The 72,089-nt window shown below is 40.8% G+C and overlaps 1 protein-coding gene across 1 annotated transcript; it reads right to left on the bottom strand.

Moving 5' to 3' along the window:
- Positions 1 to 54,645: 54,645 nt before the first annotated feature.
- Positions 54,646 to 59,969, bottom strand: LOC133615782 (rhodopsin, GQ-coupled-like). The gene is made up of 2 exons (XM_061974554.1): positions 59,747 to 59,969; positions 54,646 to 55,499 (listed from the first exon to the last, which is right to left on the bottom strand). The coding sequence occupies exons 1-2, from the start codon at positions 59,967 to 59,969 to the stop codon at positions 54,646 to 54,648; spliced, it is 1,077 nt and encodes a 358-aa protein (XP_061830538.1).
- Between the last annotated feature and the right edge of the window lie 12,120 nt (positions 59,970 to 72,089).

Here is a 72,089-nt window from a genome sequence, read left to right as displayed (position 1 = left end):
GTAAAATTCCACTCTAAATAGACACAGTAGTGATTTTAAGTTTGTCTTCTAAAAAATTTCAACACAGTTTGGAACGCCCGCTATTTGCTCCAAAATGTGGGTGGGCCTGCATCAGCCTGCTGATGTCACCTACAGAAGACAATTTCATATCGCTCAGTATGTGTTTTAGTCTCATCTTCATCCTGCAGGTCTCATCTTTTTCTTCCGGCGCTCAACAAAGGCGCACACTCCCTCTTCTTCATTTATCCGGCTTTTGCTCAGTTTAATCTTGTCTTAACGTTATAAGAGCCTCTATTTTGCACTGTTTTCGGAAACCTGAAATACGGAAATTGTAAACTGGTCTCTCAATGAAATTGACAAGATCTTCACAATGAGAAGCTCAGATCCTGGGGACCCTCATTGTCCTGACAGAACGTGGTGCTGCTGGATACTTGAGGGCCGTGTGCCCGGCAATTCTTTCCGTCGAAGACGTCTATCTATTTGGAACAGTGATAACATTGAGCGTTGCTCTGGTTTTTGGACAAATTCGGAACAAGCCTACTCAGAGGCCAAGTGGTTAGAGCAGGGGTGCTCATTACGTCGATCGCGATCTACCGGTCGATCTCGGAGGGTGTGTCAGTCGATCACCAGCCAAGCATTAAAAAAATAGTCCTAAAAATGAGCGATCATAAATCTTCACTATGACGTCACTTTCGTCACTTGATTGACATTCACGGCACCGAGGGTCTTCTGAGATGACGCTGGCTGCTGCCAGCTCACTAAAATTACCGACTGGAAGGCGAGAAACACTTTATTTCAACAGACTCTGGCGCCGTACCTGTCGTCAAAACTCCAAAGACCGACTGCACAGTTGCACAATAAAAGCTCTGCTTCATCCTGCCTGCGCTACCAAAATAAGAGTCTCAGAAAGCTGGCGTGCACAAGCTAGCAAGCTACGGAGTTTGCCGACAATGTATTTCTTGTAAAGTGTATACAAAGGAGTACGGAAGCTGGACAAATAAGATGCCAAAAACCAACCACTTTCATGTGGTATTGGACAGAAAGGAGGACTTTTTTTCTCCTCCATTCGAAAATGCGGACGTTATCATCACCACTGTCTGATTCCTATCAATGCAAGTCATCAGAATCAGGTAATACACCAACTTATATTATTGTCTTCATGAAAGAAAGGAATCTATATGTGTTAAACATGCTTGTATTATCTTTAACCACCTTTAACTTGTTAACAATATTAACTATATGTGTTAAACATGCTTGTATTATCTTTAACCACCTTTAAGTTGTTAACAATATTAACTATATGTGTTAAACATGCTTGTTTTATCTTTAACCACCTTAAAGTTGTTAACAATATTAACTATTTGTGTTAAACATGCTTGTATTATTTTTAACCACCTTTAACTTGTTAACAATATTAACTATATGTATTAAACATACTTGTATTATCATTAAACACCTTTAATGTATTAACAATATTAACTATATGTGTTAAACATGCTTGCATTATCATTAAACACCTTTAACTTGTTAACAAAAACATATATTTCATAAATAAGTAAATATAAATTATATATATGAATGAGGTAGATCCCCACGACTTGATCAATTGAAAAGTAGCTCGCCTGCAGAAAAAGTGTGAGGACCCCTGGGTTAGAGTGTCCGCCCTGAGATCTGTAGGTTGGGAGTTCAAACCAAGTCATACCAAAGACTATAAAAATGGGACCCATTACCTCCCTGCTTGGCACTCAGCATCAAGGGTTGGAATTGGGGGTTGAATCACCAAAAATGATTCCCGGGCGCGACCACCGCTGCCGCTCACTGCTCCCCTCACCTCCCAGGGGGTGAACAAGGGGATTGGCCAAATGCAGAGGACAAATTTCACCACACCTAGTGTGTGTGTGACAATCATTGGTGCTTTAATTTTAACTTTAACTTAACATGATGGCTGCTCTTTAAGGATCCTAGGCTGGGTTGGGCAGAGCTGTGGGCATCCAGACTTTGAGGATATTTAGAAACAAATCTCAAACCTGATAACATCTCGGAGAAGCTTTCCGCTCAGCAAGGAGAAATGATGATCAATTTGAGAGCTAGCACAGATAACTAGATCAGATAAAAAATATGTGTCTGCTCGCCCTAACCATACCAATCCCTATCTACAAATCGACTCCCTTTGCACTGGCCTTAGCAAGGCTGTAAACGCCCCAGTGAGACCATTGCAACGAAAGGCGCTCTGAAATGTATTTCCCCCTTCTTCAAAGACACTTGTTTTTGACTCTGTCTTGTGATCCTGAGCAGAGCTACTTTCAGGCTTACGGACAGACACCCATGGACTGCTACTACACAGATATGCACATATACACTCCACCAGTGACGTGCAGTCAAGGGAGGCAGGTGAGGCGGGGCCTCTCGTGCCATCATGGAAAGAAAAAAAATGTAAAAAGAAAAAAAATGAATTAAATTGTTATATGTATCCAGTGATTTTACTATAAAGTTATTTCCCATTTAACTTCACCAGTTTTAGATTATTTTTATTCAAAATCGCTGAATTTTTACATTTGCCGTTCAAAGAGACTTGTGGTGAGTCACCAGCCAGTTGAGCCTCGCCATGGATTGCGCAATGAATCGGCTAACTGCTGGCCTGCTGTGCAGTGAGACCGTATTGCTATATGAATTATATTATACATTTCCATAGTTTAGTTAGCTAAGGTATATAATGTACAGTGTATTTTGTCAACAACTGTATGTGTGTAACATATTTCTTGTGCTGAGCAATCATAAAACGGCTGCGAAGACGCACTGGGTGAGGCTCGCAGTAATCCCGCCTCCTGGTGGTAGAGGGCAGTAGTGATCCCAGAGATCATTCTTGCGCCTACTCGGCTGCAGAAGAAGTGACAACAAGCAGCAACAGTTAGCGATCGTTTATTTTTTCCTCTCGCCTGGATTTTTAACATGGAGGATTACATATCTAAAATAAAACAGTTTTCTAAACTGGACTTTCAATTGAAGCAGGAGGTAATACTTAACGGAAAATCTCCATCGAGACAGAGAGACTTTTAAAACTGAAGAAAGATAAGGAAGACTTCTATAAACAAGTTATCGATGCTTTTGTTCAAAAGAAGCAGCGCATGGACTTCATTTATAAGTAAAGGTAAGACTATAATAACGTTTTTTTTTTATTAAATGTGCTTTTTTGTGTGCAACAGTTTGTATGTGTAAAGTTAAAGTTAAAGTTAAAGTACCAATGATTGTCACACACACTGGGTGTGGTGAAATTTGTCCTTTGCATTTGACCCATCCCCTTGCTCACCCCCTGGGAGGTGAGGGGAGCAGTGGGCAGCAGCGGCGCCGTGCCCGGGAATCATTTTTGATGATTTAACCCCCAATTCCAATCCTTGATGCTGAGTGCCAAGCAGGGAAGAATGCTGGTATGAGCTTTTAAACATAACCTGTTAACTGCTGCCAATCAAATGGTGAATAAGATACTCTTTAGGGTTCATATGTTTGTGAATCTGACTGTGATAAAGTCAGTGCCTCACCAGCCATGAACCTCACCGCACGTCACTGCACTCCACTCCTCTCCCCGTCTCACGCCTTTGTCGCTTCACCACCGCGCTATGATGGAATATGAAGCAGCGCCCGGATAGCTGCAGCTGCGAGCTGGATTCCCGCCGCCCATCCACGTCGCAAGTCTCAAGTTTTTTTGTGTTGTAATATGTGCTTATTGTTGCTCAAAGTTTTTTTTCAGTTTGAGACCTGAAAAAAACCTTTACCTTTACTTCCCACCTCTTTGCGGGGCGACCAATCAGTCTTCCTGTTCTGTCTACCCCTGTATAAATAAAGTATATTGTACCTCTGTTCTTGGACGCGTTGCACTGAAAACTAATTTCCTTGTACTTTTTAAGTGCAATGATTCTGCCAGGTGCATTGTTGCAGGTTGTAGCTAAGGTAGTGAGGACCTCTCCAGTCAAAAGGACTTGCGCAAAATTGGACAGAAGAAGAGAGAGGAGTGTAATTTGAAATTTAGAAGGCTCAAGCCGAATGTGATCCTGAAAAGCCGCCCCTCTTCTACTGATGTTATATGTCCTTCATGTGTTCTACCAACAGTGTGAGGGACTTAGGTGTTCATTTTAAATATATACAAAGTTACACATGTAGGATAGAGCCGTTTTAAATACAAATATATGTCCATTTAAATAAGAAAAAATACTTGTAGGCACAGACTTACATTAGCAGTCGTCCCTGCATTCTTACGATGGCCAGTTTGGACGCTGATCAGATAGTTGTACTGTGCACATGGATGGTTATCCTCCAGCAGAGTAATTTTTCTCTGATTTGAGATCCAAATGTGTTGGAAGAATACAAGACAATAGGATAAATACAGTAAATAAGGCATACTATGAGAGTTGATATAAAATAAAAGTCATGTTTTCGTTTGACTCACTCTGGAAAGCGACCTGCAGTCAGCATAGCAAGCCCACGCCAGAGTGAGCAGGTAGAGGCTGAAGAAAGCGCAAAGCAATGACAACACCACAAAGTTTTGAGACACAGTCCCAAACAACTCTGCCGTGCGTGTTATGTCCACATAGTTTGGCATCACAAAGAAGGAACTTCCGAAGAGCGTGAGGTGGTTGCAGAGACAATGTGTGTGTGCGGGAGTGCTTTGCTCCCCAACCTGCGGGTCAAAACAGGAAAATGACAGCACCCATGTGAAATGTTGACCTTTTACAAATATTAGCTGACTCACAAAGAACATGGATGGTGGGTATAAGTGGAGAACAAGAAAGATGATATAGATTAGGGACGTTCCGAGTAGGGTTTTATGCCGATTCTGTTATCGATCATCCATTAGTTTGAACAGCCGATACCAAGACAGATACCGATCAGATAGTGAGTGCTATTTACAGTTTAACAATATCAACCCAATAACTATTATCAACACAATTTAAACTTGTTCATTATTCTCTTTTATTACACAATACAAAACTTCTCTTTTATTACACAATACAAAACTTGTTTGAGAGAAACTTAGACTCGTTGCAGTAAGCATCTCGTCTCTGGCTTCCCTCCTCGTACCTGCTCTCTGTGCTTTCCCTCTGCCTGTGTCATATATGTCATTTGTGTTCCCCGTAGTATCCCTTCCGTAACCAGTGATCGAGCTGTGTGCCTCGTTCCCTTGGACTTCCCTTCGGACTTTGGACGGCTTCCCTCGATCCTCGACCCCCGCCCGGACACGGACCTCGACACCGCTCTCCAGTGCCCGACCTCTCGCTTGCCCATGGACTTCCTTCTTGCCTTGCCCCTCTGGACTTGTGGACTATTCATCCAACACGCACGTACAACACCCTCTGGTAACATTTACATTGTTAATTCTTCACATCGTCCTGCACCATACATTCTTAGTATCTTACATACCCCAGTACATCATCAAGTTCAATAAACCTGTTGAACTGATTCCTGCCGTTGTGTCGTCTTCTTCCCCCGCCGTACGTAACATGGTATTTGTGAAGGTATTAATTGGCAACTGTGATCACATACTTGTTTACGAAAATCGGCCGATACTGATCAGTGGCGGCATATTCTGAATTTAAACATGACTCTTTGATGCCCGCTGGATATGTTGTCTTGATGTAGATTTGTGTGCTGGAAACTCACCTGACATCCATCTGTACTCCACACCTGACGGTCTATGCTCCAGTACATGCACTTGGTCATAAAAGAGGTGATGCTCAGTGTCAGGCCAGGTTCCCACGTGGAGTTGAAGAGTTCGCTGCTAATGTACCACGTCCCAGGAATGTGCTGTAACATCTCTGGGGTTATGATCCACTGATAGCCTCCTTTTGCACAAAAAAAGCAGCAAAAATATGAATGAGTGTAGTATTTATCTTCATTGATTTATAAATGTGTTTACTTGAATTAATGCAAGAAATGGGAAAACACGCTGCAGTATTGCATAGGAAAACCATTTCGATGACGCTATCCGGGTCTGACAGAATGTATGCTTTTAAATTTTTCTTTTTCTTTTTAAACACTAAAATTGGTTATAGTCACCTTAAAAAATCTGTCCAGACTGCAAATGAAAAGCTGCCATTGTTTCAGCTTCACTGTCATGTCACTGCAACATCCCAATCCCATTGTTCATAGTGATGAGTCAGTCAAAAGATTAGTTTTGTTCATGATTTCCACAACCCTCCAATCTTTTGATCAAATTTGATACTGTAACATTTAACAATGCAGAATAAAATTGTTTAAATTTAAAGAAAACAACTAAGAATCAACAGTAGAAAGTTCATTAAAAGGTATAATCACATTTTAAAGGCCTACTGAAACCCCACTGCTACCGACCACACAGTCTGATAGTTTATATATCAATGATGAAATCTTAACATTGCAACACATGCCAATACGGCCGGGTTAGCTTACTAAAGTGCAATTTTAAATTTTGTGCAAAATATCCTGCTGAAAGCGTCTCGGTATGATGACGCCTGCGCGTGACGTCACGGGTTGTAGAGGACATTTTGGGACAGCATGGTGGCCAGCTATTAAGTCGTCTGTTTTCATCGCAAAATTCCACAGTATTCTGAACATCTGTGTTGGTGAATCTTTTGCAATTTGTTCAATGAACAATGGAAACAGCAAAGAAGAAAGCTATAGGTGGGAAGCGGTGTATTGCGGCAGGTGTTGTGCCGGATAATGCACCTTTGCCGTAGAATGCACCCCCTGACTGTTGTGCCGGATAACACAGTCGGTGTTTCATTGTTTACATTGCCAAAAGATGACAGTCAAGCTTTACCATTGGCCTGTGGAGAACTGGGACAACAGAGACTCTTACCAGGAGGACTTTGAGTTGGATACGCAGACGCGGTACCGTGAGTACGCATGCAGCTGCGGCTTCCAAACATTTGATTGCTTGCCCGTAGGTGCGTGCCGCTATGTGCATGTCACGTACGTAACTTTGGGGACTTTGGGGAAATATATGTGCTGTATGAACTTTGGGGAGGTGAACGGTACTTTGGGCTGTGGGATTGAGTGTGTTGTGCAGGTGTTTGAGTTGTATTGGCGGGTTGTATGGACGGGAGGGGGGAGGTGTTTCTTATGCGGGATTAATTTGTGGCATATTAAATATAAGCCTGGTTGTGTTGTGGCTAATAGAGTATATATATGTCTTGTGTTTATTTACTGTTTTAGTCATTCCCAGCTGAATATCAGGTCCCACCCGCCTCTCACAGCATCTTCCCTATCTGAATCGCTCCCACTGCCCTCTAGTCCTTCACTCTCACTTTTCTCATCCACAAATCTTTCATCCTTGCTCAAATTAATGGGAAAATCGTCGCTTTCTCGGTCCGAATCGCTCTCGCTGTTGGTGGCCATGATTGGAAACAATGTGCAGATGTGAGGAGCTCCACAACCTGTGACGTCACGCGCATATCGTCTGCTACTTCCGGTACAGGCAAGGCTTTTTTATCAGCGACCAAAAGTTGCAAACTTTATCGTCGATGTTCTCTACTAAATCCTTTCAGCAAAAATATGGCAATATCGCAAAATGATCAAGTATGACTCATAGAATGGACCTGCTATCCCCGTTTAAATAAGAAAATCGCATTTCAGTAGGCCTCTAACTCACTTGATATCTCTTCTACCATGTTATTCTTGATGGGGCGATGACGTCACCTAGAGACTCGTAGGACAGTCGATAACTCATTTTCTTACTGAGGAGTTGGCAACACTGATTTCCACAGCCCAATATGTGCATGTACCTCGCTTCATGTACGCCCCACTTTTAGAAGGATTTGATTTTTGCAAAACATATTTGTCACACCGTCTCAGTTATTATGCTGCCAAACATTCAGTGCAACAAACTAGTCCATTTGGCCGTGTATCAATCCACGGAACGTTGTGTCTAAATAAAGAATCCCACATTTTGGTGACTCAGTCTGTGATTTTGTTATTAAATATGACTATAAAAAAGGAAATTATGGGGCCAAGGAAAGTTGCGAGTGTTCGCACTTTGATAAAGCAGGTGATAAATACCTATTGAATTCAAGCAAGAACTCAAAGCAAAGTGTCTGTAATCAACAAGAGTCTTCCATACATGTAATAGTGATGTTAAAAGTTGATTTGTTTATTTAATTCGCCATGGATATCTATTTCGCATTGCTTTCTGGATGTGAAACTATAATCTCTCCAAAAGGTGTTTTTGTTCATGGTTTTGGGTGTGTCAAGACTTGGTCCTGGGTGTGTGCTTTTCCGGGATGCAACGGGAAGTTGGCACGGGCGAGACGGGAATGGCGGTACATGATTTATTTATATTTATCAAAAAAAAGGAATAAATGAAAGCGCGCACAGTGGCGGAGAATAAACTATGAAAAACAAAAAGACTATAAACATGGAACCAAAACTTACTGTGTCAAGGGACATGAAGCAGGATCATAGAGGAATGGACAGAGCATAAATGTGGTGCGGTATGGGGTGCGAGGTCGTCAGAAAAACAAACTGAAAAACACTGAACTTAAATACTACGGACATGATTAACGAAAACAGGTGCGTGACGTGACAGGTGAAAACTAATGGTTGCTATGGTGACCAGACAAGGGAGTGAAAAGACAGAAACTAAACAAAACATGACTTAAAACAAAACATGATAATACAGACATGACAGAACCCCTCCCTTAAGGACAGATACCAGATGTCCAAGAAAAAAAACTTAACAAAAGTCATGGGAGGGCGGGAGGGGGACATGGCGGTGGGTCGCCAGACCACGTGTCCCCGTATCCACCGGGGCAGAGTTAGGTGGCGGCGGCAAGTGGAACGCCGCTGCAGCAGGCGAGGTGGGCGCCCAGGGAATGGCCACATTCGTGGCCGACTGGGAGGTGGGCGCACTTGGCGTGGCGGGCGACCAGGTAGCGGCCATATCCGTGGCCGACGAGGAGGCAGGCGCGTCGTCATCGTGGCAGGCGTGGCTTGGCGTGGTGAGTCAGGCGGCGAAGCTCGGCGTGGCGCGTCAGGCGGCGAAGCTCGGCGTGGCGCGTCAGGCGGCGAAGCTCGGCGTGGGTCTTGGTATAGGTCTTGGTCTTGGCATGGCGGGTCTTGGTCTTGGCATGGCGGGTCTTGGTCTTGGCATGGCGGGTCTTGGTCTTGGCATGGCGGGTCTTGGTCTTGGTCTTGGCATGGCGGGTCTTGGTCTTGGTCTTGGCATGGCGGGTCTTGGTCTTGGTCTTGGCATGGCGGGTCTTGGTCTTGGTCTTGGCATGGCGGGTCTTGGTCTTGGTCTTGGCATGGCGGGTCTTGGCATGGCGGGTCTTGGTCTTGGTCTTGGCATGGCGGGTCTTGGTCTTGGCATGGCGGGTCTTGGTCTTGGCATGGCGGGTCTTGGTCTTGGCGTGGAGGGTCTTGGTCTTGGACTTGTTGAGCTGGTACCGGAGCTTGGCGTCGTGGAGCTGGTACCGGAGCTTGGCGTCGTGGAGCTGGTACCGGAGCTTGGCGTCGTGGAGCTGGTACCGGAGCTTGACGTCGTGGAGCTGGTACCGGAGCTTGACGTCGTGGAGCTGGTACCGGAGCTTGGCGTCGTGGAGCTACTGGTGCAGGTGGAGGTGGTCTAGCTGGGGGTTGCGGCTTGGCATGGTAAAAGACTGGTGAGGGCGGTCGTGCTGGAGGCTGTGGCTTGACGGGTCGGAACACTGGTGAGGGCTGTCGTGCTGGAGGCTGTGGCTTGACAGGTCGGAAGACTGGTGGTGGCGGCCATGGGGGAGGCTGTGGCTTGACATGGTGATGCTGAGCCACCCAACCTGAACAATTCCCAGCCCTAGCCCCCCCCTCAAGGGGCGGATACCAGACGCGCTCCCTGCGGTCTGGAACTCTCTGTAGGGGTGGGCGGAGGAGAACAGAAACTTCCCCATTAAATTGTCCAAATTGTCTTTCTTGTGCCTGGGATTGAGTGGGTGAAAAAAAATTGTTTTGTGTCTTGGGTGTGGCTTGAGTCCTGGGGAGCGGGGAATCAAAAGAAAAAGAATTCAGAAAAAAAAAATCCTGGTCTTTGACGTCATCCGGGCGAAGCCGGGCTGGCTGCTGCTTGCTTCCGCCCGGAGGGGGAGGGGCATGTGGGAGGGGCGTGTCCTGCAGGCTCGCGGAAGTTCAACCTGACGTCCTTCGTCGGGAGCGGCGCTTCCTCGGCTGAGATGACGCTGTGTCGTCCTGGGACCAAATGAAGTCTCTATACTCCATGGAGGAGTAGCGCCGCGTTTCCTCCTCCATCGCGCACAGGACCGCCCAAGAAGCCTCGTCGAACATGTCCAACTCAGGTGCGGAAAAGCGGGTCTGCTGACGACCTACTGTCAAGACTTGGTCCTGGGTGTGTGCTTTTCCGGGATGCAACGGGAAGTTGGCACGGGCGAGACGGGAATGGAGGTACATGATTTATTTATATTTATCAAAAAAAAGGAATAAATGCGCGCACAGTGGCGGAGAATAAACTATGAAAAACAAAAAGACTATAAACATGGAACCAAAACTTACTGTGACAAGGGACATGAAGCAGGATCATAGAGGAATGGACAGAGCATAAATGTGGTGCGGTATGGGGTGCGAGGTCGTCAGAAAAACAAACTGAAAAAACACTGAACTTAAATACTACGGACATGATTAACGAAAACAGGTGCGTGACTCAAGACGTGAAACAGGTGCGTGACGTGACAGGTGAAAACTAATGGTTGCTATGGTGACCAGACAAGGGAGTGAAAAGACAGAAACTAAACAAAACATGACTTAAAACAAAACATGATAATACAGACATGACAGGGTGTTTGGAATGGACTAATTAGATTCAAATGATTTCTCATTGGAACCATTGATTTGGAGAACCGCAATACCACAACAATTTCTCCCATTTATCCAGAAACTATTAAACATGTACCGGTATACCTTTGATAAAAATGGCAAATACATGTGTATAATATGTCAACATTGATTAGTGTATTCACAGTACTAAAAATTTAGTATAAGAGTGAAAAATATTGGAAACAAAAACCCAACAAAAATTATAGTCCTTGTTTGGAGATATATAATGATACTTTGATTGCATTTTCTGTTAAATATATATATTTTTTAATTTATTTATTTTTTAAATATAACGCATTACTTAAAAGGACTGGTCGAACATTGTAAAAAAAACAATTTTGAACATAATTGAAATGTTCTTATATATAATCTTGCTTTGGTTCAATCTTTAATGTAATGAAAGATGAAAAAGACATTGGAGAACAAGTGTTATGTGCAATAATCATACTAACTGTTACCTCTTGAGCTCAGGATGGTTGTTTTGGCAAAATAGCTGGAATTAGGAGGCGAACCTTGAGACAACGTAAGAACCAAAGACACATTTTGACTGGGCTCCACTCTCACTAAGATGGTCACATTGGGATCTGAGACGTTGAATGTGGTCAGTGCCTTCGAAATTCCTTCAAGTTTGACAGTGTGGTTCGTTAGAGGGGGTGCATTTGGGCGAGGTATGAAGATCTGAGGGGAGACAAAAACCAAGTAGTTTGCAGGTTAGCAGGATGCTGGAAAAGTGTACCACAGAACATGTGTAATAATGAAGGAATCAATCCTATGTTTAAATGCATGAACCCACAGGAATGAACCACATCTTAGCGTGTGTATTTGTTTCCCTTGTGTTTTATATGCAGTCATTCTGGTTATTTCTATCATGCTCATGTCTTTAACAACTGGTGGGAAGAATGATTACATGGAATACCTTTCGTATTATTACGTATTAACTGGGGATAGTCCCATCCGATGCACAAGATCGGGATTGGCCAGATGCTGGCGTGAAATACCGCAGCAGAGATGCAGCAGCTAGGACGCACTGTAGAACAGTCGCGAGCTATACTAATTATTGCGTCACTGTCATGTTAGCTGTGCTTGGTAGGGCTGCTCAAATAAATTGATTCACGTCTGAATCGCGATTCTTATAATTATTCCAATCTAAATCGATTCATAGTTTTCAAGAATCAATTTGTTATTTTTATCAATTACAAAACAATTCAAAAATGTTCAAGCCATATGTGTGCTTTCCTGGAACCTGTTTAAAAAAGGTTTTATCATAATTTCTACACAAAATATGCCAAATGCAACATTTGGTTTGAATCAAAAAGCTTGTTGAATGACAATCGATTCTAAATTAAACCGTCAACCCAAGAATCGTAATTGGATGGCATTGTGAGTTGTTGTAAGATTTACATATCTAGTGTTCGGGGTGCACTTTACTTGCAAAGAAGAGAATATATAGTAACATAGTGCAAAGTGTGTCGAGAAATGACAAATTTGATACAAAATTTGCAAAAGCATTACCGTATGCAGAATTGTATTTTAAATCTTTTAAAAAATGCCATTCAACAATTGCTACGAAAAAGTTAGATGCATTTGAAGTTCAAATCAAAGAAGTTGAATAACTTAAGTTATATTGAGGGCAACTTTTTACTTGTACATTTTTACCTATTTATTACCTCCTCCAAGAGGTTATGTAATCACTGCGGTTGGTTTGTCTGTCTGCTAGTTTGTTAGCAAAGCAACTTAAGAAGTTATAGGCAGATTTTCATGCAACTTTTAGGAAATGTCCGAAATAGGACAAAGAACCAGCCTTTTACGTTTTTCTGTTGGTGTGCTTGGTTTGGACTCAAGGATGCAAAGCAAGGAAGGCAAAGTACAGGCAAGAAGTTCATTTACTTGGAAAACACAGGTAGTGTAACTACTGTTGTTATATTTGTGAAATCGCTGTTGCACAGAGTTTAAGTTTGGCGGGATATTATGCTTACAATCTATGCACTTTATAAAATGCAGTGTAATTGTAATTTACTTCTGTAATGTTATCAAAAGTATTTGTGTCTATAATATTAATAATTCCATGTATTTTCTGTGTATTTCAGAGTGTAGATATATTTTTTTAATGTCTTTTCCGTTTCCTGTTTATCAATGTTGAATGACGTTCTAAGCTCGTGGCAAACGAGAAAGTGAAAATACTGGTCAAAACAGTCATGTGGGATCATGACAATGTCATTACATTTTGGGCCTGATCCCACTGTTTTTCACCACTGTGCCGCGGCACACTAGTGTGCCGTGAGATACAGTCTGGTGTGCTGTGGGAGATTATGTCATTTCAGCTATTTGGGTAAAAATATTTTTTGCAAACCAGTAATTATAATCCGCAAATAATGTGCCGTTGTTGAGTGTCACTGTTGTCTGTAGCTCGGCAGAATAACCATGTTATTCTCTTCCATATCAGTAGGTGGCAGCAGGTAGATAATTGCTACCTGCGGGATCATAGTTTGTCATGACCACAGTATGAAGACGGCAGCGGTAGGCAGTGTGCAGGTAAAAAGGTATCTAATGCTTAAACCAAAAATAAACAAAAGGTGAGTGGCCGTAAAAAAAAGACATTGAAGCTTAGGGATGGCTATGCAGAATGAAACTACAACTAAACTGGCTACAAAGTAAAGAATAACAGAATGCTGGATGACAGCAAAGACTTACAGCATGTGGAGCAGAGATGGCGTCCACAAAGTACATCCGTACATGACATGACAACAATGTCCACACAAAGAAGGATAACAACAACTGAAATAGTTTTGATTGCTAAAACAAAACAGGTGCGGGGAATATCGCTCAGAGGAAGACATGAAACTGCAACAGGAAAATACCAACAAAACAGGAAAAGCCACCAAAATAGGAGTGCTGGACACTACACACAGGAAAACACTAAACAACTCAAAATAAGTCACGGCGTGATGTGACAGGTCGTGACAGTACTTTGAGACAAGTATAGTGATGCATGGTTGGTTATGGTTTAAATTCATATTAAACAATTGCGACGACGACTTTTTATTGTCCATATCGAGTTACATTTTTTAATGATTTCTGCTGGTGGTGTGCCTTCTGAGTTTTTCGATGAAAAAAATGTGCCTTGGCTCAAAAAAGGTTAAAAAACACTACCTTATCCGGATAATTTCTGTGTGTTCTGGGCACTGTGGGTTACATACCTTCTCCATGAGTGAACCCACAGTGCCCAGAACGTCCAAGTGACAATGTCAGTATCAGTAACAGTATCATACATGAGCAAGTGTGTGGGGGGGGCGTGGCCTGCGGACCTGCAGCAAAGCGGGGTGTGCCAGGACCGGCTTCGAGATCAGCGACACTGTTTTTCAACCTTTTTTGAGCCATTGCACATTTTTTGCGTTGAAAAAATGCAGAGGCACACCACCAGCAGAAATCATTAAAAAACAAAACTCAGTTGACAGTAAAAAGTCGTCGCAATTGTTGGATATGACTTTAAACCTGTCATGTCTGTGTTGATCATGTTTTTGTTTGGCCATGTGCTGTTTGTTTTTTGGACGCTTTTTAGTTCCTGGTTTCACTCTCTTGTTTTGTCACCATAGCAACCATTAGTTTTCACCTGTCACGTCACGCACCTGTTTCACGTTTTGAGTCACGCACCTGTTTTCACTAATCATGTCACTATTATTTAAGCTTCGAGATGCCAGGCTGTCTTTCTGGCAACACACTCTTTATCGTCACTCTGCATAATGCCATGTTCACAGTCCCATGCCAAGTAAGTTTTTGTTTCATTGTTCACAGTTTCTGCCTTTGTGCAAGTTTTGTTTTCATTAGCCAAGTTTTTTACCTCCGCCATTGTGCGCGCCTTTCGTTTGTACTTTTTTGAGTTAGAATTAAAATGTATTCACCTTCATGCCATGTCTGGTCCAAATCATTTGCACCACGGGAGAACAAACCACGCCAAAGTCCAAGCCTTGACAAAACCATAACCAAGCATGCATCAATATAGGTCTAGTGTTTTAGTTCTTGTCTTGCGCTCCTATTATGGTGGCTTTTTCTTTTTTGGGGGTATTTTCCTGTAGCAGTTTCCATGTCTTCCTTTGAGTGATATTTCCTGCACTTTGTTTTAGCAATCAAGAATATTTCAGTTGTTTTTATTAGGGATGTCCGATAATGGCTTTTTGCCGATATCCGATATTGTCCAACTCTTCATAACCGATACTGATATAAACCGATACAGATGTATACAATCGTGGAATTAACACATTATGCCTAATTTGGACAACCAGGTATGGTGAAGATAAGGTCTTTTTTTTTAAATTAACAAAATAAAATAAATTAATTAAAAACATTTTCTTGAATAAAAAAGAAAGTAAAACAATATAAAAACAGTTACATAGAAACTAGTAATTAATGAAAATTAGTAAAATTAACTGTTAAAGGTTAGTACTATTAGTGGACCAGCAGCACGCACAATAATGTGTGCTTACGGACTGTATCCCTTGCAGACTGTATTGATATATATTGATATATAATGTAGGAACCAGAATATTAATAACAGAAAGAAACAACCCTTTTGTGTAAATGAGTGTAAATGGGGGAGGGAGGTTTTTTGGGTTGGTGCGCTAATTGTTAGTGTATCTTGTGTTTTTTATGTTGATTTAATTAAAAAAACAACAACAAAAAAAACGATTCCGATAATAAAAAAAACGATACCGATAATTTCCGGTATTACATTTTAAAGCATTTATCGGCCGATAATATCGGCAGGCCGATATTATTGGACATCTCTAGTTTTTATCCTTCTTTGTGGGGACATTGTTGATTGTCATGTCATGTTCGGATGCCCTTTGTGGACGACGTCTTTACTCCACAGTAAGTCTTTGCTGTCGTCCAGCATTCTGTTTTTGTTTACTTTGTAGCCAGTTCAGTTGTAGTCTCGTTCTGCATAGCCTTCCCTAAGCTTCAATGCCTTTTCTTAGGGGCACTCACCTTTTGTTTATTTTTGGTTTAAGCATTAGACACCTTTTTACCTGCACAATGCCTCCCGCTGTTTCCTACATCTACAAAGCATTTAGCCACCTACTGATATGGAAGAGTATTACACGGTTACTCTGCCGAGCTCTAGACAGCACCGACACTCAACAACAACACATCATTTGCAGACTATAATTACTGGTTTGCAAAGAATATTTTTAACCAAATAGGTGAAATTAGATTATCTCCCACGGCACACCAGACTGTATCTCACGGCACACTAGTGTGTGTGGTTGAAAAACACTGGCGTAGATGACTCAGCTGGGAGTGTTTGTCTGATCACCTGTCGCTCTGTTAAAGGCAGCAGTCGGGAAAGAGAGGGGGGTTGTTGTTGGTGGAGGACGAGCACGAGACGAGACGAGAGGAGAGAGAGCGAGAGCGAGATTGCCAGACACGAAAGACATTTGCTGAAAAGCATAAAAGAGACTGAAGAGAAACCATTCGTGTGCTCACTTGGGAAAAAGACGACGGCTGAAAAGCCTGAGAGAGAGACTTTGCACAATCCGACACAAGTTTGTTGTAAAATAAACATTGGTGTAACCCTAAGCCGGAGTGGTGTAAAGATGTTTGGTGGTCCAAAGAACCCGGAGGAGCAAGACCTCCACAAAGTGGTATCGGGCTGTTCTTACTATAAACAAGTTGTGATTGTGTATGAGTACCTGTGACATGTCAAAGTCCATCTCTGCCAACTTTGCAAATACTAAAGAAGAGTACCATGCTCGCGGTTCACACTTGTCAAACAAAACACATAGACATTGAAATGACGTCTCGCTATGTCAGAAAAATCAGTGATAACAGGCCTATCGTACCTCTATCATCTCTGTGAGATTGGCCAACTCAACATCAGACACGCCATCATTCAAGAAAAAGCTGCAAACTGTTCCGGAGATGTCATCATCAGATGGATGGGGATTTCTTGAGAATGTAGCCATCTAAGAAGAAGAACCATTGAGTGCGAAAACATGCAAGTGACAAATACACATGCACACCTGAAACACACCTGAGCAATGAGTCTTTGGTACTGTCCAATATGACTTTGAAGAACAGAGTATGGGGGCATTACAATGAACTCGCCATCTTCCACTGAGCCCAGAACTATCTTGCCGAGGTCCTCAGGTGTGTGACTGAGTGACACAGTGAAATTACAACCACACACAAGGATGATTTCTAAGTAAGTACGCACCTGCTCTGGTAGATGGTGCCTGTTGAGTGCTTGATGACAATTTTCTGTGTTGTTGCCGAACCCAGCAGCACCGAAATGGTCCGAAAAATCTCAAATACGTCCTCAAATAAGGACTGGGAGAGGAATAGTGATAAAAGTAGCTTTCCAAATGTATTTAAAAGTACTCCTCTAATACTTACGGTCGGGTTAGGATTTGTGAGGATGTCACATTTGTTCATGGCGATATAAAGAATGCTGGTACTGCAGCCGATAATGTGACTGATTATGTCGCTGTTCTCCAGGGCAAGTTCAGGAGTGAGGTTTCTAGTGCCTTCCAGCAAATAGCGAATAAAATTGTCCTGTCAAAAAAATCAAGGGAAAAAATGTAATGAGTCACTGGTGACAAATAATATTATGTTTCACTCACCCACGTTAGTGTGTCAAAATTAGGCACAATATATTATTAACGACATTTTCAAATCTACAGTATAAAACATACTTGCCAACCTTGAGACCTCCGAATTCGGGAGATGGGGGACAGGGGGTGGGGGGGTTTGGTGGTAGCGGGGGTGTATATTGTAGCGTCCCGGAAGAGTTAGTGCTGCAAGGGGTTCTGGGTATTTGTTCTGTTGTGTTTGTGTTGTGTTACGGTGCAGATGTTCTCCTGAAATGTGTTTGTCATTCTTGTTTGGTGTGGGTTCACAGTGTGGCACATATTTGTAACAGTGTTAAAGTTGTTTATACAGCCACCCTCAGTGTGACCTGTATGGCTGTTGATCAAGTATGCCTTGCAATCACTTATATGTACTTTGGGTACTTAGAAAAGCGCTATATAAATCCCAGTTTATTATTATATGTGTGTAGAAGTCGCATATATTATGTGACCAGGCTGGCACGCTGTTTGTATGGAGGAATAGCGGATGTGACGGCAGGTTGTATAGGATGCTAAAGGCAGTGGCTTTAAGGCACGCCCCCAATATTGTTATCCGGGTGGAAATTGGGAGAAATTCGGGAGAATGGTTGAGATTTTCGGGAGGGGCACTGAAATTCGGGAGTCTCCCGGGAAAATCGGGAGGGTTGGCAAGTATGGTATAAGATGTTCGGACTTAGGATTTGTGGTTAGAGCGTCCGCCCTGAGATCGGTAGGTCGTGAGTTCAAACCCTGGCTGAGTCATACCAAAGACTATAAAAATGGGACCCGTTACCTCCCTGCTTGGCACTTTTACCACGAATTGATTAACGTGGACCCCAACTTAAACAAGTTGAAAAACCTATTCGGGTGTTACCATTTAGTGGTCAATTGTACGGAATATGTACTGTACTGTGCAATCTACTAATAAAAGTTTCAATCAATCAAAAAAACTCAGCATCAAGGGTTGGAATTGGGGAATAAATCACCAAAATGTTTCCTGATTGCGGCCACCGCTGCTGCTCATTGCTCACCTCCCAGGGGGTTAACGAGGGGATGGGTCAAATGCAGAGGACAACATTCACCACACCGAGTGTGTGTGACAATCATTGGTACTTTAAACTTTAACTTAACTTTTTGGAATTTTGCCCATCATTCATAATCCATGTTTTTATTTTTTTTTATGCACTCCAACTAGTAAATAAATGCAAGCAAAAGTCTGCTTACGATAGAGTTTTTTGATTGATTGAGACTTTTATTAGTAGGTTGCACAGTGAAGTACATATTCCGTACAATTGACCACTAAATGGTAACACCCAAATACGTTTTTCAACTTGTTTAAGTCGGGGTCCACTTAAATTGATTCATGATACAGATAAATACTATCATATATACTATCATCATAATACAGTCATCACACAAGATCATCACATAGAATTATGGGGGGGGGAGGGGGTTATGGTTTTGGTTGTTATCATCAGTCATCAACAATTGAGAACAGAGAAATAGATATTGGAACAGTGTAGGTCTGACTTGGTAGGATATGGACAGCAAGTAGTGGGCAGAGAGAGAGAGAGAGAGAGAGAGAGAGAGAGAGAGAGAGAGAGAGAGAGAGAGAGAGAGAGAGAGAGAGAGAGAGAGAGAGAGAGATCAGAAGGCATAAGAAAAAGTATCTGCATTTGATTGTTTACATTTGATTATTAACAATCCGGGGAGGGTGTTAGTTTAGGGTTGTAGCTGCCTGGAGGTGAACTTTTATTGCGGTTTTGAAGGAGGATAGAGATGCACTTTCTTTTTAACCTGTTGGGAGCGCATTCCACATTGATGTGGCATAAAATGAGAATGAGTTAAGACCTTTGTTAGATCAGAATCTGGGTTTAACGTGGTTAGTGGAGCTCCCCCTGGTGTTGTGGTTATGGCGGTCATTTACGTTAAGGAAGTAGTTTGACATGTACTTCGGTATCAGGGAGGTGTAGCGGATTTTATAGACTAGGCTCAGTGCAAGTTGTTTTACTCTGCCCTCCACCCTGAGCCAGCCCACTTTGGAGAAGTGGGTAGGAGTGAGGTGGGATCTGGGGTGGAGGTCTAGAAGTAATCTGACTAGATTGTTCTGGGATGTTTGGAGTTTAGATTTGAGGGTTTTGGAGGTGCTAGGGTACCAGGAGGTGCATGCGTAATCGAAAAAGGGTTGAACGAGAGTTCCCGCCAGAATCCTCATGGTGCTTTTGTTGACCAGAGAAGAGATTCTATAGAGAAATCTTGTTCGTTGGTTGACCTTTTTGATTACCTTGGTTGCCATTTTATCACAGGAAAGATTAGCCTCTAGAATGGAACCTAGGTAGGTGACTGTTATAGGGTTTGTGTTGTCATAACACCCCTTGTGAAATGGTATGCCCCAGCAGCAGGAAGTGGGCGTGTGTGATGTTCTGAAGCCAGTTGAATACAGTCGGACTAGAATATACACTTGTCTCAGGTCTCATTATTCATACACACACAAACATGGTGTCAGAAGTGACTAGAACCACACATAGTCAGGTGGAAGAGTACTGTGCTTCACGGAGGGACCCGTGAAGACAAGAAAAAAAAGGAAAGAAAAGAGTGGAACGGCGTTAGCAACAAGCTAGGCTAACAACATCATCATGGCTACAAACATCCCGCCACCGGAGGAGATGAAGATCAGCGGCGATCTTGCAAGTAACTGGGAAAACTTCAGAGCAGAATTCGAAGACTTTGTACTTGCTACAGGATTACAAAACAAAGCAAAAGAGGTACAAGCAGCAACTTTACGAAGAGTGATGGGCGGGTAATGTCGTCACATATACAAACACAACTTGGGACTCACACCGGAGCAAGGAAAGGACGTGACAGTTATTCTCGATGCCTTGGAGGGATATTTCAAGCCAGCTAGAAACGTCATATTTGAGAGATACGTTTTTGGCATCTGTAAGCAAGATGAGGGGGAGCCCATTAATGCATTTGTAACAAAGTTAAGGGAGAAGGCTGCTTCCTGTGAGTATGGACAACTCAAGAGAGGATCTGATAAGAGACAGACTGGTGCTGGGTGTGAGTGATGAAAGTGTGCGCCGTCGTCTACTCAGACAGAAGGATCTCACACTAGCATCAGCCATAGAAATATGCAGAGCTGCTGAGATGACAGACAAGAGGATAAAAACGATCACACAGGACAGGGCACTAGAGACAGTGCATGCAACAGATGGCCGGCGGCCGCGAGTCCCACCCAGGCTGGAACGCTCGGACAGGTTCCAGTATCAGACTCCAGGCACGAATGAAAACAGCACGTGCAAATTCTGCGGGAACATGCACAGGCACGGACGCGACCTGTGTCCTGCATTTGGGAAAAACTGTCGCCACTGTGGAACAGCAAATCATTTTGCCAAGGTGTGTATGAAGAGGGGCCAAGCTACACGACAGTTACATGCAGCTGACTGGAGGTACATGAGGACATGGACAGGTCTGACACAGAGGCCCACATATACACAGCAGAGTGCATAGGGGCAATTCAGGGTCGGGGGAAGAAATGGTTTGCCAACATAAAAATGAATGGAGGGTCTCAGAGGTGTCAGTTAGATTCAGGTGCAACCTGTGATGTTATGAGCATAAAAGACATGAGGAGACTTGCTCCAGAGGCTAAATTACTACCAAGCCAGACCAGATTAGTACTGTATTCGGGTCAATCAATTCACTCCATAGGCATATTCCGAACAGAGTGTCTAGTGAGGGGAAAAGCCCACAAGCTACAATTTGAGATAGTAAGTTGTCAGGTGAAACGAGTGAGCGTTTAGGTTTAATGCACTTTACCATTCCAGAGGAGCTGCTTATGGTAGGGCATAGTAGCTCAGAGCCACTAACCAGGCAGCACCTTGTGCAGACTTATCATGATGTTTTTAACGAGCCAGTTGAGTCACTCCCAGGGGATGTTCATTTTGAGTTACATACTGACGTAGCCCCAGTGCAGGCCTCTCCACGTAATGTCCCAGTGGCTCTCAGAGATGCAGTCAAGGCTCAGCTAGACAAATATGAAAAAGAGGGCCATTTAATCTCAGTGACAGAGCCTACTGAATGGATTAGCAACATGGTGATTATCAGACAGCCAGAGAAGTTAAGGATCTGCATAGACCCTAAGTCATTGAATCAGGCCCTAAGGAGGTCTCACTATATAATGCCGACACTTGAAGATGTGTTACACAAGCTGCCCAGGGCTCGCATATTCACACTTGTAGATGCACGAGATGCTTTTTTGCAGTGTAAGCTAGACGAGGAGAGCAGTTACACCACCACGTTCTGGACGCCGTGGGGCAGGAAGCGCTGGTTAAAGCTGCCATTTGGGGTGTCTGTGGCCCCAGAAATATATCAGCGAAAGCAGCACGAGCTACTGGCAGGTTTAAGCGGGGTAGAGCCAATAGCAGATGACATACTGGTGGTTGGGTGTGGGGAGGCATATGAGGAGGCCATACATGACCATGACACAAAACTGATGGCACTCATGCAGAGGTGCAGGGAGGTTAAGCTGAGGTTGAGTTTAAAGAAACTGCAATTCAGGGTCAGAGAGGTCAAGTTTCACGGACACATTCTCTCGGCAGCGGGGCTCAGAGTGGACCCTGACAAAAGTAGGGCGGTCCGGGACATGCCACACCCCGAAGACGCCAAGGCTGTACAGCGGTTCATCGGATTTGTGACATACCTCGCAAGGTTCATGCCACGCCTCTCTGAGGTATGCGAGCCACTACGGAGGCTGTTGGACAAAGATGTCCCATGGCACTGGCTGCCCAAACACGACGCTGCAGTTGAGGAGATCAAGCGACTGGTCACAACTGCCCCAATCCTGAGATACTACGACGTGACAAAGCCAGTCGTCATCCAGAGCGATGCGAATCAGAAAGGACTGGGCTGCTGCCTGATGCAGGAGGGTCAGCCTGTGGGGTACGCGTCACGGGCGCTAACCCAGACTGAACAGAATTATGCACAAATAGAAAAAGAGTGTTTGAGTATTGTGTTTTCGTGCCAGCGTTTTCATTACTATTTGTATGGGCGAGCGGAGATAATAGCAGAAACGGACCACAAGGCGCTCATTTCAATTTTCACAAAGCCCCTCCTCACAGCACCCAAACGACTTCAGAGCATGCTGCTCACTCTCCAGGCCTACAATCTCAAGGTAGTGTACAAGCCAGGTCCTGATATGCATATTAGTGATACACTGAGCAGGGCCACTGCTCCAACACAGGGGACTGACACTAAATATACAAAGCAGTCCATCTGCTGCCTGCAGAGGGAGCAAGAGGCCACTGAGTTAATAAACCAGGCTGAATACCTGAACGTCACCAGCCAGCGGCTAAACCAGATAAGACTGCACACGGAGGGCGATGGGAGCCTTCAGTTATTGAAAGAAGTGGTGATCAAGGGATGGCCAGATTGCCGAGAGGATGCTCCTCTGGCGATAAGAGAATACTGGTCAATCAGGGACGAGATCAGTGCACAGGATGGAGTACTATTCAGAAGCCAGAGAGTCATAGTACCAAAATCGTTGCGTGCAGAGATGTTGAAACGCATCCATACCAGCCATGTAGGAGGAGATGCCTGCTACAGACAAGCCAGAGACACGCTGTTCTGGCCCAACATGCACAGCGAGATCAAGGACTATGTGAGCCAGTGCTCAACGTGCAATGAATACTCACATGAGCAGCAGCGGGAGACAATGATGTCCCATGCACTTCCTACACGACCGTGGCAGATCCTCAGCATGGATCTGTTCAAACAAGCGGGCAAAGACTTTCTGATTATTGTTGACCATTATTCTGATTTCTGGGAAATAGAGCTGCTTCCAGAACTTTCAGCGGAGACCACAGTGCTAAAGTGCAAGGCCCAGTTTTCACGTCATGGACAACCGGATCGCGTGATAACAGATTGTGGGTCTCAGTTTGACTGTGAGACCTTCAGGAGATTCGCAAAGGAGTGGGACTTTGACCATGTCAAGTCGTCCCCCAGGCACCCAAAATCGAACGGGAAGGCCGAATCGGCCGTGAAGATAGTGAAGGCTCTGTGCAAGAAGGCAGCCAGCGCGGGTAATGACCCATGGCTGGCCATTTTGCAGTGGAGGAACACGCCCACGGAGGGCATGCTCAGCAGCCCCGCACAGAGGCTGATGTCTCGTAGGCTGAGGACTCCGCTCCCAGTCGCTGACACTCTTTTGGAGCCGAGTGTGGTCACTGGGGTCCCAGACAAGCTGCGGATAAAACACCAGACAGCCAAACTCTGGTACGACAGATCGGCCAGGGACCTGCCTGAGCTGTGTATTGGACAGGACATAAGGATGAAGCCCCTGCCTGGGGACAGGACAGACAGGTGGCGAAGAGGAGTTTGTCTACAACAGGTGGGCCCCAGATCGTACCTAGTGGATTTTGAGGGGACATTCTATCGCCGTAACCGGGTGGATTAGAGACCAGCGGAGAGGCACGCGGCCGAGCGCCACCCTGAGCAAAACTGTGTACAGCACAGCTGCCCACCTGAAGGGCAACCCAGCGGTTCACCCAGCAAAGTAATGGACACTGACACAGGTGTCCAGGCCGTCAGGCCACTCAGGCAGAGTGACCAGCACCAGCCTATGGCTGGACCACCTCCATCCCCATCACCATCACCACCACCACTATTTGCGCCAGCCGGGCACAGGACGGCCAGTGGCAGGGTGGTGAAAGCGCCGGACAGACTTAATCTTTAGGCATGTCCGAACTCTTGGGTTTTGTGGTTAAAGTATACCTGGGACTGATTTGTTAAGGTTGTTGACACACACACAAAAAAAAAAAAAAAAAAAAAAAAGTGAAAAAAGAAAAAAGATTGTTGTAATGCTGGAATGACATTGATTTGCACTAAGTATTATTTGCACTAAAAGATTGGTTCTCACTGTGCTTGTACTAAGGTTTTCAGCAATGTAAAAGTTGGCATCTATAAAAGGGGAGATGTTATAGGGTTTGTGTTGTCATAACACCCCTTGTGAAATGGTATGCCCCAGCAGCAGGAAGTGGGCGTGTGTGATGTTCTGAAGCCAGTTGAATACAGTCGGACTAGAATACACACTTGTCTCAGGTCTCATTATTCATACACACACAAACAGTGACCTCATCTTTCCTGGTGATAACAATGTCACCCACTTTTATAGTGAAGTCATTGACTTTCTTAAGGTTGATGTGGGACCCAAATAGGATGGATTCCGTTTTACCCAAGTGTATGGATAGCTTGTTGTCAGCGAGCCAGGTGCATGTTCATGAGTTCAGCACTGAGGATTTTCCCCCCCTGTGACTTGTCCTTGTCTGATACCAGCAAGGCCGAGTCATCCGCAAACAAGAACAATTCACAGTCGCATGCTGATGCCAAGTCGTTTATGTATATTAGGAACAGTAAAAGCCCCAATACACTGCCTTGGGGGACTCCACAGCTCACCGAGAGGGGGGGGGACACGGTGCCGTTCACCTCTACCACCTGCTCCCTGCCCTCCAAGTAAGATTGCATCCAGCTCGATGAGATTTTGTCAAATCCGATTGCTCTGAGCTTATCCAACAGTATAGCGTGGTTAACGGTGTCAAAGGCCTTCTGAAGGTCCAGCATGACCATGCCGCAGTATTTGCCCGCGTCCACCTCATGTTTGATGTGGTCGGTCAGATAGAGAAGGCATGTGTCAGTGGAGTGGTTAGTTCTGAAGCCAGATTGGAATTTGTACATGAATTTATTAGTGGCAAGGTAACTATCGACCTGTTCATAAATTATTTTCTCCATTACTTTCGAAATGGAACTGAGAATAGAAACAGGTCGGTAGTTGCCGGGTTACAATTTGCTTCTTTTTTTAAAGAGGGGAGTTACTCTTGCTATCTTAAAATCTTTTGGTACTTGGCCTTGTGTAATTGATAGGTTTATTATGTGCGTGATGATCGGGGCAATGATGGAGGCAGAGTCCCTGAGGAATCTGGAGGGGATATTGTCAAGGCCGCTGGCCTTGTTTGGGTGGAGCGCGCTCAATTTTTTAAACACCTCATCAGCTGTGACCATATCTAATTTGAAATCATTGTTGGATACTCCTAGCTTTCTGTAGAAGGCTTTAATGTGTTCTACACCAAAGCGACCAGAGTGGTGGGACAGCTTGTTGACAAAAGTTGCGGCTATGCTGGTGAAAAAGGCGTTAAGTTTGCTTGCTACTTCCATTTTGTCTGTAATGAGGGAGTCACCCTCCTTGATGCTGATGTTGGTGAGTCTGGTTTTAAGTTTCTGGCTGCAATCAGGAAGCTGGTTGTTGAGAATTTTCCAGAGCTCACGTGGCTTATTTGTGTTTTCCTCTATTTTGTCGTTAATGTAATTTTTTCTTAAGGATTCAGTCAGGTTGGTTGACTTGTTTCTTAATTTATTGCATTGCTTTTTGAGAGTTGAAAGGAGTGATTTGAGGTTGATATTATTGGGTTGTTTATCTACTTCTGCTTTACACTTTTGGTATTCGGAGTATTTTCTGTCTCTGTCTTTTATGGCAGCTAATAGGTCTGGATTCATCCATGGTTCAGAGCGGGCTTTGATCCTGACTGTTTTCACGGGAGCCATGTCATTTAGTATCTTTAGGAACGCTGTTTTGAAGCGATCCCAAGCAACATCGACCAGGTTGCTCGCGAGCACAGGGGACCAGTCCCACTCATCGAATTTTAAATTGAAATTATCACTGGAGTATTTTTTAAGGGATCTGGATTGGGTCGTTATGTGGCCATTGGCTTTGGGTTTAGCTATTTTGCGGGTGCAGAAGGTTAGATAGTGGTCGCTAAGACCACAGATCATGACCCCACTATTTTTTATTTTAGGCCGGTCTGAAGTGAGAATGAGATCTATGGTTGATTGGGTGGAATCACACACCCTTGTAGGTAGCGCTATTAGCTGGGAAAGACCGTGCAGATTACAAAACCGGCTGTAGGATCCGAAGACAGGCGCATCTCTGCGTTGAATATCTGTGTTCAGATGCCCAGTTATAATTTTCTCCACAATGTCCACCCCAGCCAAGCACTCCTCCAGAGCCCCATAGAAAACACTCTGATTAGGGGGTCTGTAAACAGTCCCTATTAGCACCGGCTTGGCGTTTTTAAATTTGATTTCCGCCCACACAGATTCCAGGTCATTGTGGTTAAGATCAGTGCGAGTTATGTATTTAATATCTTGGTGAATATACCTATAGGAGTCGCTCTATTTTAGCTAAGAAACGCATACAAACATCCAAACACTTCCATCAACGTTTCATATACACACTGTATATATGTAATGTAGTAACAGGAACATTCATAATAACATGTGACATTCATGTATTTTACTCATTTTAAGCATACGGCGGTGCACTAGTTTCACAAACGCATCACAACGTTGGCTTTTTCCTTCGACAACATCACTGATTACTACTCACTGCAGACTTCATGAAACATAATTAATCATCATCCACTTTACAATGTCTGCTCTCACTGGGATGCCGACAATTCGGATGTTGATGTATTCCCGTTTGGATGAAGAATGACTCATAATCCTCGCAAAGAAAAAAAGGGGGGGTTGAGCACAGCGTCTTTCAGTCTTTTTCGCCATTTCTGTATTAATTGGCTGTCCAAGTTGACCAACTTCTCAGTCTATGTCCACATCATTTTACTATCAGGGTGAGAGGCATGAATAATAATCTCGAAAAAACTTTTACGAGCTCTGGGGCGAGAAAACAGCTCACCAGCTGATGATGTCAATACAGCAGCATTAGGATGTTACTACTCTGTGACAATAAAAATAGGTCCCTAACGTTAGTGCTTTTAATAACAATATTGCTAGTACTTGGTTAATACTCAGGTCACAAAATGTAAATGGAGTATTGTTGGCACTTTTTAGTTGGTTATTAGTTTGGTTTTGTGGTCGGAATAGACACAATGACGTCATGGCTAACATTGGCTCCATTGTAAGCAGACTTTTATTTATGTTTTTTTACGAGTTAGAATGCATTTAAAAAAAGATAAATGTGTTCTTGTCTTTCATAAGGTTGTGAATCATAGGCAAAAAAATTTTTTTTTTCCACTAATGGATTTATTTGATGCATTCTTTGGAGTTGAGTTGTGATGGATCTTTCACCAACAGCTCTTAGAGCAAGCTCTCCGCAGTGAATGGGTGAATGGGTGAAAATGTGGTATGCCGTATGTGGTTTCACTGAGCATATTAGAAGGAGGGCGATGTTACATAGGCCACACAGATGAGAGCAGGCAGCAGAGATATAAGAAAGAATGAGTAAATGCACTTGGGGGCTGTTTGCAACCTTTACATGGTTGCCTAATGCGTTAACTTTCCAATGTGTTGTAAGCATAATATCCCGCCATTTTACGGCTTTTAGCATGTAATGACATGAACTACGCACTACGTAACACACCCATGCACACGTTTGTTGTTAGCTATTGATAGCAAATTGGCCAAGTGTATCTACTAACATTAGCTGTCATTGAATGTGTATATATATATATATATATATATATATATATATATATATATATATATATATATATATATATATATATATATATATATATATATATATATATACAAAACCCGTTTCCATATGAGTTGGGAAATTGTGTTAGATGTAAATATAAACGAAATACAATGATTTGCAAATCATTTTCAAACCATATTCAGTTGAACATGCTACAAAGACAACATATTTGATGTTCAAACTGATAAACATTTTTCTTTTTGCAAATAATCATTAACTTTAGAATTTGGTGCCAGCAACACGTGACAAAGAAGTTGGGAAAGGTGGCAATAAATACTGATACAGTTGAGGAATGCTCATCAAACACTTATTTGGAACATCCCACAGGTGAACAGGCAAATTGGGAACAGGTGGGTGCCATGATTGGGTATAAAAGTAGATTCCATGAAATGCTCAGTCATTCACAAACAAGGATGGGGCGAGGGTCACCACTTTGTCAACAAATGCGTGAGCAAATTGTTGAACAGTTTAAGAAAAACCTTTCTCAACCAGCTATTGCAAGGAATTTAGGGATTTCACCATCTACGGTCCGTAATATCATCAAAGGCTTCAGAGAATCTGGAGTAATCACTGCACGTAAGCAGCTAAGCCCGTGACCTTCGATCCCTCAGGCTGTACTGCATCAACAAGCGACATCAATGTGTAAAGGATATCACCACATGGGCTCAGGAACACTTCAGAAACCCACTGTCAGTAACTATAGTTGGTCGCTACATCTGTAAGTGCAAGTTAAAACTCTCCTATGCAAGGCGAAAACCGTTTATTAACAACACCCAGAAACGCCGTCGGCTTCGCTGGGCCTGAGCTCATCTAAGATGGACTGATACAAAGTGGAAAAGTGTTCTGTGGTCTGACGAGTCCACATTTCAAAATGTTTTTGGAAACTGTGGACGTCGTGTCCTCCGGACCAAAGAGGAAAAGAACCATCCGGATTGTTATAGGCGCAAAGTTGAAAAGCCAGCATCTGTGATGGTATGGGGGTGTATTAGTGCCCAAGAAATTAGTAACTTACAAATCTGTGAAGGCGCCATTAATGCTGAAAGGTACATACAGGTTTTGGAGCAACATATGTTGCCATCCAAGCGACGATACCATACCAATTATTTCAGCAAGACAATGCCAAGCCACGTGTTACATCAACGTGGCTTCATAGTAAAAGAGTGCCGGTACTAGACTGGCCTGCCTGTATTCCAGAACTGTCTCCCATTGAAAATGTGTGGCGCATTATGAAGCCTAAAATACCACAACGGAGACCCCCGGACTGTTGAACAACTTAAGCTGTACATCAAGCAAGAATGGGAAAGAATTCCACCTGAGAAGCTTAAAACATGTGTCTCCTCAGTTCCCAAACGTTTACTGAGTGCAACAACACTGGTGAACATGCCCTTTCCCAACTATTTCGGCACGTGTTGCAGCCATGAAATTCTAAGTTAATTATTATTTGCAAAAAAAAAAAAAGTTTATGAGTTTGAACATCAAATATCTTGTCTTTGTAGTGCATTCAATTCCAGATTCTCTGAACCCTTTGATGATATTACGGACCGTAGATGGTGAAATACCTAAATTCCTTGCAATAGCTGCTTGAGAAAGGTTTTTCTTAAACTGTTCAACAATTTGCTCAAGCATTTGTTGGCAAAGTGGTGACCCTCGCCCCATCCTTGTTTGTGAATGACTGAGCATTTCATGGAATCTACTTTTATACCCAACCATGGCACCCACCTGTTCCCAATTTGCCTGTTCACCTGTGGGATGTTCCAAATAAGTGTTTGATGAGCATTCCTCAACTTTATCAGTATTTATTACCACCTTTCCCAACTTCTTTGTCACGTGTTGCTGGCATCAAATTCTAAAGTTAATGATTATTTGCAAAAAAAAAAATGTTTATCAGTTTGAACATCAAATATGTTCTCTTTGTAGCATATTCAACTGAATATGGGTTGAAAATGATTTGCAAATCATTGTATTCCGTTTATATTTACATCTAACACAATTTCCCAACTCATATGGAAACGGGGTTTGTTTATCATATATATCATATATCATACATCATAACAACACTATGACTGCAAATTGTTCGTTGATTGTAAATTTGCACATCTGGCCCAGGATAAAGTGAAGATGACATATTTTATTTTTCACGCTGTATTATGCCATCAGCAGGCGAGTCATTATGACATCTACACAACTGTAAGTTAAAGCTATGTGTTGTTCCTGCTTCTGGTTCTAACGCGCTCACTCATTAAATTTTAGTGAAGGCTTGCATCATTACGCCGTTTCAGGACACACATACATACCTGCTTTGCCATAGACCAAGCATGAACATTTTTTGAAAAAGTGCCTAAAAGATAGATATTGGTATTTACCTGTGCAGCAACACATGACTGTCCACACCATTCTCGACTATATGATTATGCTACTTTTGTGTTAAGCAAATGCTTCGCAGGTAGTCTAAGGCATACTTGCCAACCCTCGCGGATTTTCCGGGAGACTCCCGAAATTCAGCGCCTCCCCCGAAAACTTCCCGAGACAAATTTTCTCTCGAATATCTCCCGAAATTCAGGCGGAGCTGGAGGCCATGCCCCCTCCAGCTCCATGCGGACCTGAGTCCGCTTTCCCACAATATAAACAGCGTGCCTGCCCAATCACGTTATAACTGTAGAATGATCGAGGGCGAGTTATTGGTTTCTTATGTGGGTTTATTGTTAGGCAGTTTCATTAACGTCCTCCCAGTGCGGTAACAACACACAACAACAGCAGTCACGTTTTCGTCTACCGTAAAGCAGTTCGTCTGCCGTAAACAGCAATGTTGTGACACTCTTAAACAGGACAATACTGCCATCTACTGTACATGCATATGTAACAATAACATCTACGGCTTTTAGAGAGTGCACAACTGCGCACACGAACGAGGAAGATACAGCCATGCCGACGACGAGTAAGATGAAGAAATAAGCTTGTAAGTTCCAAGCCGCAGCTGCGATTGGACCTGGATAGCCTCCGGGAAGAAGTAGTGGACCACCAAGTGCTTGGCACTGAAAGTGAAGATCTTCCTCAGGAAGCAAGGATTGACCGGTTTTGGGCCATGCTAGGGAGAGATGGAAGATTCCAGACTCTAGTGCATTTGATGAAAGCACTTTTGTGCGTGCCACACAGGAATGCATCATCAGAGAGGGTGTTCAGCATGGTTAGAAAAATAGTGACAGAGAATAGAATAAGGATGGACAATTCAACCCTTAACTCAACAATGAGTAGATGAGTGTTATGTGTGTGTATATGTGTAAATAAATGAACACTGAAATTCAAATATTTATTTTATATATATATATATATATATATATATATATATATATATATATATATATATATATATATATATATATATATATATATATATATATAATAAATATATATTTATAGATAGAATTCACTGAAAGTCAAGTATTTCTTATATATATATATATATATATATATATATATATATACACATATGAAATACTTGACTTGGTGAATTCTAGCTGTAAATATACTCCTCCCCTCTTAACCACGCCCAGCCCCCAGACACTTCACTGTGAAGTTATTTAAAAGAGCTATATTGTAAAAAGTTTGCTGTGCATTCTAAATTTCTTTGCTGTGTTTTGTGTCCAAGTTTTTAAATTAAAATGTATCTCCTTTAAACAATATCCGGTGTTGTGGTATTTCAATTAACTAGAATCCAGTGTACTGTGGGGCCCTATTGTAGTGAATCACACCTGAGCCATCATAAATTAATCAAATCTTTAATCGACATGATAAAGTAGACAATGCGATAAACTGTTTGGGACATGAGGGGGTGGTTCCATCTTTCAGCTGCACGCTAATGGCGGAGTTAGCGAAGATGCGAAAATCATGCACACTGCCCGGCCATTTCACAGTCACATCCATAAAGCAATATTTGTAGTCACACACTGCCTATCACGATCACATCCACGGGGGGGGGGGAGGTACCAAGTTTTCTAGTAAGTAGAATCACAGCTGACAGTTCCAAAGTTCTCTTGCCATCTGAAATGTGTTGTATCCGAAATAGCCCATTGCCTTCTGTTAAGGTATTGATTTGGGATTTCCAAAAGTGCCTGTACATGTAGAAGAAGGAGAAAAACGGGTATGTCGGCATGATCTGCCTCCATCTTTTTAATGAAGCTGGCTGTGTCACGGTCCGGGCGCACGTCAGTGCGCATTCATCTGTGCGCTGCAAAGCACGCCCCAGACCGGCGGCAGCAAACAGCTGCAATCAATCGCCGGCAATCAGAACACCTGGGACTGATGAGGGCGAGCTGAATAAAGACCAGTGGAGCCAAGGATCCTGGCCGGAACTTAACCTTCTGTTGATGTCCCATAAGCAATCATCCTGCTCTATGCAAACCCTGCTTCGCTGTCTGTGTTCTTCACCGTCGTGTTCATATGGTCTCACGTTTTCCCTTGTCGTACTTCCTGCAGTCTGCCTTTGTTCCAAGTGTCGAGCTGTGCGACTCGTCATTCCTCGTTTTTTCCCCCTGCTTCCCGGACTGACTCTTGGATCTCGACCTCCCGCTTGGACACGGAACTTCTCTGCCTAGCCCCTTTGGATTTGTCCGCTTCCTCACTCATCACTCTGGTAACACTCAGCAATTAATTCCTACACATACACACTCTTGGGTTTTTGGTCACACTCCACTCTCTAGTTAATTTGTTAGTATTGTTTCATTATTGTATATATATTATATTGTGTGTGTGTATAAATATATATATATATTTAATAAATCATAGAGCGACATCGCTTCCTTGTGGTTCTGTGCCGTCACAACTCCTTCCTGCAACCATAACAGGGTGTGGCGCATTCTTTCTGATGTCACTTCCTGTGTGGGCGCAGACTTTCTGGTGTCACTTCCTGTGTGGGCGGGGTCTTTCTGGCATCACTTCCTCTCCGAACTCACTTTGTAAACGATCAAAGAGTTCATACAAAGCTAAGTCCCGGAGATTCAAGAAATACGCGGCTGACTTACTTGTGCAAACATTTGTCCGAGGTGGGGGACCTTAACGTTGGTTTAGTGTGACTGAAATGGGGCTTAGGCTAAATAATTATTTGTTTAAGGGGTTAAACGACTAAATAAAGGTGCTTTCAAATAAACTTTAAAGAGGTTTTATCATTTGAACTTTATATTTATTCTGTAATTTTAGCTGACTAAAATGTTGTGTAATTTTGTTGACTGAAACTAAATCAATTTAGATGACTAAAATTAGTTTAAAACTAAAATATATTTTTGTAAAAGGACTATGACTAAAACTAAATTATAAACTGCTGTCAACATTAAGACAGGTAAGCAGAAGGGTAACTGCTCTGTTCTGCTCCTTGTGCTCTCTCGCTGCTCTCCCACTATGAATGTTTACTTCAGTGTTCAGGTTGACGTCAATGCTTCGGTTTCCAGTAGAAGTGCAGCAGTATGGTCCTATCTGCGTGCCACAACTCTTGTTACGGGTGTCTTCAATACATGCTTGAGTTGAATAAAGGGACACATCACTACACTATTTTGTTTGTTTTTTAGATATTGGGATGAACTGCCCCTTATTAGTAAGAGGAAAATGATTGCTCAGCACTTATAGAGTGGTTGCAGGGCCATTGTTCAGTCTGAATCAAATACATTGTAGGTTGAAAAAGTTTCCCCCCTGAGAAAATAGAATGCCCCACTAAATGTTTTTCTGCAGCCAGGTCTGAAGCAAAATACAGAACAGACCTCATATGTGAGAATGTGTGCATTTTCATAGCAAAGGAACTCACCCTATTTTCATCTGTAGGCTCACCTGCCTCTGTTTCCATTCGCCTGAGCTCGTTGTCAGCTTCCTTTTGCAGAAAAACAATGCCTGTGAGCTCAATTGACACAAACGCATACACTTTAAAACAGGGGTCCCCAAACTTTTTGATCCGGGGGCCGCATTAGGTTAAAACAATTTGGCCGGGGGCCGTGCTGTATATATATATATATATATATATATATATATATATATATATATATATATATATATACATATATATATACATATAAAATATATAAATTATATATATATATATATATATATATATATATATACTGTATAGTTGAGGTTACTGTGGCTTATCCGTTATACAGTGCTCAATACCGGGGTAGAGCGGAATATACGTTAGGTCAGGAAAAAACACAGAGGCTATTTCATCCCTACAAGCCTGTTTCGCAGGTTTCCCTGCTCTTCAGGGGATTTTATAATTCCTGCAAAACAGGCTTGTAGGGATGAAATAGCCTCTGTGTTTTTTCTTGACCTAACGTGTGTGTTAGGTCAAGTGTATATATATATATATATATATATATATATATATATATATATATATATATATATATATACTGTATATATATATAACGTGTGTGTATATATATATATATATATATATATATATATATACTGTATATGTATATAACGTGTGTGTATATATATATATATATATATATATATATATATATATATATATATATATACTGTATATGTATATGTATATATATATTCCTCGCACACTAATTGACCGACACAGCGGCGCGAGCGCGATGATGTCACGTTATCGATGGGAAAATGCATTTTTAGACAATATGATTTGCCTGAGTGGCTAGGAGACACCGAGAGTAACACGCGGTAGAAATGGATTAGAACCTTTCTAATCCAAATTGCCATTTTTAAAAATAATAATTTTTTAAATAAACTTGGGACTTCCTACGGGCCAGATTTTGGATGTGGGCGGGTCAGTTTGGAGACCCCCGTTTTAAAAGATCTCACCCTAAGAAGCTGGACAATGTTGGAGCCATGGGGAGCCATTGGGTGTTCACTCCTTTTGAACCCTGAGAGAAAAGTTGGTATGTTTAAGAAATAGTATCAAACCAATAATTAGTTAGTGCCCGCTTGAACATGTTACCATAGAGAGACAGAATATACTTTGTAAAAAAAAAAAAATTCAATAAAGGTAAGAAATGAATCCCCCATGCAAAACCTAGACCAGTGGTTCTTAACCTTCTTGGAGGTACCGAACCCCACCAGTTTCATATGCGCATTCACCGAACCCTTCTTTAGTGAAAAATAAAATGTTGTTTTTTTCAAATTCAAGACAAAGTTATATGTTTTTGGTAACTCTTTAGTATGGAGAACATATTCTAAGTAACAAAGACTTAATTTAGAGTTATTTGGTTAGGGTTAGGGTTAGAGGGTTAGGGTTATAATAAGGCCATGCCGAATAAGGCTATAATAAGTACTTAATAATGACTAGTTAAGAGCCAATATGTTACTAATTTGCATGTTATTAAGCAACTAATTATTGGTGAATATGCTCCCCATACTAAAGTGTTACCATGTTTTTTTACTGGTGCACAAAATGAACCGTGCATGAACATCACCTTGTTCAAAGAACAAAACCAACACAGTGCATAAACTGACAACAAATTACACACCTGATAATCAGTGTGACTTCTGCTGTTGCCGTATCCGTAATACGCCGATAGGGAGAAGTTTTTATTTACACGATGAGTCGGGTGTGTTTTGACCTGTGCCGAACCCCTGAGCCCGACTCACCGAACCCCTAGGGTTCGATCGAACCCAGGTTAAGAACCACTATCTTAGACAGAACCTTGCTGACCCTTGCAGACATATCAGGAGGGATTTTGGTCGACTCCTCTTTACAGGTTTTTTGAGGCTGTCGCTTGGCAACTCAAAGTTTTTGCTGGTTACTCGGGGATTAATCATTTATTTCACTCAATCAACTACAAAAACACTTGTAAACTCTGTTCAATGTTTTTTCCTTTTATGTTAAAAATGTACCTCCTAATTGAAATAAACTTACCATGAAAATTGAGGATTGACCAAGTCTTTATAATAGGGTTATCTTACCAAATCAGCAGGCAATAAAATATGTATTTCCCCAACTGTAGAAACAGTCTTGGTTTTCACTTTTTGAGTGTCTCACTTACGCGATCTGGATACCATTGTGTTCTGCAAACATGAATAACAAGTTAATGACAGCTTCTCGTTAGCTGCAGAATGTACTTCTCACCTCTGTGTCTTGTGACGACCATAAACCTTTTCCAAAAATAAAAAGCATGATATTAATAGCTTGATACTGACTAGAAACATATAATAAAAAAAACAACAATTAGGTTAAACATATTTTAGTTACATGCTGTACCAAGGTAGATTCAAAGGGATGGATGATGCCCAGGAATGTGACACCTACTGTGGGTGCAGATGAAGCCTCGTTTGCGGTTGCAATTAGACGTTGTAACGAGCTGGAAAGGATCCTGCTTCAGGTATGTGCAGCTGGTAGCGTCCTTGAAAGCCTCTAATGTATTGAGAAATTGTCAAAACTCAATGTCACTATATATGATAGTATATATCTGTATCATGAATCAATTTAAGTGGACCACGACTTAAACAAGTTGAAAAACTTATTCGGGTGTTACCATTTAGTGGTCAATTGTACGGAATATGTACTTCACTGTGCAACCTACTAATAAAAGTCTCAATCAATCAATCAAAACTAACCCAGCTTTCTTATTTTAAAGACATATTTAACAGCAGCCATTAAGACATGGTAAAACATAGTAAGACAGATGCTGACATTATGATAGAAATTACAGTTTTACGTGACATTACAATTCTAACTTTATTGTCATGATCTGGCAGCTCTGCTGCCGCCTGTTTGTTTTTTGTTCCAGTGCCTGGTTTTTGGGTCATGGAGGTCGGGACTACTCAAGCTCTCCAGTCATTCAATCGGCACCAGTAGATTCCTGATGGTTCATCCTTCCAGTCGTGTTCATCCCCTCTGCTTTGGCTGTCGTGTAGTGTTAACTGTTTCCTCTCCACGCCTTTTGTGTGCATTTTTTTTTCTTTCACACCGTTTGTGTGGATCCATAGTTATTTTTTTACTCTTCTTTTTGAGGGCTCTTTTTACTTTTTTAATTTCTTCTCTGCGTTGGGGTCATACTCCGGCAAAAGCTGATGAAGACAATTACATAGTTATTTGTGTTTCTTATGTCCATTTTCCACATCATTTTTGAGGTAATAATTTTACAAAAGCCACAGTCTTGGGAATTTTTCAGTGGCAAATTTCACTCCATGCTTACAAAGTATGTGTGTCAACTAACGAGGTACAGTCAATACCACTTTTGAGCTTTTAATAGCCTATTTTCATTTGATGCATTTTTCTATGATACGTTGATATTTTCATGCATGAATTATGATAACTTTCAGGACTTTATCCCATTTATCAAGGACATGGTGAAACATGCAATAGAGGTTTGGATGACCTTATAATACAAAATATATATTTTTTGAACACTATAACTTAGTTTTGATAAGCTTTAAAGGCCTACTGAAACCCACTACTACCGACCACGCAGTCTGATAGTTTATATATCATGGATTAAATCTTAACATTGCAACACATGCCAATACGGCCGGGTTAGCTTACTAAAGTACAATTTTAAATTTTGCGCGGAATATCCTGCTGAAAACGTCTCGGTATGATGACGCCTGCGCGTGACGTCACGGATTGTAGACGACATTTTGGGACAGCATGGTGGCCAGCTATTAAGTCTGTTTTCATCGCAAAGTTCCACAGTATTCTGAACATCTGTGTTGGTGAATCTTTTGCAATTTGTTCAATGAACAATGGAGACAGCAAAGAAGAAAGCTGTAGGTGGGAAGCGGTGTATTGCGGCAGGTGTTGTGCCGAATAACGCACTCCCGCCGTAGAATGCACCCCCTGACTGTTGTGCCGGATAACACGGCCGATGTTTCATTGTTTACATTCCCGAAAGATGACAGTCAAGCTTTACCATTGGCCTGTGGAGAACTGGGACAACACAGACTCTTACCAGGAGGACTTTGAGTTGGATACGCAGACGTGGTACCGTGAGTACGCATGCAGCTGCGGCTTCCAAACATTTGATCGCTTGCCTGTATGTGCGTGCCGCTATGTGCATGTCACGTACGTAACTTTGGGGACTTTGGGGAAATATATGTGCTGTATGAACTTTGGGGAGATGAACGGTAGGTGTTTGAGTTGTATTGGTGGGTTATATAGACGAAGGAGGGAGGTGTTTGTTATGCGGGATTAATTTGTGGCATATTAAATATAAGCCTGGTTGTGTTGTGGCTGATAGAGTATATATATGTCTTGTGTTTATTTACTGTTTTAGTCATTCCCAGCTGAATATCAGGTCCCACCCGCCTCTCACAGCATCTTCCCTATCTGAATCGCTCCCACTGCCCTCTAGTCCTTCACTCTCACTTTCCTTATGCACAAATCTTTCATCCTCGCTCAAATTAATTGGGAAATTGTCGCTTTCTCGGTCCGAATCGCTCTCGCTGCTGGTGGCCATGATTGTAAACAATGTGCGGATGTGAGGAGCTCCACAACCTGTGACGTCACGCGCATATCGGCAAGGCTTTTTTATCAGCGACCAAAAGTTGCAAACTTTATCGTCGATGTTCTCTACTAAATCATTTCAGCAAAAATATGGCAATATCGCGAAATGATCAAGTATGACACATAGAATGGACCTGCTATCCCCGTTTAAATAAAAAAATCGCATTTCAGTAGGCCTTTAACAATGTGTTCACATATTTTAACATATTCCAGTACTGCTGAATGTCTTGCAAAAACATTGTGTCCTCTGACTTAAAAAAAAACATTTTTGATAGGACTAATATCAACAACACATTTTCTGATAAAAAAAACTAAAATAACAGTCTAATAACAAATTAACTGATGTTCAGCCAAATTTTCAAGAACAACAAAGTTGCAGTAATACTAAAAATTGCAGTCAGTATATCAAATGAGGCATGATGTCCAATTTAGTTGACACATGATGAATCACAATTTTCCCAAATGACAAAATCGATACATTTTGATAGTTGTATTATTTGTGAGTTGTATCTTGAAGTCCCCATCATTTTATAGCTGTAAGAGTTTCCTAGAATAGAACTGATAGACATATATTCTTCCCCCGTTCTGCACTTCTGCATCTTGTTTTTAACTTTTCTTCTCAGAATCAACAGCTTTATTGGCAGGTATGTTTACCAAACAATTAATTTGTAAACTGCAATACATAACTATAATTACAACTTCGATCATTGAAATGTATCCAATGTATATATAGGTTGATTGGCAACACTAAATTGGCTCTAGTGTGTGAATGTGAGTGCGAATGTTGTCTGTCTATCTGTGTTGGCCCTGCGATGAGGTGGCGACTTGTCCAGGGTGTAAACCGCCTTCCGCCCGATTGTAGCTGAGATAGGCTCCAGTGCCCCCCGCTACCCCGAAGGGAATAAGCGGTAGAAAATGGATGGATGGATGGATATATTTTTATAAACATTTTTATATATCCAATTAAAGTTTCATCCCCAAAGCAGTGGATTTTAACTGATGTTGAAGAATTTGGAAGTAGTCTTTATGATTCCATCCACTTGTTCAGTGCACACATTTCACAATAAAAATAAATAGAAGTACTTAAAATAATCCAAGTCAAAAAACAATATTCGAGACAATATCGTGTAACCAATTTGTTCGCTCCTCCCTTGTCTTGATGAAACTGCCACATTTCCGAATAGAAATAAAAAATAATACTAAAACAATACACTTAAAACCCCAGGTCACTCTACATTTGCCACAAAATAAGAGACATATTGGGGACGGTGTGGCGCGGTTGGGGGAGTGGTTGGTTCGATCCCCACCTTCTACCAACCTAGTCATGTCCGTCGTGTCCTTGAGCAAGACACTTCACCCTTGCTCCTGATGGGTCGTGGTTAGGGCCTTGCATGGCAACTCCCGCCATCAGTGTGTGAATGTGTGTGAATGGGTGAATGTGGAAATAGTGTCAAAGCGCTTTGAGTCCCTTGAATGTAGAAAAGCGCTATACAAGTATAACCCATTTACCATTTACCATATTGAGTAATTAATGCGTATGCTTCTTCCCAGTTTTCAATGAAACTGCCACAATTCATAATTGAATTAAATAGGAATACTCCAAATGTCCCACTAAAAACTACAATTTACTCTATATTTGGCACATAATAGAGACCTATTGTGAAATTAATGTATTAGCTCCTCCCCAGTTTTAAATAAAATTGCCATATTTCATAATAGAAAATAGGAATACTCCAAATAATCCACTAAAACCACAGATAGCAATACATTCGGTACATCATAGAGACATATCGTGTAATTAATGTGATAGCTCCTCCTCAACTTTTAATGAAACAGCCACATTAAATTGAAAAAATACATAGGACTATTCAAAATAAACCACTAAAAACCACAGGTCACTACATTCGGTACATAATGTAGAGATATTTAGTGTAGTTGATTTGATCGCTTCTCCTCAGTTTTTAATGAAACAGCCACATTTCATAATGTAAAAAATGATCAATACTCAAAAAAATCCACTAATCCACATGGAACAGCCACATTTCATAATAGAAAATAAATAGGAATACTCAAAATAATTCACAGAAGACTACATTCGGCACATCATAAAGATATATTGTGTCATAACGTGATCACAACCACATTTCACACTAGTACAATTATGAAAATTTAAAATAATCCACGATAAAACACAGGTCACTCTAAAAAAAAAGAGACATGTCGTGTAATTGATGTTATCGCTCTTCTTCAGTTTTTAATGGAACAGCCACGTTTCATAATATAAAAAATATGAATACTTAAAATAATTCACAAAAAACACAGGTCACACTACATTCAGCACATAATCAAGATACATTGTGTATTTGATGTGATTGCTCCTATTTTTGGGGAAAGATTGTATATCAATACCTCACAATGTTACACAAAGTCAAACCCATAGCACGCGCTACATTCGAGGACGCAATAGAGACATAATGTGATCACTCTTTTCAAATATTAGAAATGATAACCATCACTTGGCGCAATATAAATGAACAGAATGCGTCCAAATAAGACATCATGACAAAATTATTCCACAACGTCAGGAACATTGCATTAATATAGCTTTGTGCAAGTGATGGCACAAGTAAATGGGCCGAAACGAAACTGCTCTGAGTGAACGCGAGAAAGGGATTAAGGCTCAAATCTTACCCATACCCTTAAAGACTTTCTTGAACCTTTAGCACTACTTATTGAAATATTATAGTCCCTCTGCAGAAAATCCAAAACCTGTGCATTCATCCATCCATCCATCCATTTTCTACCGCTTATTCCCTTTGGGGTCGCGGGGGGCGCTGGAGCCTATCTCAGCTACAATCGGGCGGAAGGCGGGGTACACCCTGGACAAGTCGCCACCTCATCGCAGGGCCAACACAGATAGACAGACAACATTCACACTCACATTCACACACTAGGGCCAATTTAGTGTTGCCAATCAACTTATCCCCAGGTGCATGTCTTTGGAAGTGGGAGGAAGCCGGAGTACCCGGAGGGAACCCACGCAGTCACGGGGAGAACATGCAAACTCCACACAGAAAGATCCCGAGCCCGGGATTGAACCCAAGACTACTCAGGACCTTCGTATTGTGAGGCAGATGCACTAACCCCTCTGCCACCGTGAAGCCCCCTGTGCATTCAATATATATATATATATATATATATATATATATATATATATATATATATATATATATATATATATATATACATATATATATATATATATATATATACATATATATATATATATATATACATATATATATATATATATATATATATATATATATATATATATATATATATATATATATATATATATATATATATATCTGCGATGAGGAGGCGACTTGTCCAGGGTGTACCCCGCCTTCCGCCCAAATGCAGCTGAAATAGGCTCCAACAACCCCCCGCGACCCCGAAAGGGACAAGCGGTAGAAAATGGATGGATGGATGGATGGATATATATATATATATATATATATATATATATATATATATATATATATATATACATACATATATACTGTATATATACATATAGGCCAAAAGTTTGGACACACTTTTTTATTCAATACTTTTTCTTTATTTTCATGACTATTTACATTGTAGATAGAGAATAAGCGGCAGAAAATGGATGTCACTGAAGGCATCAAAACTATGAATGAACACATGTGGAGTTATGTACTTAACGAAAAAAGGTGAACTAACTGAAAACATGTTTTATATTCTAGTTTCTTCAAAATAGCCACCTTTTGCTCTGATTACTGTTTTGCACACTCCTGGCATTCTCTCGATGAGCTTCCAGCACACCTGTGAAGTGAAAACCATTTCAGGTGACTACCTCTTGAAGCTCATCAAGAGAATGCCAAGAGTGTGCAAAAAAAGTTATTTCACCTTTTTTTGTTAAGTACATAACTCCACATGTGTTTGTTCATAGTTTTGATGCCTTCAGTGACAATCTACAATGTAAATAGTCATGAAAATAAAGAAAACATATTGAATGAGAAGGTGTGTCCAAACATTTGGCCTGTACTGTATATATATTTTAAGAATTAATAATATTCAATATGTCATCGACATTTATGTTAACAAAATCTAGATAAAATTAAATTATTGTTTGAAAAAATCATTATAAGGCCAACATTTATTTGACAATTATGCAGCAAGAATGATGAGTCAGCAAGAAAAAGAAAAATGCACAAAACTTACCCACTCCGTTGCTCCCTTGAACTCCGTCCCCCAGCCACCAGGTGATGTTACTCAAGCTTTTCCTCCTGGTGATGTTCTTCAGAAATATTTTGATGGAGTCGTTAAAATCATGGAGTAAGTCTCCTCCTCGCTGTGCACAGCTGCTCCTCGCTTCAGACCAGAATTGATATACCCCCCAAATCTCGAACAGGACATTTCCGAAAACAAATTGACTCAGTGAGGATGTGCCGTGAGCAGGACAGAGTTCAGTCTTTTCAGGTAAATACCCACCAGCAATCCACAAGAAGATGGCGGCTCTTAGGAACATGTTGACTGTCTAAAATGGCACAGGCACAGTGGAAGTACCTGCAACTTGCCAATGTGACTTCTTGTCTGAAGAAAAGAAGAAATCTGCATGTGTTGTCAACACATTAGGAAAATCACTGCGGACACTCAAACAAGATGCAAACGTGTTATGAGGGGTTGGACCAAGTCTTTGGACTACCACATCAGATTTTGACTATTTGTTATCTGTAAAGCATTATTTTAGATTGTTAAGTATGCCAATGTGTTGTTTGCTACTACAGCAAAGGGGTAGCCAAATTGCGACCCCGCAGCTATTTTTTTAATGGCTCGCGGCACATTCTAAAATAGTATTCAAAAACAAAAACAACAAGAAACAAAAACAAATAAAAAAGTGGAATAAAATATCAAACAGGTAAAATGTAACAAGAAAAAGTAGAAATGTTGACTCTTATAACACATAGCTGCTATGCAGGTGTTTATTTTCTTTAAAACTTGAATTGCTCAAAAAATAATAATAAATCAAAATCAACTTTTTTAAATAAATTATTATTAACATATTCAAGGCTTCAATTACTTCACATCAAAAAATCCACTTTTATTTTTAGGGGTACCATTTAAAAACAAAAAGGACATAAAACAAACAAATACAAAAATACAAAAACTTACAATCGATGGATAGCTCTGAAGTATATCTAGAAACTGAAGTGCTGAAAGTTAAAAAAAAAAGAAGTATGATTTATTGTTAACACTTTTATGGGTGGGAGACCTTTTGAATCCTCAAGAATTTTAGTAGGATTGTTTTTATTTTTAAACTCATTGCTCAAATAATAACACTGGATATTACTTTTTTGGGGGAATTTTGCCTATCCTTCACAATCATTATGAGACACAAAAAAAAATATTTTTTCTTAGGATTCTGTCAGGTTTAAGCACCAAACTATCTATTAAACTGAATTTTCAGTTTTCGCGGACTCCGCCGTCCTTCAGAATATTGGAATTTTATTGGCCTTTTACCTGTTAGAGCCTAGGATTTACAGGGTTTGTCTATGCGTCGTAACCCTCAGTCACACGCTTTTTCCCTTGTAATTCAAAACATACTCACTGAACTCTGCGTTCCTCCCCCTTGTCCTCAGTTTTGCCGTCAATCCTCAGATCCCCGCCGGAGAGAAGAAAACCAGCTCCTCAATGGGGAGCTGGTTGCCGTGGCCACGGTCTGTCTGTTTTCACTCACCCTGCTGGAATCGTCAGATGTGTTGGTATCCGGCTCGAAGGACCAAGAAGATTTCAGGTTTAAGCACCAAACTATCTATTAAACAGGACAAGAAGCAAGGAATCAAGCAGAGACAGATTTTAATTTTGCTCATGCGGAGAAACGTATTGGGCTGCACACTCAGTTACAGTCTCCCACTACGCTCTGAGGTACAGCCCCCGCGCTCTCTATTTTATTCAGAGTTCCCTAGTTAACATCGCTGAGGCTGCTTCTAAAGGGAGGGGTATGCAAGCAGCCCCAGTATACACAATACGTGATTATTCAGAATGGAAATGTGCTGATCCTCGTGATTTTGCCCTGTCTCTGTTTTGTCTGAGTTGAGGTACTCAAAGTCCGTCCTTGGCTGTTAGCAGGCTGTAAGACACAAAAGACAGCAGCGAGGCACTCCTAACTTGCAGTGGAAGATAATAAGTTATGTGCCTTTAAGCATAAGAGTTGTGTGATAACTTATATATAGTTATTCTAACAGATTCTAAAGATGATAACAAATGCTTGAAAGATGCGGCGAGTGGGAACCACTATTGTAGCCTTCAAAGCCCTCTAAAACAACTTAAAAACCCTCCATCAACGTTTTGTATACACGCTGCAAGTCTATATATAATGTAGTAACAGATAGGTTCATAACAATATTTAATATGTACATTATTTACCGTATATTGGTCATTTTAATCATCGCCGGAACTATTTCTTTGACACACTTATATTTCCGTTTCCATAGCAGCACATGTCTGACTTCTGACCAGAACTGTGTGCCCGACTTCCGGAAACAAAGGCATGTGTGTCTTCTAATCATGGCAGATTCGGTAACAAACAACAAAGATTACTATTTTTGGACAAATGAGGATTCAAAAACGTATTTTTTTGAAGCTGAATGAACAGAGGATGAACTACTGCTTCTAGAAGCGAGCACGGAGAAGAGGGTGAAACATTGGAGCAGACAGAAGCCGACAGAGTGAGGTGAAAGCGACTTGAAGCTGCAAAATGTGGAATTTGAAGACAAGCTATTTTGACATAAATGGAGTGCTTACCCAAATAAACCAGAAAAACCATCCCCGGCCAGCTGGGCAGAAAGACAACTGCCCTTCGAGTGAGTCACACTTTATATTGATCGTGATACACGCAGCACGTATGCGTGTTATTACAACTACAGTACATACACTCTTTGGCTAGATGTATACAAACAAAACATGAAATGTGGGCTAAAACTTTACAGATACTGTTCATGTTTTTCAGTCAGTACAGATTGGTGTTCTATTGCATTGTGGTAAAATGATAAATGGGTTATATAGCACTTTTCTACCTTCAAGGTTTCCACATTCACATTCACACACTGATGGTGGGAGCTGCCATTCAAAGCGCTAACCACGACCCATCAGGAACAAGGCTGGAGTGTCTTGAACCAAGAACCCTCAGTTCCTGGTTTGCTTACACACAATTGTTTTAACTGTGTGTGTTATGATCCGCTGCCCGGATCATATTTCTGTTTGGGTTTTCGGGTCACGTGTGTTTTCTGTTAGTCTTGGACTCATTTTGTTCCTGTCTGTGCATCTTTGAGTTGGTTACCATAGTTACATACTAATTCCACCTGCCGCTTGTGTTTCTGACGCGCACCTGTTTGTCATCACTGACATTATTATTTAAGCCTGCCTTCCCAGCCAGTCTGTCTTGCTTCCTAGTTTGTTTCCGTACAACAGATGACGACTTTTGTTTCCTGCGCTAAACCTTCTAGCTCCCACGCTAAAGGCTCTGTTTACCTTCCAGCTCCCACGCTAGCTCCTTTTGTTTCTGCCTTAAGTGCTATGAGCACGTTTTTGTTTGTTCCAGTATAATTAAATAAATCATTTTTTACCTGCACGCTGTGTCTGAAGCCCGATCTGCATTCTTGGGAGAACGAAACCCCGCATCACCATGCGACCAGGTCGTCACAGTGTGTCTTTTTTCAAAAGATATACACACTTTTCCAAACACCACATTCAATGTTCTTAATTCCTAGATTATTTGCAAAATGACACACTTTGGTCAAAACATATGAGCCATTCATCAAGATAAAGCAAACATTTGTAAAAATTCAGTTTTATTGTCATCTCACTCACACAGACTTCAAATGATAAAACACTATTGGAGTGAATTACCCAGAACAGTGATAAATACTAAACACATTTGTAAAAAAAACTATTTTACTACAAGAAATTGCATGTTTGGGGTATTTTGCCCGACCCTTTTAGCATATGTGATGAATGATTACTGTAACTTGACCAAATATATTGGCAAATCCATAGCAATTGTCATTGTTTACTTTGAAGTGGGCCTATACGTAAGGACCTAAAGAGAAAGTAAAAATATCCTGTAATCTTTTCAAGAAGTGCTCAACAATGATGCTGCAAACTGAAAATATGTATTTTTACCACAGTCAGGTAAAGTAACATATCACAGTAGTCAACAATGACATGCAGTACAAATTAAAATCTGAGACAAATAAAAAGGTTTTTAAAAAAATCTGGTGATAAATGAAAAATACAGCATAGAGTATAGGCTACATGTGCAGACTTAGGCAACAGCAACTCCATTAAAGAACGTACTCAAAAGCCTCAGTTAATGATTATAATCATCACCTGCCCGTCTAGCTGGATCAGGCCCCTCTCTTCACCTGAGTGTCCAAAACATGAGGCCGCAAATCCAATGACATAACGACAAAGTCGATCATGAAACTGCTGCCCAGCGTGTCCTGGATCCAAGTGCACATATGGACACCCTTATGTTTGAACGTTGTGTTTGTTATCGACAATCTGTGACGAGCACAACAGTCCAATAACAAAACACCACTTGGGTTAAGATCCGGGCGGCCGTTCTTCCCAATCACGCCTCTCCAGGTTTCACTGTCATTGCCAATATGAGCGTTGAAGTCCCCCAGCAGAACAAGGGAATCACCTGAGGGAGGACTCTCCAGTCCTCCCTTGAGGGAATCCAAAAAGGGTGGGTACTCTGAGCTGCTGTTTGGTGCGTAAGCACAAACAACAGTCAGGACCCGTCACCCCACCTGAAGGTGGAGGGAAGCTACCCTCTCATCTACCGGGTTAAACTCCAACGTGCAGGCATTAAGCCTGGGGGAAACAACGCCAGAGTGGAAGAGAGTCCAGGCCCTCTCTTGAGTACTGGTTCGAGAGCCCTTTCTGTGCGTCGAAGTGAGTATGACTATATCTCGCCGGAACTTCTCCACCTCGCGCACCAGCTCAGGCTCTTTCCACCCTAGCGAGGTGACGTTCCACATCCCAAGTGCTAGCTTATGTAGTCGAGGATTGGACCGCCAAGTGCCCTGCCTTCGGCTTCCGCCCAGCTCACACTGTACCCGACCTCTAACCACCTTTTCTTTCCTCTTCCCTCAGAGGGAGGTTCTGCCTGGGCGATTGCTGGATGTTCCATGTCAATTGAGTGGTACCCGTGGCCCTTTGCTAAGCGGTCCTGCTGCAGCCGAATTAAACGGGGTGGCCCGGGGATGGCCCTGTCGTGCTCCCCCTGGGGTTTGGTGGGGGTCTTCCGGTCCGGCTGCAAGGAGTCTCTTTGGGTGGGGCATTCTATTTTTCTGTCCGTGTGGGGTGGGGTCTCTCGCTGACTTGGGGGCTGATTGTCTCCTGCTTCTCCCGTGCCTTGTCCTCCCTCGGGCGCGTCTGTCTACAGCCTGCCACTGGCCTGCCCAACGGAATGTTGGGCTCTGTTTGGGGGGTCCTGTTGCTGGCCGGCCTGCCTGCTGTTTTGGGTTGCGCTGTCTGGGGGGCTGGAGACGTACTTTGGCCCTCGCACATCCACACACAAATACAGTACATACATACAAACACAATACATACATCCACACGCACATTCACTGTACAAACCATACATATACACATAATGTACATACACAAGCACATATGCATACATACACTCATGCATATAATTCCGTTTCATCAAACATACAGTACAGGTCAAAAGTTTGGACACACCTCCTCATTCAATGCGTTTTCTTTATTTTCATGACTATTTACATTGTAGATTGTCAGTGAAGACATCACAACTATGAATGAACACATGTGGAGTTATGTACGTAGCAAAAAAAGGCGAAATAACTGAAAACATGTTCTATATTCTAGTTTCTTCAAAATAGCCACCCTTTGCTCTGATTATCTTCAAAATAGCCACCCTTTGCTCTGATTACTGCTTTGCACACTGTTGGCATTCTCTCGATGAGCTAACTCCTTCAAGACTGTTGGAAAACCATTTCAGGTGACTACCTCTTGAAACTCATCGAGAGAATGCCAAGAGTGTGCAAAGCAGTAATCAGAGCAAATGGTCAAATGGCCTGTACTGTATATAAACACGGCACACTGATAAAGATTAACCAATTTTTACTATAACAATCTATAAGGTTTTTATAGTCAGCTCCTCTTCCTTACCCCCCATTTATTTATCTGCTTTCTTTTGTAATTCAAGTATTCATTACATTTATGTAGTAAAGCATTTGAAGCAATTGGATTGTTGATTATAGAGGTAATTATTATTATCATTCATTACCAATAGTGCTATTTCTATTGGTATTTTTATTGTTCCATTTGTAGTGCAATAATGTTCATTGTCATTTCTGTTTTATTACTATCTACTTCAGTAACTGGTTCTTTGCTATAGTCTTTTCGTATCATATTTGTACATATCGTATTTGCTGATGTTCTGTTGTTGTTGATTTTGTTGTTGTTGTCTCTCTGTCTTATTCCCCTCTTGTCCCTGCAATGTCCCCCTCTGTCTTCCATTTTTTTCTCTTTCTATCCACCTCTAAACATTAAATACAACCATTTAATAAAGTCAAAATACAAATAGGGCAACAAGAGCAGTATTCCACAATTCTCTTTTGTAGAGCAGATATGGGCATCTCCATCAACAATATGATTTGCCTGAATAGCAAGACAGGCATGTTAATAAAAAAAACTAACAAAAAACAACCTGTTTTATATTTCTTATATGAGATTTCCAGTTAGTCTTATCGTCTATTATTACTCACAAAATGCGGTTAATTGTACTCATTAATATCTACTCTGTCTATTTGTATTTGTGTTTGAATTTCTCTTCTACTGTTACCAAATTGCATTATTTTAGTTTTACTGAGATGCAAAGATTGTCTGTTTTTGTAAAACCATCTCTTAATTGTATTTATTTCTTCTGTTATTAATTTGTATTAGTTTCTGTGTGTTTTCTCCCGAACAAAACGCAGACGTTGTGTTGTGTGTTTACCTGGCAAAAGACACTGTCGTCGGTGGCTCTCCAGACGGCGAACCTTCACTTCCCACACTTGTCTTCTTTCCGGGTCGTGGGGAAAGCAATGCAAAAGCTTTGCACAATTCTCACAGGTGGAGCAGCCCCATACAGGGCTTTTTTACACGAAAAACTAACGAGAAAGCGCCGCAGAAACATGGCATCAGCTCTTTTGACCGATCATTGAGTTTGCCTGATACCGGGTTGGCCATACTCTCTCTGACTAGTGGTACATGTAGAGTACCACAACTTGAGAATACCTGGAATAGAGCAAAATATAAAGTAAAAACAAAAAAAACCCCTTGACTTATTCATAATACAAACATACATTAATTAGTGTTGTCAAAATCATATTATTCACACTTTTAATTTTGATTACTGTATTTTCCTAGCTATTGAGCGCACCTGTATTTAAGCTACACCCATCTAATTTTAGAAGAAAAAATATTTTTACATATATTACCCGCACTGGACTTATAAGCCGCAGATATACAGTATACCGGTACGAAGTATTTTCTAAAAGTTTTTTTTACATATATTATTAATTCTTTCCAAACGGTGCCTGTAACAGGGCAGTAAAACAGCTGATCAAACAAAACAGAAGTCATCGTCATGTAACCACTAGCTACCGGAAGCTAGCTCTCTAATCAGCTAAACTGACTCAATAACTCCACGGTGACGCTTGGTAAATTTACAAAACTTAAACAATTAAAAAATAATCCCATTGTAAGTTAAATATACTAACACAGACCCTTGTCGCTAATGCTAACGACACCTGCTTGATTACATTAAGATAGCACGCACAAATATGCATGAAGACACTCCTACAAACATCACACATGGGACAGCTTAGTAAGTATGATTAGTTTTAGTTGTATTGTAAAACTTGCAAACGTTGCTTGGAGTGATGAATGAAGACTCCTTTTGAGCAGCAACGCTTTGAACGGTTACACTTCCGGTTTAAGGCACGAAACAGGAAGTACATTTTAAACCCGCAGCACCTGGAGTGAGAAAACTGGTCCAAAAGATGGCGCCGTAGCACAAACAATAACACACATTTTGAGTGTCTCTGTCGGTGTAATATGAAAACTATATGTTAAATACAAAACATGGCCGTTAACGAAGACAATCCCATATATCAGCTGCACTGTTTAATAAGCCGCAGGTTCTATGCATTTAAAGTGGTCGCTTACAGTGGCCTAGTGGTTAGAGTGTCCACTCTGAGATCGGTAGGTTGTAAGTTCAAAACCCCGGCCGAGTCATACCAAAGACTATAAAAATGGGACTCATTACCTCCCTGCTTGGCACTCAGCATCAAGGGTTGGAATTGGGGGTTAAATCACAAAAAATGATTCCCGGGCGCGGCCACCGCTGCTGCTCACTGCTCCCCTCACCTCCCAGGGGGTGATCAAGGGTGATGGGTCAAATGCAGAGAATCATTTCGCCACACCTAGTTTGTGTGTGACAATCATTGGTACTTTTTACAGTCGACAAAATAATCACCAGTAATCACAGTGAATTACTTGCTTGCATAATTCAAACCAACTTTTCAAAAATGACAACGTTATTTTGACACAAAATGCAACTTTATTGTCAGAATGTAAGACACAAACATTTTACAAATGTTTTACTTGAATGCACATAATTTTATTTGCTCAAAACTTTGTAACATTTTTATCTGATGTTCTGTCTGGGTGTATTTTGAAGTGAAATTTGTTCGCGTGTGTGTAAGCATTGACCCAATCAATGACCGTAAAGCAACATGCATGTCTTTCAGGAGTATGTGCGCTTAAAATAAATTGTGTTACTAATCTATATTTACTCATGATTCATGCAGTTATTTTTTTAGATTAATCACGTATAACCGCATTAACCTCGAAAGTCCAATAACGTGCCTATATTTACAACACAGTAACAACAAAAATAACATACAGAGACACCTCAAATTACGAGTGCGCCAACTTTCGACTATTTCGATATATTTGTGAAATTCTAGTTGTAAGCATCCCCACCGCTACAGAGGGAATGAGAGGGTTCGTAAAAAGAAATCGAGCATTGCCGAGGCTGCAGAGTGCTCTGACCTGTCGTCTGCAAGGCCTCGTTGCTCTCAGCTACGCTGTGTGTGGATTTGAGTCTCTTATGGTCGACAGCTTGCCAAGAAAAAAAATCCACTTTCATCAAAGTTGTCCTGAGAGACCCATTTGTTTAAAAAAACAAACATTGTTACTCATGACGTCTTATGCAGGACATTGTAAGCAATTCAAATAATTTTGACTAACAAATATAAACATATTTGCTTTTGTTTACTTGCAAATGTGCTTTTACTGGCTAGTGAACGCTCATATCAGTTTTTTTTTTACTGCTGCCCTCTTATTGGCTTCTTCTTCTTTTTCTTCTTCTTTCACACACCAACACCTTCAGTCAACCTCTCATAAATTGTGTTGAGCTGAATTAATGGCTTGCACATACTACGCCAATTGTACAATCGCTCCAACACAAATCTGTCATGATAACCGACACAGTCCCTAATACAAAGTAGAAAAGCACTCTGAGAGCGCATATCTCCACTGGAAGAACCCTTTAAAGAAAATCCTGAAACTTGACTCAGTTTTATCCTGAAATGTTAATTAACATCTGATCTTGACAAACTGACTAACTAACGACGTGGAGCGGCGCGGCTCGGTTGGTAGAGCGGCCGTGCCAGCAACTTTAGGGTTCCATTTTCACAGCCGTTGTGTCCTTGTGCAAGACACTTTACTCACCTGCTCCCAGTGCCACCCACACTGGTTTAAATGTCACTTAAAGATGTAAAAAAAAAGGGTTTCACTATGTAAAGCGCTTTGAGTCACTCGAGAAAAAGCGCTATATAAATATAATTCTCTTCACAACACTTCACAATTCAGTAACTGCAACAGTTACATAACCCTCTGGCGCAGGGAATAAAGCAAAACAACTTTAAATCATCTTTAAGTCAAACCCAATGGGTTTTATAAATGTTTTCCTATTTAATTTCATGCTTTTGCTTCTGTCACAGGTGATTAATGAGAGGCAGCACTAATGGTGCATGCTGCTGCTTCGCTGCCCTGAAAACAGTGCGGGTTTCATTCCTGGCCACGAAACATGCAGAAAATTAAGTTTTTGGGAAAAGCCAAAAAACAAAAAAACCCAACAAACTGTAATTTATTCGGTCGCAATAAAAAAATTATGTCTTAATGCAGAAAGTGTTTTTAAAGGTCTACTGAAACCCACTACTACCGACCACGCAGTCTGATAGTTTATATATCAATGATGAAATCTTAACATTGCAACACATGCCAATACGACCGGGTTAGCTTACTAAAGTGGAATTTTAAATTTTGTGCGAAATATCCTGCTGAAAACATCTCGGTATGATGACGTCAGTGGGTGACGTCACAGATTGTGGAGGACATTTTGGGACAGCATGGTGGCCAGCTATTAAGTCGTCTGTTTTCATCGCAAAATGCCACAGTATTCTGGACATCTGTGTTGGTGAATCTTGTGTTTGCTGCCATTACAGTTTTTCCGATTGCTTACACACTACATTTTTAATTTTCGCACAGTTAACAAAGTCTACACACAGTAAGCTAAACCACTTTGCAGACTTGCCTAATATTAGGCATAGACTCTGCTTCACAGTTTTTGCGAAATATTACACACAATGCTTTACACACGCCTTCCCATCTTACACACATATCACACTTAACACACAGATAACGATTGTGATACACACGTTTTCAATCTTTACACACACACTAGGATTGTGATGCACACATCTTTATCTCCAGATTTTTTTTCAAACCTTGCTGTTGCCTAAATCTGCACATGTAGCCTATACTCTATGCTGTAATTTTTATTTATCTTCAGAATTTTTGTCAAACCTTTTTATTTGTCTCAGATTGTAATTTGTACTGCATGTTATTGTTGACTACTGTGATATGTTACTTTACCTGACTGTGGTAAAAATACATATTTTCAGTTTTGCAGCATCATTGTTGAGCCGTTACAGGATATTTTTACTTTCTCTTTAGGTCCTTACGATAGGCCCACTTCAAAGTAAACAATGACGATTGCTTTGGATTTGCCAATATATTTGGTCAAGTTACAGTAATCATTCATCACTTATGCTAAAAAGGTTGGGCAAAATGCCCCAAACTTGTGATTTCTTATAGTAAAATAATGTTTTTTACATTTTTTTTTTGTATTTATCACTGTTCTGTGTAACTCACTCCAATAGTGTCTTATCATTTGAAGTCTGTGTGAGTGAGATGACAATAAAACTGCATTTTTACAAATGCTTGCTCTATTTTGATGAACGGCAATATGTTTTGACCGAAGTGTGTCATTTTGCAAATAATCTAGGATTTAAGAAAATTAAATGTAGTGTTTGGAAAAGTGTGTAAATCCTTTTGAAAAAAGACACAGTTAGTAAAATTGTGTGTAAGCAAATGGAAAAAACTGTAAATTCTAAGTTAATGATTATTTGCAAAAAAAAAAAAAGTTCTCAGTTCAAACATTAAATATCTTGTCTTTGCAGTCTATTCAATTGAATATAAGTTGAAAAGGTTTTGCAAATCATTGTATTCTGTTTTTATTTACGAATTACGCAACATGCCAACTTCACTGGTTTTGGGTTTTGTACAACCAAAACATGTTCTATGCAATAAGAGAGTATACGGAAATGGACACCAGCTCTTACTGTTGCTGACGTCAAGATTTAGTTTTTAGGCCCAGAACTATTAAACAAAGTTTACAGTATTAATTAGGTCCTTTAATAGGCTTTGCTATGAAGTTGAGCAGCACAATGGAATAGTGGTTTGCCTTACAATCAGGAAATTCAGGTTAAAATCGCAATTGGCAAATATTTGTGTAGAGAGCATGTTGTTTTCCCCGAGTACTTTGGCTTTGGCCCAGATTCCCAAGACATGCATGTTGTGATAGTTAGACATTTTAAACGTCCACAGGTGTAAATGTGAGTGTGATTGATCGTCTGCTTATATATGCCCTGCGATTTTTTAGAGACTGGAATAAACTTTAGCACCCCCTGATGAGGGCCATGTACCAATTATTCACTGAATGTTCAATAGCATTATTGAAGCTGACACATTTTCGTCCCTCAGATCTTCTCACCTTGAGGAGGCGAGTGCTCTCGCTGGAAGAGCAGGGTCACACCCTTCCTAAAGCGCTGGTCTCTCACACTATAGATTATTACATTACAGCAACTGTTACATGCCAAGATCCAGAAAGCGATAAAGGAAAAGTTACACCAGGTGTATCCGACCACGTTCCCGAGTACAAACACTGCAATAGGAGTGAAGGACGCTGTGAAGGTCAACGTTAAGATGCAGATTGTCTTTGCAACTTTGATATCTGACAGGGTGGGTCTTTTACAGCAGCCTCCACCATTTGGACTGGTCTCAGAGAGAAGTTCACGCATTTTGGTGTAACGCCGAATGCTGGTGAAGGACACAATGTTAACGGCTAATGTGCCACTAAGAAGTGTGAAGTCAAATGCTGGGAACAACAGCAAAACATGGCTATTGGCAGATAACTGGGGATTCAAGGGGGTGTAGATGCACATGCGACTGCACTCGTCGTACTCCAGAGTGAAGTTGCTGCTAAAGATGAGGGGCGCCAGTGCAAGCAAAACACTGAAAGTCCAGGAGAGCACGACCAGAAGCAGAGTTCGTCTCCGTGTCACTAAGGTGTCCTTGCGGAGAGGCCACAGGATGGCCACGCTTCTTTCCACGGTCATGAGGAAGATGGTGGTAATGGAGACAAACGTGCACACGGCAAACACGGGGCCAATCAGCATGCAGGGCTGCCAAGAGCGTAGCCATTCCCCTAGGAAAGTGGAGCCACGCTTATACCAACTGGGAGGCGAGTTGGTTACCATTAGTGACACCTCAGTGTAGATGGAGAACGGGACCACAAAGACACCCACCATCATGTCGGCTACAGCCAGAGACACTGTCAAAGAAAGGGAGAATGTTCACATATTGTGTTATTAGATCCCCTTATGATGAAACAGCACAAGTCTACCCTAGAACACTAAATGGCATAATGGTTTGACAACTCAAGCTCCCACCTGGATAAAAAAGGTGGCAATATTTTGCATTCAGCATACATTTCGAAACAAAGTTGCTGTCAGAAGCTTACATGCACTCGTCACTAGTGTGAATGTTTTTTTTTCATTTTGGGCTCCTAAAGGAACAGTTTGCAACCTTTACGTGGCTGCCTAGAGCAGTGTTTTTCAACCTTTTTTGAGCCAAGGCACATTTTTTGTGTTGAAAAAATGCGGAGGCACACCACCAGTGGAAATCATTAAAAAAAGAAACTCAGTTGACAGTAAAAAGTTGTTGTCGCAATTGTTGGATATGACTTTAAACCATAACCGAGCACACATTACTATAGCTCTTGTCCCAAAGTAGGTGTACTTGACTTATTTGGAGTTTTTTTTCTGTTTTCCTGAGTGTAGTGTTTTAGTTCTTGTCTTGCGCTCCTATTTTGGTGTTTTTTTCTCTTGTTTTGGTATTTTCCTGTAGCAGTTTCATGTCTTCCTTTGAGCGATATTTCCCGCATCTACTTTGTTTTACCAATCAAGAATATTTCAGTTGTTTTTATCCTTCTTTGTGGGGACATTGTTGATTGTCATGTCATGTTCGGATGTACTTTGTGGACACCGTCTTTGCTCCACAGTAAGTCTTTGCTGTCATCCAGCATTCTGTTTTTAATTTGTAGTTTTAGTTTTGTTCTGCATAGCTTTCCCTAAGCTTCAATGCCTTTCCTTAGGGGCACTCACCTTTTGTTTATTTTTGTTTTAAGCATTAGACACCTTTTTACCTGCACGCTGCTTCCCGTTGTTTCCGACATCTACAAAGCAATTAGCTGCCGGCTACCACATACTGATATGGAAGAGTATTACACGGTTACTCCGCCGAGCTCTAGACAGCACCGACACTCAACAACAACACATGATATGCAGACTATAATTACTGCTTTGCAAAACATATTTTTAACCTAAATAGGTGAAATTAGATAATCTCCCACGGCACACCAGACTGTGTCTCACGGCACAGTGTGCCGCGGCACAGTGGTTGAAAAACACTGGCCTAGAGGATGCAAATTTTCCATACTGTTTTAGGGTGTTTTATGTCTCACCCTCTTCCGGCTTTAGGCACGTAAACTACATCCCCACATAACCAGGCCTACCTTAATGCACGGGCTTGCCTGGGCTGAACCCAGGGGCCACCCAGTTTGGGGTTCCTACACACAGCCCTCTGGTCCTGTCTTGGGGAAGTCGATAGTAAACATGTTTTGTTGTAGTTTTTGGGCACAATGACAATTAAAGCGTTTGCCATCTTTTGACAGAGGTAAATGGTAAATGGGTTATACTTGTATAGCGCTTTTCTACCGTAAGGTACTCAAAGCGCTTTGACACTATTTCCAAATTCACCCATTCACACACACTTTCACACACTGATGGCGGGAGCTGCCATGCAAGGCTCTAACCACGACCCATCAGGACCAAGGGTGAAGTGTCTTGCTCAAGGACACAAAGGACGTGTTGAAGTTGGTAGAAGGTGAGGATCGGACCAGGAACCCTCAGGTTGCTGGCACGGCCACTCTCCCAACTGCGCCACGCCATCTATTTAGGTATATATATATATATATATATATATATATATATATATATATATATATATATATATATACATATATATATATATATATATATATATATATATATATATATATATATATATATATATATATATAGGTATTTGTGATAGAAATAAGGGGGTGCCCACAGGCCATTACTTTATTGTTAATTTTGTCATTTTGCACTAAAATACATGTGTTTATGTGTTCTTAATAACCCAAAACCTGCATCTCAATAAGTTCACTCTCCAAAGTAAATGCTGTACATTATCACATTACTTCATAAAACTGCTGTAGTTGTTTGTAATGCATTTCCTTGTATTGTTTTGATACAATATTTCTTATCCAAAAGTTTTTTGTTTTTTAAAGGCATTTTAAGAAGTTAAAATTGAGCTGTTTTTGGGGTGTGGGGGAGCTAGCACCAATTAAATTGATTTCCATTCATTTCCATGAGTGACGCTGTTTCGCAATATGTGTTTTTCGAGGTACGAGCTGCATCACAAAACCAATTACCGGTAAGCTCGCATCCCAAGGTAGCACTGTGTTCATATTTGAGCCTGTATAATTTTGACCCTATATAAATGAGAGAAAATCCAGAATAAATTAAAATTTGTGGATTAAATTCTTATTTCCAATCATTGAATAATTTAATTTAAGCAAATCTTTAAGGGCCCAAAATGAATGCCATGATGAGGGTATAACTTCTGAACATAAACACCACATACAGTCGTGGTCAAAAGTTTACATACACTTGTAAAGAACATAATGTCATGGCTGTCTTGAATTTCCAATAATTTCTACAATTCTTATTTTTTTGTGATAGAGTGATTGGAGCACATACTGGTTTGTCACAAAAAACATTCATGAAGTTTGGTTCTTTTATGAATTTATTATGGGTCTACTGAAAATGTGACCAAATCTGCTGTGTCACAAGTTTACATACAGCAATGTTAATATTTAGTTACATGTCCCTTGGCAAGTTTCACTGCAATAAGGCGTTTTTGGTACAAGCTTCTGGCAAGCTTCTGGTTGAATTTTTGACTACTCCTCTTGACAAAATTGGTGCAGTTCAGCTAAATTTGTTGGCTTTCTGACATGGACTTGTTTCTTCAGCATTGTCCACACGTTTAAGTCAGGACTTTGGGAAGGCCATTCTAAAACCTTAAATCTAGCCTGATTTAGCCATTCCTTTACCACTTTTGAAATGTGTTTAGGGTCATTGTCCTGTTGGAACACCCAACTGCGCCCAAGACCCAACTTCCGAGCTGATGATTTTAGGTTGTCCTAACGAATTTGAAGGTAATCCTCCTTTTCCATTGTCCCATTTACTCTCAGTAAAGCACCAGTTGTTATGATCAGTGGTCCGGATCATGTTTTTGTTATGTTCTGTTAGTTTTGGACTCTCGTAATTCCTGTTTGTGCACTCCTGGGTTTATTTTGGTCACCATGGGGATTAATTGGGTACACTTGCCTCTGGTTAGTGATCCCACGCTCAGCTGCTGTCAACCACTAATCAGAGAGCTTTTTATTCACTTTGCTCGCCACGCTCAGTCTGGCTACCTTGTTAGCGAATGCAACAGTTACGTCGGGTATTCCTTGTTTCCTGTGCTAAGTTTTGGTTATTTAGCTTCTCGTGCGAACGGCACACATTCCTTTTGCTTGTATCCTGTTTTTGGTTTAAGCTATAATTTATGATAAATAAATAATCTCCTACCTCATGCTGTCGTCCGGAGTTGTCTGTTCTGCATTCCTGGGAGAACGACCCCGCATATAGATGCGACCCGCACGTGACAGAAGCGTGACACAAACAAAGAAGCCAGACCGACTGACTGGCAAAGGCAGGTTTAAATAATGTCTCTTGATTAGCAACAGGTGAGCGTCCCGAACACAAGAGGCAGGTGAAAATACATAGCCATGGTAACAACTCAGAGGTGCATAAACAGGAACTTAAAAAGTCCAACACTAACAGAAAACACAAAACATGATCCGGATCACGGATCATGACACCAGTTCCATTGGCAGCAAAACAGGTCCAGCGCATAAAACATCCACCACCATGCTTGACGGTAGGCTTGGTGTTCCTGGGATTAAAGGCCCCACCTTTTCTCCTCCAAACATATTGCTGGGTATTGTGGCCAAACAGCTCAATTTTTGTTTCATCTGACCACAGAACTTTCCTCCAGAAGGTCTTATCTTTGTCCATGTGATGTCAGATGAAACAACAATTGAGCTGTTTGGCCACAATACCCAGCAATATGTTTCATGAATGTTTTTTGTGACAAACAAGTATGTGCTCCAATCACTCTATCACAAAAAATAAGACTTGTAGAAATGATTGGAAACTCAAGACAGCATGACATTATGTCCTTCACAAGTGTATGTAAACTTTTGACCATGACTGTAGATGCAGTATCATTGTCCAACATCTTAAACACTGTTAATGACATTGTAATGTTTATATATGAAATTACTTGACAATTTGCTAAAATAACACCATGTACTGTACTACACAAATATTATACATGTACATTTGGTAGGGTTCCTACAACAGCCACCTTTTAGATATCCCTGAGGTGTCCTGGACTGCTTTGTCTGTAGGAAGACTGTAAGAGTGATCATGTTGCCAACCACGATAGCAAATGCCAGGCTGACCATGAACCCTACAGCCAAGGTGCGATTGACCAGGCCACAGCAACAAAGCGTACAGGGAGGGGTTGTCGTCTGTCCTGACTCAAGTTCTGCACAAGTTGCTGAGGTGTTGAGAGGCAGAGTCGTCATGTCCCACCATGGATTGCTTCACCCTGCTGTGGTGGGGTGACTCAGCAAACAACTTGCTATAATGAGAGAAAATCCTGTTGTTATTGAAATATATCAGACATGAATATTATTAGAGTAAAATTTTAGATATCCCAGTCACACATGATAATGCCAAAAATCAAATAAATGCAGTGAATGAGGCAGGACTGGGACCACAAATAGGTGCTTTGCACATGTAGTGAATTTGGCATCACATCTCAGTCAATCCTCCTTGGGAGGATCATGAAGGAGGTTTCCTACTTCCACCCAAACACAACAGCTGCTCATGTGCTAAAGACAAAGCAAGAAATGCTAAAGCTGCCTACTCATAAGCTCATACATGATGTCCCAACAAGGTGGAACTCCACTTATGATATGTTGGAGCAGCAGGCAGCTACATACTCTGCATTGACCCACAAGACCCTGAAAACAAATGTCAAAGACATCATCACCCTCTCTGATGATGATGTGAGAGTGGCAGAGGAGGTCCTCCAGGTGCTTAAACCCCTCAAAAGTGTTACATCTCTACTGAGCACTGAAACTTCACCATCTGTGTCAATGATCCTGCCACTGAAAACAAGGATTCTACAATCCATGGCTCCAAGTGTGGAAGACAGCATCATCACTCCAGATGTCAGGCTTTATTTTACCACCTATGTTTCAAGGAAAATGATGTGCCTTCTTATGTTGCACTTTAATTTGTTTTTTATTAATGGTCATTGGTCCAAGTTTAAAGAAAGGAGAAATGTCTTTTTATGTTGCACTGTTTTTCATTAATTATGTTAAAAGGAAAATAAAAATGCATGTCAAGTTGATCAACAGATTGTATTATTCTCCAGTGCAATAACAGTACTGAAATGAAGGATAAAAGGGCATTAATGGGAGCTTTAAAAAAAGTAACTAAATAGTTACTTTTCACAGTAACGCATTACTTTTTGGTGTAAGTAACTGAGTTAGTAACTGAGTTACTTTTGAAATAAAGTAACTAGTAACTGTAACTAGTTAATGGTTTTCAGTAACTAATCCAACACTGCGCATGAGTGCGGTGCAAAAAGGAGAAAACTAAATGTGCACCATGAAAAAAACCAAAAACTGCTATGTACAAAAATAAAATTAACTTGGGTCGGAGTTGCAAGACGTGCTTGCTCCAAAGTCGACACCAAGCTGGATGGCACCGGGAGTGGCCAGGATCACAAGTAGCCAGAAACACGAGGCATTGAAGACGTCAGGCGTGGAGAGCCGAGGAGTGAAATCGCCGAACTGCCAAGGTGCTGCTTAAATAGAACCAGCTGTGCACGTCTCACAACTCCGCCCACAATGGGAATGCAGGAACTCTAAGGGGAACGTGAAATTAAGTAAAAATACAAGGTCAACTGCACCAATAGAGGAAAACTGAATACAAACCACAAGGTGACAGCAGGTGGTGACATTAGTTCCATTAAAATCACATTTTCACAAAGCAGTACAGGTTGGGTTATTTCATTGCAGTAAACTAATATCCCGCAAACCCCTTGCATTCCTCTTGTTTTGCATCTGATGCTGAATTCCACTTCAAATTCTAATAGCTCATAGCCGGTTTTAGAGTTTGTGTAATTTGGCTCAGCTTGACAAAACAGATCATTTTTGTTTGTTCAGCTAGAGAGTGCACTCATCTTAATGAGATTTGACCCTGTGTCCTGTGTTCGTCCTGAGGGTCCGATAATGTGCAGTTCAACCCAAAGAGCTGCTATGTTACTGTTGTTGTATTTGGATTGGTGCTGTCAAATGATTACATTTAATCACACTTTTACATTTGGAATCATCATTATTAATGACAGGTTATTACTCATTGCATAATATAACTAAACTTAAAGAAAGATCCCAACATTTGACAAAAATTCAATTTTATTGTCATCATTTCATGCAGGAGCATTTTTTTTATGTTTTACTTGAATGTACATCATTTATTTGCTCTAAACTTGGTAACACTTTTAACTAAATTCACTTTAATCCTGTTTGCCAGAAAGCACACGCAGTTACAGTCTCCTCACTCATTTTTGCACTGAAGTTGTCTTGATCGGTTGCCCGGATCATGTTTTGTTCAGTTTTTGACTCCCTCAGTTCTGTTTTCCGCACAGTTTGTATGTTTTTGGTTACCACGGGTGCTGATTAGTTTCCCCTACCTCTGATTAGTTTTCCGGACGCTCACCTGCCCCCGGGCACTAATCAGAGAGCCACTTATTCCTGTTTTTCCTGTCTTATTTGCTCAATGCAACAGTTACGTCGTTACCTCTTGATTCCTGAGCTAAGCGTTGCCATTTGTTTTCTATGTTAAGCTTTGCGGTTAGCTATTTCCTTAGCTTGCTGTGCTATCGGCACGCTTGTTTTGTTTGTTTGTGTCCTGACTGATTTATGGATAATAAATCATTGTCTTACCTGCACCTTGCCGCCGGAGTTTCTGTCTGCATCTTGGGAGAACGATCTGCGCATTACCATGCGACCACGACGTGACAGAAGTATGCATTGTCCTGATCAATGACCATGTACCAAACCCTTGCTACCTTCACCTGGGTGAAGGTAAATGAGCATGTGAGGTCAAAATAAATTGTGTGATTAATCTGCGCATTTGCACGAATAATGCAAACATTTTTTTGTGAATAATCACATGAGTTAGCTCATTATTTTTGACAGCCCTAGTTTAGATTAAATACAAATACTTTCTCCATTTATATACATAGCAGGTCCAACAGAGGTTTGTATGGAGACAATTTCTGACTGGTTCTACCAACAGAATGCTGCTTTTGTGGACTAACAGATTTTGGAGCATCTGAAAGCTGTTATTTGGCACAACGGACTCTGCGTGTACTAAAACGTGCAAACTTGATAGCACACACACAACGGATCTACTAATCATGTGCAAAGTGAGTTGCGTCAGTTATGTGAGCAGAATAAGGTGTGCAATCCATTTGGCGTCTTTGTCTTCATTAATATGCAAAATATTTGCTGATCATCAAAACGCCCCACAATACTGGGAGGAAAACATGCAAATATATTATACAGCATGCGCAATGTGATTTATCAGCACTCATCTCCGTTTTGGTAGCTCTAATTTGCGCTTTAATATACCACGTCTGAAAAGTATGTGGAAAACTGACACAGTTATGAACACGGCAGTGTGAGAGGACGCTGCAAAGACAGACAATAGACAGAGAACCCTCCGTCCTACATGTGTGTGTCAACTCTCAACATATTTCAACTGTTAAAAATAAAAATATTAGACATATCGTCTATTCAGCAACATCCTTTTATAATTTTATAGCTGCTGGATGACTTAAGGGGCTGATTTAAAACGTATTCAATTGATGCGGTTTGATGTCTGCCAGTGTTTTTTCTTTTTTAATGACGTTCGTTTTTTCATGTGTAAGATATATTAACATTATTTTTATGTGAAAAAAAATTCTTGCAATATGCATTTTGTTGCATATTCTTCTTCACATTCTTAGTCAGTGCCACAGCCACTGGAAAAAAAAGTAGATTCCAGACCCAACCAAACATATTCCTGTCAATTAACAGCGTATTGAAAGATTTGAAACACAGGAGAAAATGTGAAAAGTTCAGTCTTTTTTTTGTTTACTAAATATAAATATAAATGTAAGCAGTATCAGACCCATAATTGTACAATGTTGCATTCAAGTAATCCGTTTGAATTACTGTATGTCTGATCTCACACTTTTGTACAATTATCGCAACTTCCCTGCAAATGTTGGCCAATTGTCATAATATAATAATTGTAGAATACCTCATACCTAGAAAAAGAAGCTACACATGCTTTGTAAACCTCTCACAGCAGATTGATAATATTGTGCCAGTAGAGATGACACTAGTTATGGTTCATATATTCATAAGCAATTAGGAGAAAGAATAACAACAATATTTTAAAGGCCCTTGTCCTGAACTCCTAAAGTAAAAATATGTAATTTTGGAACTACTTCACTAGTTTGAAATTAAATTGTTATTTTCATATGCGCATTCACCGAACCCTTCTTTAGTGAAAAGTAAAATGTTGTTTTTTTCAAATTCAAGACAAAGTTATATGTTTTTGGTAACACTTTAGTATGGGGAACATATTCTAAGTAACAAAGACTTAATTTAGAGTTTTTTGGACACTAGGGGAACATATTCTAAGTAACAAAGACTTAATTTAGAGTTATTTGGTTAGGGTTAGGGTTAGAGGGTTAGGGTCAGGGTTAGAGGGTTAGGGTTATAATAAGGCCATGCAGAATAAGGCATTAATAAGTTCTTAATAATGACTAGTTAAGAGCCAATATGTTACTAATTTGCATGTTAATAAGCAACTAATTAATGGTGAATATGTTCCCCATACTAAAGTGTTACCATGTTTTATTACTGGTGCACAAAATGAACCGTGCAACTGTTCAAACAACAAAACCAACACAGTGCATAAACTCACAACAAATTACACACCTGCAAATCAGTGTGACTTCTGTTGTTGTCATATCCGTAATACGGCGATAGGGAGAAGTTGTTATTTACACGATGAGTCGGGTGTGTCTTGACCTCTTGACCCTTGAGCCCGACTCACCAAACCCCTAGGGTTCGATCGAACCCAGGTTAAGAACCACTGGTTTAAACAAAAAGAAAAGTGTATGAAAGGATAGTGGATAAACGTCATAAGCTTAGATAACAGGTAATGATAAGCCCTTTGTAACAGGTGGTCCTTGCGTTACAAACATGTTCTGTTCCATAGGACTGTAATATACTGTAAATCTAGTTGTAGTGTAATTCACACAGTACAAGGAACACATAAAGGACACATAAGATATAGTAATAAAAATCTCAAAAACAAAAATAAACGAAGGAGTAGAGGCAAATTTAGGTACCTACGTAAGTACTGAGGCTAATAAATAAGTTAAGTTTTCATGTTAAAATTACGTAGATTTTAGAGTGTCTGAAGTGTTTTACGACCCTCTGGAGATACTTCATTTAACAGCAACATTGTAGCTGAAGGACAACGTTAAGAGTGTATAAAAACATTTTGGATTCATATTTTTTTGCACCTATTTTTGTTCAAATCTAATAATCAATCTCCGTCATAAATAAAAATAGCAAGCATGTCATCGTTTTTAAATAACCATTTGAATGCCCATTGATCCAATTCTGTGTATTACATGAGTTCCATCCATCCATTAATTTTCTGGTCGCGGGGGGCTGAAACCTATCCCAGCTGGACACGGGCGGAAGGCGGGGTACAACCTGGACAAGTCAATACAGATAGACGGACAACATTCACACTCACATTCACGATTTAGTATTGCCAGTCAGCCTATCCCCAGGTGTCTTTGGAGGTGGGAGGAAGCCGAAATACTCGAAGAGAACCCATGCAGTAACATGAGTGATCATCCATATAGTAAATGTGAAAGAGCTGAGGTGCTGTTGTAAATATCAGGCCTGGATTTTTCCTAATATTGAAATACATATAGAAATACACATTGCTGCAATTTGTGAATGTTGATGCAGCCTGCTGGTTCCCACGAGCTGCAAGAAGATGTTTATTCTGACCAAGCAAACAAGTGTTTTCATCAGATGCAACAAATTAGCACCGAATGTTCTGCAAATGTTTCTTGAAATACTGAGTCATCTCAACCCATTACACTCACACACACACACATCTTTATATTTACAGCACATGTCTCTCCACAGGTGCAGCACACAGGCACACACGGTTTTGCCCGCTACAAAAAATATGACAGAAGAAATTCGGTTCGCGATTCTAATCATTTGTTTTGCTTTTCATTGCATTTCTAAAGCGTTATGGCCGCCATAGACTCTTATGTCATCACGTCATTACATCCCCAGCAGGCACAAGACATTAAAACAAAGCTGAGAACTTGTTGACTTAGGTCTTGACGTTGAGCAACTCAAACATAACGTTTATGCTTTTTGACGACGTTTAATCAATGTTGGGTTCTGATGTTGATTTGACCATTGAGTTTTGGTCATTTCCCAAACAAATTTCTACAACACAAATGCAATGTTGAAAGAACATACTTTTTGATAGCGTTTATTCAATGTCAGTGTCAGAAGGTGGATTTTGGTGACACAAATTACTGCGTGGATTGTTTTCCCGTGGTGCAAATCGACTGGATTGAACATGGCTTGAAGGTAAATACATGATTTATTCTGACTATAAAAAGAACAAACAAAAGGCGCACGCAAGGCGGAGAACAAACTTGGCTAAGAAAGCAAAACTAGCACAAAGACAGAAACTATGAACATGAAACCAAAAAGAAACTTACGATGACGTGAAACGATCAGCATGAACTATGGTATCAAGGGTATCAGGGGTAGCAATGGTAATGTCGCCAGGCCGACTGCCTGGCAACTACAAGCTTAAATAATAAAGACATGATTAATGACAGGTGCGTGAGTCCGAACACATGACAGGTGAAACTAATGGTCAGCATGGACACAAAACAAGAGAGTGACAAAACAGGAACTAAAAGTGTACAAAAACCAAACAGAACAAAGCCAAACAAAACATGATCAAAAGACATGACAGTCAGGTTGTGAGGTGGATTTGAACATTGAAATTTGGTTATTTCCTAACCAACAACGTGGATCCAACGTTACACAGCAACGTTGTCTCAATTTACAAACACAACGACTTTGCAACGTTGTTTCAAAGTCAGTTTTAAAGGACATGTATGTATAATCAACGTTGTTTCAATGTATTGTGCTTTCTGGGTACCACCCCACTCCCACCGGAAACAGTCACAGGGTCAAAGTCCTGTGAGAAATACTTGACTAAAATTGTCCCATTTAAATCCAAACAGTAAAAAAAACAAAAGTGGATTATTTTTTTTCAAAATGAAATGAATGTATGTATATGTTGTGTAATGACTGTACAGTTAGAAATATGAATTATAACGGTAGTCAATGGGGACTTTTTTTGTCTCGATGATATTTAACTGTTATCAAAAATAAAAATGCACCAGAATGAATTGTATTGCTAATGTTATGTACTGTATATCTACAGCTTGATCTTCACACCAGTACCCTAGCACTTACGGACTGTATCCCTGCAGACTGTATTGATCTATATTGATATATAATGTATATATTGTGGTTTTTATGTTTATTTAATAAAAAAATAAAAATAAAAATTCAAAACATATATATTTTTTTATTTCTTGTGCGGCCCGGTACTAATCGGTTGGTTTTTTCTCCTTTTTTCCCCTAACATTTTACTGGGCGAACTCGTTCTGTGTTCCCGTTCTGTCTACCCTGTAAATGTATGTCTGTTCTTGGACGGGTTTGTACTGAAAATGTAATTTCGTTGTACATTTTAAGTGCAATGACAATCAAGTTCCATCCATTTACTATATTGATAATAACTCATGTTGTGCAAATTGTTCAGAAGGAAACAAAAACTGACACAATTGGATCAAATGGATATTCAAAACGTTAAAATAAAATAGAATACAAATCTAGACATATTTGCCATTTTTCTTTAGGACTGAAGTTGATTAAGCTATTTGAGCAAAAAAAGTTGAAAAACATATAAATCCAACATGTTTGTATACACTCTTAACTCCTTGAGGACTTTTTTGTCCTTTATTTACACTGTTGGACTACATTTATTTACCAGTTTATTTTTTATTATATGAAAGGTTTTTTTAGAAATTAGTTTGAAAACCTAGGATTTTATTCAATTTAGTAAAATGATTTGACTGAATGAAAAAGGACAGTAATCACTGACTAACCCACACTGCCAGCAATGGAGGGACACATAACGAAAATATAGCTGTTTAATTGGTGCTGACGCAGATTTGCAAGACTCTTTTCTCCTTTATGGCTATTTAAATACTATTTCTTTACTATGTATCTGCTACAAATGCCAAGCTTGCACTTGGTAACATTACCATTACTTCACCTGATGGGAGGGACAATTTTATGGTCTGTCATTTCTATTTTATCTCAAAGCTGCAATTGCAAAAGGAGAAGACTGTTATATTCCCTTTCTACAACAGGAACATTCCCCCAAGTAAAATAGAACATAGGTTCCATTCCTTGCCATTTTTATTAATATTCAATACGATGCACCACCAAATTGACCTTTTGTCTGATTAGATTTCAAGCACCCTCATGCTAATAAAACCATGACAGAAAAAGGCAGTGGGGGCGGGTAAGTTGAGAGACAATTTCTCCAAAACACGTTTTATTTGGTTTCATGCAAATGAGCAGGCAATGCTGACCATTAGTGATGTATGTATCGATACTGAAATATCGATACCGCCGATTCCAGATCTTCATGCTCAAATATTAATTCCCCAATCAAAATATGGATACTTAAGTTATTTGAGATAATGTACATCATTTACAGGAACACAGTGTAAAGGGACTACATCATTGAGATATTGTCTAAATGAAACACAATTCGTGTGAAATACTTTTTTCCCCCGCCTAGGCAAGTGCGTAATGCGCAAGCGCAGTGGCACACTTTGCTGTGCTCAGTCATTCAGTCTGTCATATTTTTCCATCCATCCATCCATCCATCCATTTTCCTCCACTTATCCGAGGTGGGGTTGCGGGGGCAGCAGCGTAAGCGTAAGTATATTTATAGCTAGAATTCACTGAAATTCAAGTATTTCTTATATATATATATATATATATAAATAAAATAAATACTTGACTTTCAGTGAATTCTAGCTATATATATATATATTTATATATATATTTTATTATATATATATATATATATATATATATATATATATATATATATATATATATATATATATATATATATATATATATATATATACGTACATATAAATAAAATAAATACTTTAATTTCAGTGTTCATTTATTTACACATATACACACATAACACTCCTCTATTCATTGTTGTATTTGAAAGTGCAATGCTTTGCAGCCAGTGGCACAGCCTTTGAAGGAGCATACGTATGGGCAGTGTTATATTCTGGGTTGGAGTCAATAACCAGGCGAGGTGATGAAGTTACGTCTCTTTACTTCATACTTCAGAACCGACTCCCACACTTGCCGTCAGGGTGCGCAATACGACGTAAACCGTTGGCCAACCAAAAAGTAACCACAGAACACTATACCCAACATTCACCAGGAGATGGCAACAAACAACTTAGATCACTCTATTACAGGCAGAATCTGTGAAATTTCATTTGCAGGAAAGGAGTGAGTTTAGGGTTGAATTGTCCATCCTCGTTCTATTCCCTTTCACTCGTCGTCGCCATGACTGTCTCTTCTTCGTTCTTCGTCTCCTTCTTGTTGTGTGTGCAGTTGTGCACTCGCCAAAAGCTGTAGATGTTTTAACGTGACTGGGCCGGCACGCTATTTATATGAAAGAAAAGCGGACGTGATGACAGGCTGTCCTCATTCAGGTCCACACGGACCTGGAGGGGGCGTGCCTTAAGTGCGGCTGGAAATCGGGAGAAATTCGGGAGAATGGTTGTCCCGGGAGATTTTCGGGAGAGGCACTGAAATTCGGAAATCTCCCGGAAAATTTGTGAAGGTTGGCAAGTATGCCCTATGCACAGCACATATCTGCTTATAAGGAGGGGCACAGCTTGAACAGACCCTGCTTGGTCACTCACAGTGGATGTGACTAGTGTTTTAAACAGCTTGCAACAAAATTTAGTGCAACCCTCAGTGAAATTGTCCAAATTGGGCCCAAAGTGCGAATGTTTTGTGTTTTGGATGCTCATTGCGGTTTCGGTTATTCTTGGCTAGTCGTTAACCTTCAGCCTCAGCTTCTTTAGGAAGACAGTGGTCATTTTGGAGGTGTGTTGCAACACAGCATTGTCCTTGCTTGGTGGGTAGTAATATGCTACATTTAATCTGTTAGATTTACTTTAGTAACGTTTTGGATAAATTGGTAGTTTTAATGCAACATACTTTTTACTTCTATTTTTATGAGGAAGAAACACTATTTTTACGTCGGTGCATTAAGTGTCATTCCTATGCTTACTAGAGGTGGGAATCTTTGAGCACCTCACGATTCGATTACGATTCAGGAGCTAAGATTTGATTAAAAATCGATTAATAATGCATCTTTAATTTATGTTTATTGATGAGGTTTTACATTTCTTTTCGTTTCACTAAATAAGCGTTTATCACTTGCTTGCAACTTAAAAAAACAGTGCATTCGTAATAGGAAACACTTAAATTAATTCCCATATTTATTACATTAATGGAAATGTGTGAAAACTGGAACATAAGTGTTACGGCGCATGCCCATACTGTCATTCCCCCCGCTGCTGGAGCAGCAAGAAGCTCCGCTGAGAGAGCAGCCGGACACGCACCCGCGTGCCCTGCTCAGACCGCGGCAACGCGCATACACGGCCGCAGGCTATCTGCAATCTGCGCACCCGGATCTGATGAGCCTCAGCAGTATATAGACCAATGCAGCAGGCGATCCAGCGCCGGAACGTAGTTCCCTGTCCACAGTAAGCTTCGCATCTCTGGCTCCTCTCCTGTGTCTGCTCTCCTTGTTCCCTTACTCCTTGTGCTGACTTGTCCCTGTTGTTTCCCTGTTCCCACAGTATTCTCCGTCGCCTTAGAAGTGAGCTGTGCGCCTCACTTCTTTGGATCTCCCTCTGGACCCTGACTGCCTCCCTCGATCCTCGACTTCCCTCGCTTTGGACTCGGATCCCTTTGGACTTGTTTGCCTCCACAACCAACACACACTAACAACAAACTCCTGGTAAATACTATCTTGTTAATTCCTGCACATAATCTTGCGTGCACACACATAGTAGCATACACACTCCACTCACTCATCAAAAGCTTAATAAACCCTGTTGAGCGAGACTTTCTGTGTCGTGCCATCTCCTTCCCCCTTGTTGTACATAACAATAAGAGCCTTATAGTAAAGGAGCTGGTTGGATCTCTCGGTGAGGTTGCTTGCTGCAGTCAGCCAAATTTTAGAACTGTCTGCATTACTTTATTTACAAGAAATAAATGGATTATCGGTTGACGTTTACTCATCGATTTTATAATCGCCCATGTCCGAATTGCAATGCATCTAAAAATGTATTATTCGAGTTTAGAGAAAAGGAAAGATTGGCCTGGCCCACTAGGATCCCTCTTTATGTTTGTGAACTTTATAGTCCATACATTTAGAGTGATGTGATAATCAAACACTCTAGAAGTCTGGAATGAAAGAGTATGTAAGAGAATTGACAGAGTGTGTGTACCTTCAGTGATGAATGATGAACAGAGGCAGAGTTTGGAGTGTTTTCTTTAGCTCGCTTTCCATGTTTATGTACTCACTGTCCAGGTACGTGAAAATGTTTTCCGTGCCATTTGCTGTTTGATGCCGGTATCATGCTAATTAGCTGCCTGAAAGCGGGTGACTCCACTGTAGAAATAGCCTGCATGTATTCTAGCACAATGGCTCTGTCAACATTGTCCTGGCTGGCAGTCCCTCCGTTAAAATCCTTAGGTGGTGGTGGAGGTGAAGTGGCATCGGAGTCTGTGTCTCTCTTTACTAGCTTCGTCGAAGCATGTTGCTTTTGTTGCTGTTTCAGCAGATTTGAATTGCTGTTTTGGGCAGTAGATAGGATCTTTGATCCAAGACATAAATTACATTTAACTAAAATGTTATTTTCTTTGTGCTTGACAAAAGAAAAGTAGTGAGAGTATCTCCATGTTAAGAAACTCGACTGCGGCTCCGCCATGATGTCTTGTTAGTAAACACAGACACGCCTCCCTTCCCCTCCCACCTTCCCCACACCCACACCCAGACACACACAGAGCACGCCTCTTCTCTTCTCCCCGTTGTGACACAAGAAGATTCAGAAGGATGACACCGCAACTTGCCAATAAAACACACTCAGATCTACTGTTTCTAGCCGATACTACATAAAAAATAACGTAAAATAACGCAGTAACGCATCATGTAGTAACAATAACAGAGTTACTGAATATAAAAAATAACGCATTAGACTACTAGTTATCGTCGAAAATAACGGCGTTACAGTTAGTCCCAACACTGATCATAAGTGTCTATAAAATGTGCATGTTTTGTACTATAGTACATGCTGTAGTCCGTCTCGCACGCAT

Source organism: Nerophis lumbriciformis, linkage group LG15 (assembly GCF_033978685.3).
Source record: "Nerophis lumbriciformis linkage group LG15, RoL_Nlum_v2.1, whole genome shotgun sequence".
In the NCBI taxonomy this organism is placed as follows: domain Eukaryota; kingdom Metazoa; phylum Chordata; class Actinopteri; order Syngnathiformes; family Syngnathidae; genus Nerophis; species Nerophis lumbriciformis.
Note: the sequence above shows the minus strand (reverse complement) of the source record. Positions and strands in the feature narration are given on the sequence as shown.

Bases quoted from the DNA above. Each gene is read 5' to 3' on its own strand.
- LOC133615782 (XM_061974554.1), bottom strand. From the start codon at position 59,969: ATGACGACTCTGCCTCTCAACACCTCAGCAACTTGTGCAGAACTTGAG. The intron at 55,500-59,746 runs GTGGCTGTTGTA...TTTCTTTGACAG, and splicing joins ACCTCAGGGATATCTAAAAG to TGTCTCTGGCTGTAGCCGAC.